A 69,445-nucleotide genomic window follows, 5' to 3' on the forward strand; every position below is an offset into this window, starting at 1 on the left:
TGCAGCAACCAATTGACATTCACATGCATGAAGGTAGTTGGCAGCTTTAAGTTGTGAAGAGGAAGTCTGCTTGATGCAATTTTCAGGTATAACTGCAAATGGATGAGCAACATGACTAATGGTCTTTTTCAGTGATAACAAACTGTGAAGCTGGATGAACACAGCAGCCAAGCAGCATCTCAGGAGCACAAAAGCTGACGTTTCGGGCCTAGACCCTTCATCAGAGAGGGGAATGGGGAGAGGGTTCTGAAATAAATAGGGAGAGAGGGGGAGGCAGACCGGAGATGGAGAGAAAAGAAGATAGGTGGAGAGGAGAGTATAGGTGGGGAGGTAGGGAGGGGATAGGTCAGTCCAGGGAGGACGGACAGGTCAAGGAGGTGAGATGAGGTTAGTAGGTAGGAAATGGAGGTGCGGCTTGAGGTGGGAGGAGGGGATAGGTGAGAGGAAGAACAGGTTAGGGAGGCGGGGACAAGCTGGGCTGGTTTTGGGATGCAGTGGGGGGAGGGGACGTTCAGTGGTCTTGGCATGTAGAAATTGAGGTTGTGTGTTAGTTGTACAAGGATCAGCAGTGAGAGAAGACAACTTCCAAACACCACTCCAAAAGCTCTGCCTTTCAAAACTCCAGTTGCATTAACATGATTATTCTCCCTGAGTTCTGCCCAAGATTAACACAAGTGAACTTATTTAACCCAACATTACTGTTACTGTATTGTTCTTAGAGTCATAGAGTCATAGGGATGTAGAGCACAGAAACAGACCCTTCACTCCAACTCATCCATGCTGACCAGATATCGTGGATAAATCTAGTCTCATTTGCCGACATTTGGCCCATATCTCTTTTAAACCCTTCCCTTTCATATACCCATCAGATGCCTTTTAAGTATTGTAATTGTGCCAGCCTCCACCACTTCCTCTTGCAGCTCATTCTACACATGCACCACCCACTGTGGGAAAAAGTTGCTTCTTAGGTCCCTTTTAAATTTTTCCCCTTACCTCTCACCTTAAACCTATGCCCTCTAGTTTCGGATTCCTGCACCCTGACGAAAAGATCTTATCTATTTACTCTATCCATGCCCCTCATGATTTTATAAACCTCGATAAGGCCACCTCTCAGCCTCTGACGTTCCAGGGAAAATAACCCCAGCCTATTCAGCCTCTCCCTATAGCTCAAATTCTCTAGCCCTAGCAATATCCTCATAAACCTTTTCTGAACTCTTTCAAGTTTTGAATGCATTTTGGCTTATTAATGATTAACGTTATCAACAAATTAAAGGTAACACTTGAGTAAATATACAAAAAGTTATGTTTATGCAAAAAGTTATATCTATACAATGTAAATGATACAAACTATCTGGTAAATCAGTAATGTCAGAATTTACATAAGTGTCACAATTTAGGTTTTTTTTTTCACCATTTGCAGTCAATAATTTTTGAGTGCGAGCAGCAGCGGAGGTAAGACGGACCCGGAAGACTGCAGCTAAGGTAAAGCAGTTTATTTTTAAAATTACTTACCGGTAGCGGGCAGCGGTGTTTTTCTCTTTCACAGAAGGTGCGGGAGCAGCGGAGGAAGTGACGAGGACCAGAGGGGCAGCCGGGAAGGAAAGCAGTGACCGTATACATCAGCATGTTATTAATTTGTTATTATTACTTGAAGTAAGCTTTCTACTTTAGTATTGAGTGGGTGTTCAGATAAGTGGGGTATGGATGCTAGGGCAGTTGCTTGCTCCTCCTGCAGAATGTGGTAGGTGGGAGACATGGCACACGTCTCCGCTGGCTACATCAGCGGGAAGTGCACCCAACTCCAGCTCCTTGAAAACCGTGTGAGGGAAATGGAGCTGGAGCTGGATGAACTACGGATCATTCGGGAGGCAGAGGGGGTAATTGAGAGGAGTTACCGGGAGTTGGTCACTCCTAAGGCTCAGGACAAGGATAGATGGGTTACAGTTGGGGGGAGGAAAGGGGACAGACAGACAGTGCAGAGATCCCCTGTGGACATGCCCCTCAGCAATAAGTATACCGTTTTGGATACTGCTGGGTGGGGGGGGGATGACCTACCAGAGGAAAGCCATAGTAGTCAGTTCTCTGGCACTGAGCCTGACACTGTGGCAAAGGGGGGAAGTGGGCAGAATAGAAAAGTACTCGTGGTAGGGGACTCGATAGTTAGGGGAATCGACAGGAGATTTTGTGGTCAGGATCGGGATTCCCGGTAGGTATGTTGCCTCCCTGGTACCAGGGTCCGGGACGTCTCCGATCGGGTGTATAAGGTTCTAAAAGGGGAGGGCGAACAGCCAGAAATCGTGTTACATATTGGCACTAATGATATAGCCAGAAATAGGATTGAGGATATAAAAAGTGATTTCAGGGATTTAGGATGGAAGCTGCAAAGCAGGACGAACAGAGTAGTGTGCTCTAGCTTACTACCGGTGCCACGAGATAGTGAGGCGAGGAACAGGGAGCGGGCGCAGCTTAACACGTGGCTACGCAGCTGGTGTAGGAGGGAGGGCTTCAGATACGTAGATAATTGGGATGCCTTCTGGGGAAGGTGGGACCTGTACAAGAAGGACGGGTTGCATCTGAACTGGAAGGGGACCAATGTCCTGGGTGGAAGGTTTGCTGGAGTAGTTCGAGAGGATTTAAACTAGTATGGCAGGGGAGTGGGAACCTGAGCTGTATGCCGGAGGTGAGAGTTGATGCAGGTGAGGCAGTAGCAAGAGGTAGACCAGCTAGTGGGAAAGATTTTCCTGGGAAGGAACCAAGGGATCAGTGAAAGTGTGTTTGCTTTAACGCAAGGAGTATCAGGAATAAAAGTGATGAACTTCGAGCATGGATCAGTACCTGGTGCTATGATGTTGTGGCCATAACAGAGACATGAGTTTCTCATGGTCAGGAATGGTTGCTGGATGTTCCAGGGTTTAGAGTATTTAAAAAGAATAGGGAGGGGGGAAGAAGAGGAGGGGGTGTAGCACTACTAATCAGAGAGGGTATCACAGCTACAGAAGCTTCCATTGTCGAGGAAGATCTGCCTACCGAGTCAGTATGGGTGGAAATTAGGAACAGCAAGGGAGTAGTCACCTCGTTAGGGGTTTACTACAGGCCCCCCAATAGCAGCAGGGAGATTGAAGAAAGCATAGGTCGACAGATTTTGGAAAAGTGTGGACGTAGTAGGGTTGTTGTAATGGGTGACTTTAACTTTCCCAGGAACCTCCTTCGAGCAGAAGATTTGAATGGAGCTGTTTTTATAAGGTGTGTTCAGGAGGGTTTCCTAACGCAGTACGTTGACAGGCCGATGAGGGGAGAGGCCATTCTAGACTTGGTGCTCGGAAACGAGCCGGGGCAGCTATCAGATCTTGTGGTGGGAGAGCATTTTGGTGATAGTGACCATAACTGCCTCACATTCTACGTAGCTATGGAGAAGGAGAGGATTAGGCAAAATGGGAGGATATTTAATTGGGGAAGAGGAAACTATGACGCGATTAGACATGAGTTAGGAAGCATGGACTGGGAGCAATTGTTCCATGGTAAAGGTGCTATAGACATGTGGAGACTGTTTAAGGAACAGTTGCGAGTGATGAGTAAATATGTCCCTCTGAGACAGGCAAGAAGGGGTAAGATAAAGGAACCTTGGATGACGAGAGCGGTGGGATAGCATAGGGAACTTGTGTGTGAAGTCTGAGGAGGTAGGGGAAGCCCTAAATGAGTTTTTAGCTTCTGTCTTTACGAAAGAAACAAACTTTGTAGTGAATGAAACCTTTGAAGAGCACGTGTGCATGCTGGAATGGATAGAGATAGAGGAAGCTGATGTGCTGAAAGTTTTGTAAACATTAAGATTGACAAGTCGCCAGGCCTGGACCAGATTTGTCCTCGGCTGCTTTGGGAAGCGAGAAATACAATTGCTTCGCCACTTGCGAGGATCTTTGCATCCTCACTCTCCACTGGAGTCGTACCTGAGGACTGGAGAGAGGCAAATGTAATTCCTCTCTTCAAGAAAGGAAATAGGGAAATCCCCGGCAATTACAGACCAGTAAGTCTCACGTCTGTCGTCTGCAAGGTGTTAGAAAGGATTCTGAGGGATAAGATTTATGACCATCTGGAAGAGCATGGCCTGATCAAATGTAGTCAACACAGCTTTGTGAGGGGCAGGTCATGCCTCACAAACCTTGTCGAGTTCTTTGAGGATGTGACTAGAAAATTTGATGAGGGTCGAGCTGTGGATGTGTTGTATATGGGCTTCAGTAAGGCATTTGATAAGGTTCCCCATGGTAGGCTCATTCAGAAGGTCAGGAGGAATGGGATACAGGGGAACTTAGCTGTCTGGATACAGAACTGGCTGGCCAACAGAAGGCAGCGAGTGGTAGTAGAAGGAAAATATTCTGCCTGGAAGTCAGTGGTGAGTGGTGTTCCACAGGGCTCTGTCCTTGGGCCTCTACTGTTTGTAATTTTTATTAATGACTTGGATGAGGGGATTGAAGGATGGGTCAGCAAGTTTGCAGACGTCAGAAAGGTTGGAGGTGTCGTTGACAGTATAGAGGGCTGTTGTAGGCTGCAGCGGGACATTGACAGGATGCAGAGATGGGCTGAGAGGTGGCAGATGGAGTTCAACCTGGATAAATGCGAGGTGATGCATTTTGGAAGGTTGAATTTGAAAGCTGAGTACAGGATTAAGGATAGAATTCTTGGCAGTGTGGAGGAACAGAGGGATCTTGGTGTGCAGATACATAGATCCCTTAAAATGACCACCCAAATGGACAGGGTTGTTAAGAAAGCATATGGTGTTTTGGCTTTCATTAACAGGGGGATTGAGTTTAAGAGTCGTGAGATCTTGTTGCAGCTCTATAAAACTTTGGTTAGACTGCACTTAGAATACTGCGTCCAGTTCTGGTCGCCCTATTATAGGAAAGATGTGAATGCTTTGGAGAGGGTTCAGAGGAGGTTTACCAGGATGCTGCCAGGACTGGAGGGCTTATCTTATGAAGTGAGGTTGACTGAGCTTGGACTTTTTTCATTGGAGAAAAGGAGGAGGAGAGGGGACCTAATTGAGGTATACAAGATAATGAGAGGCATAGATAGAGTTGATAGCCAGAGACTATTTCCCAGGGCAGAAATGGCTAACACGAGGGGTCATAGTTTTAAGCTGGTTGGAGGAAAGTATAGAGGGGATGTCAGAGGCGGGTTCTTTACCCAGAGAGTTGTGAGAGCATGGAATGCGTTGCCAGCAGCAGTTGTGGAAGCATTGGGGACATTTAAGAGACTGCTGGACATGCATATGGTCACAGAAGTTTGAGGGTGCATACATGAGGATCAATGGTCGGCACAACATTGTGGGCTGAAGGGCCTGTTCTGTGCTATACTGTTCTATGTTCTATGTTCTAATTCAACATGTTGGTCAAAAACATAGGGTTCTTCTACAGAATGAGTTTGATTCACCATTTTGGAATTCTTCTAACCAAGTAGCCAAGTTTAACCAAAAGTTTTCCCCACTATCTTTTGTATCTAGATGCAAATGCGGGGAAAATATATTAATCACAAATTTACTCCCCACAATAAAGTTAGGTTTCTCATATCAAGCTGACCAGGCTTGTAACAGTGTTTGTTTTAGGATAACTAGCTATCCTGAAGTCTAACTGTGGCAAAGAAATAAAATTTAAATGGTGATTCATACCATAATAATTTCTTCCTTTCTATTAATTCTTCTCGCAAGTTATGTCCAGTGACAAATATTTGTATAGATGATGCATCTTGTGATTGATGAAATTTACACAATCAGTGTTCCAGCAAAGTAACCTTTGATGGCTACCTAATAGGCTTTGTTGGGTGGTAGACTAACTTAATTGGCTGGACAGCTGACTTTCAATGTAGAATGAAGCCAATGGCGTAGGTTCAATTCCTAGACCAGCTGAGGTTATCGTGAAGGACTCTTGTTCTAAACCTCTCCCCTTGCCCGAGGTGTGATTGCCCTCAGGTTAAACTCACCACTAGCTGTCTGTCTCAAATGAGCAAACAAGACCATGTGGCTTTTCATTAAACATTTGTTATTTTCCAGAACTTAATAAGGATCAAAAACGAGATATTTAAGACATTTCATTTTTGAATTTTTGGTCAAGAACATAAATAATTTTGCTCTTTCAGGTTCCAAGCCTAAGTTTGTGTTACCCAGAAGCTCAAAAATCTTCTAAAAGGTCATCCAAACATTTATTAAATTTAATACAAAACCTACTAGTTCATGATTTTTGACCACCTAGCGGTTACTGTATTTTGAAAGTAATTATGTGAAAGACTTTGTAATGTTTTCAATATATTGTAAGGTGCTTTGAAAATTTTTAATTCCTTCCTCATTTTCCAACTATTAAGAGTTGTGGAGGTGCTATAACCAAAGCAATATAATGAATTCTCCCTACCTTGTTGAATTTTTCATATTACTAGAAACGTGCTTGAATGTGTTAACACCAAAATCCCAACAAGAAGGGGAGTTGCAAATACCCTCTTCTTAGAACTATATTACGTTTGTAAAACATCCAAGGCCTGGCCAATAACTCGTGCCATGCTTCTGTAAAAGGAGCCATTCTCCAATCCAACCAAACTGTTAAAAGTGGCAAGGCGACCTCCAACTGTAGCTTTTACACGTGCTTTAAATAGCCCTTTCTCGTTTTTAGAAGTCATGTCAACCAGAACCTAGACAAGAACATAAATACACCCAATAAAGTGCTATTGAGCTAAAAATACATTTATCAACTGCTTTCTAATTTAAATAAAATATACTGCAGAGAATCATAACTATTGTTTACTAGAATCAATGCCAGAACAGGATTATAGAAACAACAGACAAAGCTGTTACTATAAAAGGGAAACAATAACACAACAAATACATACATGCATTTTCCTCTCAGTAAAAAAGCTACAATTGCATGGAAAGGTGCCAGACGATAAGCAAGAAGAAATCATGATGTTAGAAGAATAAGTGAGGGCATCTGGGAGGGAGGTAAGCCTGTGTTAAGGAACAGGTGGAAGAGAACATGTCTTTGATTGTTTGAGCTTGTTATAAGTGATGAAAATAATCAAAGATGAAGTGGTGAATACAGAAATTAACAGAATGTTAATGAGGTTAGTCATAATTCACTCACGGTGCCATGATACAATGCCACACCATGTGTCAGCATTTAAATATATGTTTTGCATGCATTAGACAGCACTCTAAAATAGAAGGGGAGATGTTCATTATGTTTTGCTTTGAATTTATTTATAAGACATGAGTGTAGCTAGGAGGGCTAATACTTATTGCCCATCCTTGATAGTCCTGAACAAGATGATGATGAGTTGCCTTCGTTAACTGCTGTAGTCTACGAGGTATTGATATACAGACAAAACTGTAAGGAAGGGTTCCAGGATTGCGAACCAGTAATAGTTGAGGGGAGGTGATGTAATTTCTAGTGAGGAAGGGCTGAGATTTGGAGAGAGAATTGTAAGCTATGGTTTTCTGACCACAATGTTCTAGGTGGTAAAAGTCGTAGATTTGGGAGGTGCTATCAAAGATAGCCAGGTGAATTGCTACAGTGCACCTTATGGATGGAACACATGGCTGCCTTTGTGCATCACAGTGGAGTAGGTGAGTGCTCAAAATGCAGAATGAGTGCAAATCAAGCAGGATGGTTTTCATAGATGGTGTCAACCTTCTTGAGTGAGAGCTATAGTTTAATAATGTGGCCAATTTTTGGGAGGAGGTTCACATGCAGTGACATCCCAGGTTGTCTATATATGCTCCTCTTGGCCCTGTAAATGTAAGTGAAAACGGCCCCTGGATTCCTCTTCAACTGGACTACCAGCTGCTACTGGATTGAATGTGTAAGGCACATTAGACACAACAAATGAGAAAACAATTATTTTTATGTAGAAAAATCACAAAATATCCAAATATACTTTCCATTTAAATGTTTTTCAATTGGATTTACTGTTGTAATTTAAAATCATAGCTGCTAACCTAAATACAGGATGATGCCAGATCAACAATGTGAAGATGACAATAATATTTGGTAAACCAATGTTAGTTTCTCAGGAGATTAGAAGTAACACCTTCTCTGTTTTTTTTAATAATATCACAGAATCTATTACATTTGCTGGAGGGGACTTTATTTTTACATCCCTTGTGGAAGATGCTACCTTCAGCAATGCAGCAGTCCCTCAGTACTGCAATCCTGTCCTTGTCTCTGGTGTTGGAATCAAACCCATAACATCTGGCTCTGTGGAGAAAGTGGTCAACATCTAACTAACAGTACCATGTTAGAATGCTAATCAAGGCCTCATATATGTCACAGGGAACGAACTTATCACTTGATTTAGATGGGTGCTCAGATCAGAAGGCCTGGGAAGACATGGAGAACTGCACATTTGGCAGAAATTGAGCAGTAATTTATATCCCTCCATTTTCAGGGAGTTCTTTCCCATCTCCCATGACATGAAAAACTCACATGGGCCTATTTAAAGTTTGAATTATACATATAAATCTTGTCAGCGAAGACTTCTATGTATTCAAATAAGGCATTGATACATACCTCTTGAAATCTCATTGACAACTTCTCTACTGGTATAGATAGGATCCATTTATATTCACCCATCAATAAACTGACATTGAGTAGTGATTCATTGATGCTCTGACAACCTAAACAGTGAGAAGACTAACATCAATATTCTTTTTGTTACAGAGTCAAATGGGAGTGATACAATAAAACTATCAGTAGTGAAAAAGTGTTAAGGAAACCAGTGGAGCTAAAGAACAATAAGTCCCTTGGACTTGACTGAATGCATCCTAGTATAAAATAATCTTTAGAAATCCTGACATTCTGGAAAAGACCCAGTGAATTGGCAACCTGCTAATGTAACATCTTTATTTGGAAAGGGAAGGGAACAAAAAAAATGGTAACTGTAGGCCAGTTATCTTAACGTTTGTTGGGAAAATGTTAAGAGTATTATAAAAGATGTAATAGCTGGGCATTTAAAAATGCATAATATAATCCAACAGAATCAGTGTGGTTTCATGAGAAAGGTTATATGCTTAACAAATTTACTGGAATTCTTTGAGGAGGTAACAAGGAAATGGAATAAGGGGGAAACAATGCACATAATACCCTTAGATTTTCATGCATTTCATAAGACATCACACATTTGGCGACAAAATAAGAGATTGTGGTGATGGAGGTGTTATATTGGCATGCATAGAGGATTGCTAACTAATAGAAGACAGAGACTTGGGATGAGAGGAGTATTTTCAGGTTATCAGCCTGTAACTAGTGGTGTGCCGCAGGGATCAGTGTTGAAGTTACAATTATTGGCAAAAAAACGTAGGAAAATGAAAGTACCATAGCCAAGTTTGCAAATGATAAAACTACATGAGAAGGCCAGTGATGATGATGACATGAAGAGTCTGCGAAGAATTATGGATAGGTTAAGTGAGTGAGCAGAAACTTGCCAGATGGAATATAATGTGGGAAAATGCCAGGTTATGCTCAGTAGCAGGAAGAATAAGTAGAGAAGCAGAATATTATTTACATGGAGAAAGAAGGCAGAAAGCAACAGAACAGACTGATTTGAGGTTCCTTGTCCATGAATCACAACCAGCTTGCATCCAAATTCAGCAGATAGCAGGGAAGACAAATGGAATGTTGGCATTTATTGAATATGGAATGGAATTTAAGTAGGGAGGTTTTTCTAAAACTATGTAGGTAAAGGTAAAGTCACCAAAGTTCCAGACAGCCATCAGGCACACCACTAGTTACAGGCTGCCATCCTGAAAATACCCCTCTCATCCCAAGTCTAACTGCGTCTTCTATTAGTTAGCCAATCCTCTATCCATGCTAATATACCATCTCCAACACCGTGAGCTCTTATTGAGTAGCTTACTGTGTACTATCTTAAGAGAAAGATATCTACTGGTAAGTTTAACCTGAGGGTCACCCCACCTCAGGCAAGGGATGAGGTTAAGTAGGTAGCACTGTCATAGTGAACTCAGTCATTATGGGAACTGATCCCGTGCTGTTGGTGTCATTCTGCATCACAAACCAGCCTTTATACAGGGCACTGGTTGGAGCATAGCAGTAAAACTGTGAACAGTTTAGGGACCCTTATCTAAGGAAAGATATACCGGCATTGGAGGCAGTCCAGAGAAAGCTCACTATACTAATATGACGTTTGGAGGGACTGTCTTATGAGGACAGGTTGAGTAGATCAGGCCAGGCTTGTTGGAATGTAAAAGAATGAGAAGACCTTATTGAAACACCTTAGATTCTTAGGGGACCAGACAGGATAAATGTGGAAAGTTTGTTTTCCCTTGTGGGACAGTCTAGCATCAGAGGGTATAATCTCAGAATAAAGTGTTGGACATTTAACGCAGAGATGATGGGGAGTTTCTTCTCTCACAAGTTTGTGAAATCTGTGGAATTCTTTACCGCAGAGGGCTGTTAAGGCTAGGTCATCAAGTATATTCAAGGCTGAGATAGTCAGACGTTTAATCAGTAAAGGAACCGGGAGTCATGAGGAAAAGGCAGGAGAGTGGATTTGAGGATTATCAGAGCAACTATGATCTCATTGAATGATGGAGTAGACCCAGCAGGCTGAATGGTCCACTCGTGCTCATATATTTTCTGATCTTATAGTCATACCTGTTCTTGCACGAATGGTACATTTGCCTGCTTTGTCAACTAACCCCTGTTACTAATCACAAAAATTAATAATAACTATCAATAGTTTTTGATGGTTACCAAACTGCACAGAATGTTCAAAACTGGATCAATTATTTGTTTCAATTGGTATGTGTGGTGTTTGTGCTTCACACAAGCCTCTGCCCAACCTTTTCCATCTAAACTTAGCAGTTAAACCTACTTTTCTTTTACATCTCATTTGTTTACCTACTTTCTCCTTAAATGTAAATAACCTATTCATCTTAGCTAATGCCTAGGTATGGAAAGAAATATTTTGTTTGAGCTGGTTCATTTTTCACTACTAAAATGACTGAATGTCTTAGATATTCTAATGGGCAGATAACTGCTGGAGCAGCTTGGATGGAGTTGCATGTTGGGACCAAGCAGAATTTCCTTTGCAGCTTACTCTAAAAGAAATTGAATTTTCAATGATTAATTCCCCTACACCTGGAATCTTCTGAAATAGGTTGTTAATGTTGAAGATTTCAAAAGGTCCTGACTCAATTAAGCTTAACAATTACCCAGGAAAAAGTAGAGGATTAAAAATTTGCTCTAACTTCTGGGTAATAGCTCAAGAGATACCTGATACTCCATTAATACCCCCCATCTATTAAATTTCTCTATGCCCATCCACGACTGTGCCTGACTCGATCCTTTTGGAGTCAACCTTTCCCCAACCTGACCCTGGGGTGGGCCCAACCACCACATCACCACACAGCCACCACACCCCCACCTCCATCACAACCCCACCCCTGCCCGATCCATTTCTGCTGATCCAACCTCACTGAACCTAATTCCTGCCAACCCTTCCAATCTGACAATGCTTAATCGAATCCCTAATACATTCATCCAACCCGACCCAATCTAGCTCCACCCCTCAACATCTTCAATCCCAACTTGACCCACCAGCCCACTGATTCAATTCCTGGGCCTGATACACACCACCCTGAACCTGACCTGACACCAACCCCCAACTATCACCGGCCCACTGATCAATCCTATGGCACCTACTGTCATTGACTCTCAACTAACTCATCCAGTTCAGCCATCTGGTCTTGCCACTTACTTCCAATGTATATCCTTTTATTCACAGCATTGGCTTTGCTTATGTGCTGAGCTACGTATTTAGCATGAACCATGGTTAGAGGTGTTAAATGGAAAATAACTTTAATTTTAAGAATTCTGAGGATGTAAACATCACTGGCAAGGCAGTGTGGCTTGTGTTGGTAACAGCATAATACTTTTTAGTAAAAATTTTCAGGATTTGAATTCAGAAGTAATAAAAGGAGGTGAAGTCCCAGTGGTGTGTGACTTGAAGTAAACATGGAGGTGATGACATTTCCATTTACGTTCCAATGAATGCCATGGAATATGAAGGGAAAATTGATAGGCTGTTTGTAATAGTCATTGCCTGACACCTGTGTGGCATAATGTTCTCTGGGTGTAATTTATTGGATTAGAAAGCATTTTGAAGCACAAATAAATTCAAAAATATTCCTGCATTTTAGGGGCTAATTAGTCATACTTTTCTCTCAGTTAAATAGAAAAGCCACATGCAGGTTCACATTTAACATTATCCTTCAATTAACTTCTAACATGGTTGCCAATCTCAGAACTCAGATCCAAACAAAGACTACGTTCAGATTTGAGTTTCATTGAAAGTACCTTTTCCTCTTAGTGATGTTCCCTTTCAAAATTTGCTGACAGTTTTGACGGTATACAAATTGACAACTCACCATTGGTTTTCAAAAACATCCCAGAGTCTTGTACAACACTTAAATCACCTTGTTTCTTCACTCTTAAGTTATTTTTAGATGAATTTAGCCCTATTAAAAATAATTGATTTCAGTTACATTTCTTTTACAAACATTTCCAAAGTGTTTTAGGAAAAAATGAAACCATTGCTTTTGTTTCAAGACAGCAAATGAATTGAATTTAACTTTATTAAACTTACTATTCCCTTTGGTTTCATATCATTTCACTTCTCCAGTATAAACAACAGCGAGGTGACAATGGCCTTTCGTTTGTTGGAAAGACAAGTGGATGGAGACCACTGGCTGGGAGAGGAGGCCAAACGACCCATACTGTCCTCCAACTGGAGGAGAGGGACAGCTGACTTCAGCAAGTCTGAGCAACAGGTGAGACAATGACAGTCTCTTCATTATTCTGGTTAAAATTTCTCACTCTTTTCAACTTAATAACAGGTTGGAATGCTGTGTAGACTAAAGGGTTACTTATACCTTTGCCTTAAGGATAACCACTGAGTATATGCGAAAAGGACTATGTCATAGTAATGCCAAATCACTTAAGTCTTTAGGGCTTCATAAGTGTATCACCTGTTACCATACTTTGTAAATAACTTTGTTAAATAAAGTCTTTTGAAGTTCATTACTATGAGTGCAAACCTGATGCATGCTATATTAAAACAAATTATCAAATCTAAGTGGATAGTTCTGATACCTCACTCTGAAGAAGAGTTACATTTGACCTCTTTTTATTCATTCATGGGATTTGGGTGTTGCTGGCTAGGACAGCACTTTTTTGCCTACCCTACTTGCTCTGGAGAAAGTGGAGGTCAGCAGTCTTGTTGAGCTGCTATTTCCACAGTTCTTGTTAAGAAGGGATTTTAGCACACTAATAATGAAGGACCAATGATAAAGCTCCAAGTCAGGATGCTGTACAGTTTGGTGGGAAACTTGTAGGTGGTGGCAATCCCACTATGGTGATGACTCAAAATGTGAACTGTTTCTCTGTCTCTCCAGATGCTATCAGACCTACTAATTATTTCCAGTATGTTCGGTTTTAATTTCTGATTTCTCATTTGCCATACTTCTACTGTGATTTCTTCTATCTAACAAGTAAGACAACTGATAAATTCACAAAACTGCCTTATCTTTCTGTAGATGAGACAATGTTGCAACAGGGAAAGAATGTAAATGTAAAAATAAAAATTAACTTCTTTAAAAAGCACGATTGAAAGTTTCTAAAATATACCATTCTCCTTCAAAGATGTTGGAGACAATCTCTCTGCTTCATGTGTAATTTTCTGCATGGCAGATCGTAGCTCAGCTATCTCAGGCTGGGAGCTCAAACTCCTCAACAGACTTTGAATGTCTTCTTTCAGAGATTCCATCTGTATTGTGGAATTCTAAAATAAAATATTGGCAAACATCCCTCATATAGAGTTTGTGATGAATAACAACTACATTTACCAATTTAAAGGGATAACAAAGAATACAACATGATACAGGGAAAAGGAAATGGGATGAGAAAACCTAATACTGGAAGTGCCATGGCAGACATATTGGTTTTGTATGCTATAAACTATTAGTATCTGTACAAATTTACCATGTTTCCAGATACTGGCTGTACTCAACACTTGCAGAATTATTCACGTGTTTAATACTACTGGAGCATTGGAACTGTGAAATTCCTGGCTACTATACCTGAAAAAAGAGTTGCCCTTCTTTTACGCCTGTATTATTCTGTTCTTTGTCCACGTCAAGGAAATCTGCGTTCTTAGTAAAATAATTCATCCAATTGTACAAATCAGGTCCAATACCTTTAAACAAGTTTTGAACTTCTTTTGTTCCCATTTCTACAGTTCTTGAAAAGAGAGGGATTCAGGTAAATAAAGTATATGTGTTTTTGTTTGTCAATAGTTACCAACTAAAAACAGTGAACTATCTTCTACTTTATGCCACTAGGCAATCTAAGGAAATGACTTACTTATAACTTAAGTAAAACTTACACATATTATAGTGTATAGAGCATTTTCTGCACAGGAAAATAACATTCAATGTAAATGAATTGCGTGCAGGCAGCTATATATTGGGAGAACAATCTTTGACAATTCATATTGTTCTACATTTAAATTAAAACTTTTTATAGAAGGTTATGACTCACCAGATTGCAAAGAAACGCCACCTCACAGTGCTACATCATTGCCAAGTGATGGGCACAGCTGCCTTCCAACTGAAAGGGTAATATATTGAGCCAGTTCTTGTATGGTCAGAGAAGTGAACCTTCAGTGCTCACTCCATGTCCAAATTCGCCCTGAAGCTGCTCTCTCTCACTCACACACACACACACACACACACACACACACACACACACACACACACACACACACACACACACACACACACACACCCAACACAGGCAGCCTTTGTCCTTTCTATGGACCTCTGCCATTATTCTGGAGACTTTGGCCTCAGTATGACTATTTGCATAACTGTTGTGACATCATTACATATGGAACAGAGAGACGTAGCCCTGAATATTCACCTCTATTCTAGCTTTGAGACATTTGTTGCCAGTAATTGATGCCACCGTTTGTACGTTCACTGGCAGTCAGGTCAATGACCATTTGTGCATCTGTGCTGTTCACTCCATTAAAAAATTAGAAACCTGTGGTTTATTAGAAATACCAGACCACAAAAGATCTATAAAATCATGTCTTAAGGTATTGTCCCAATAAATGGTTTTCAGAGATACAATTTAGCATAGTTGATGGACAATGGTACTATCAACACTGTCCACGTAAATCACCAAAAGAAGCGTCTACTGTTTCTCCCCCTTACAGAAAATTGCTCCACAAGGCTGGAAAAATTCAGCTCAAAGGGAATGGAACAAATGTTTAAAGCATCAACAGTTTTTCTCTCCACACATGTTGCCAGTCCTGTTGAATATTTTAACATTTTCCACTCTTATTTCAGGTTTCCAGCAGGCACAGACTCAGGTTGACTGCACAGAGATGGAATCAATCCTGGCTCCATGAGCCTGACCTTTAAGAACGGCTGCCTGGACTTTGGATTTTTGGTGGGGGTGCTGGGAGGGGCAGGCTGGAATCGAAGTTGGGGAGAAAGACCCAGAGGTTTGGAGGCTGGCCACATGCCAGACCTACCTTGGGAATCTTGCCCTGTGTCCTGAGTTTTGAAATAAAAAATAAAACAAGAAACATGCCTCCAACCTTCTCCTTTAAACTCTAAACACTCTTCAAACCCTACCCATGTCAACACATATCACTTTATGCACCCATTCACTCCCAAGTATGGTGTCAGCAATTCATAAAATCCAACAAAATCAGGCTTTGTTGTGAAGACACACATCATTAAATAACTTAACTGAATACACCGTCTCAATTCACGCAAGAAGATATCCCCTTGGGCCATTTGAGGTGGTTGGGGAAGAAAAATAAATTTGAAAAGCTGAAAAATGTGCTCACCTGTTGCTAATATTCTGCTGAATATTTAACTCTAAATTAGTTTCCAGCGACAGTCCATTTCTTTCTTCTAACAGATCTTTTCTTTGTGTCCATTCTTCTAATCATTTAAAATGCACATAACTAATTAATAAATCAAACTTGAAGCACAATTTCACCTAATAAACTTTATAATCCAGTAACTGCAATTTGAGAATACATTGAATCTCTTATCGTGGCCTACAAACAATGACATACTACAAATAAGAACCTAATTCTTCTGTTCACCAGAAGTGCGAATAGAATGCCTACGGAGTCTAATTTTAACAGTACAGGATGTTTTGGACTAATTTATTTGTTAACCATCCAACTCTGGGCAGCTGAGGGACAAAATCAATTTTCAAATTGTTCCAAATGATGGGATAGGGAAGATAAAATGATCGGCCAATGACGGATTCAACTTATTTTGGAATTTTTAACATTTTAACATTACTACCCAATACTGGCTCCCACAAAGCCTTTGAATCTAGCATTATGAAATGGGAAATACATCTTGTGACATATTCCCATCATTTCTACTGATTAAAATGGCCTTCATGTGCCTGCCGCCTGTGTTATGTTAAAGTTTTGGATATTGGTGTATCTGAATCTCCTGCTGTGGAAAGGAAGAATGCTTTATTAACATGTTTAAATCAGATTCTCACAATGCATTTGGGAGTGCAGTTTTAATCTTATCATTACTGCACATTGTGTCTAGCAAAACCCAACAAAAAAGGGAGTTGGGAACAGCCAGTTCCACCAAGTAATGTGCATCTTTCAGCAGATACAATGGGAACTGCAGATGCTGGAGAATCCAAGATAATAAAGTGTGAAGCTGGATGAACACAGCAGGCCAAGCAGCTTTTGTGCTCCTGAGGTGCTGCTTGGCCTGCTGTGTTCATCCAGCTTCACACTTTATCATCTTGCATCTTTCAGCACTCCCTTTTGTAATCCAGGGGAGCAGTGTTTCTTGCCATAGGCCCAACATAGTATTTCTGGCCTACCTCACTCCTGTTCGCCAATAAAATCATAAGAAATTGGAGCAGAAATAGGCCATTCAGCCTATATCATTCAATAAGATTCCAGCTGATCTGACTGTGGCTTTAACTCCACTTCCCTGCTTGTGTTCATTGAACTGCTGATCAAACATCTGTTCATTTCAGCCTCAAATATGTTCATTGATTCAGTATCCACTATTCTCTGGGAAAGAGAATTCTAAAGATTAACTACTCTTTTAGAAAAAGAACTCCTCATCTCACTCCTAAATGGGAAACCCTTGTTTTTAAACAGTGGCCCTAGTTCTAGATTCCCGAGGAGGGGATAATTCCTCTTGGAATCTACCACATCAAGCCGTCTTAGAAACTTATATTTTCCATTAAGATCATTTATCAGTTTCCCGAACTCCAGTGATTATAAACCCAACGTGCTCAACCTTTCCTCATAAGAAAGCTTCTTTATTCCGGGAATTATCCTTCTCTAAACTGCTTCTATTACAAGTACATCCCTCCTTGGGTAAAGACACCAAAACTGTACACAACATTCTAGGTCTGTCTCAAATGCTATGCACAGTCATAAGTTGACTTTCCTATTTTTATGCTCCATCTTTATAAGAAAGACCAACTTTCCATTTACCTTCCTACTTACTTACTGAACCAGCATGCTAACTTCTTGCAGCCTATATGCAAGGTCATATCATACCATCAGCTCCCATTGACACTTTCAGACCCACTAACCATGAGAGGGAACTTCCCTCCAGCTGTCACCATAGTCTGGCACCCTCCCTCTTGAGCTGTCAATGCAGTTTTTGCCCGTACAAGCTCACTATTTGCCATGCTATGCAATACCGTTAATGAAAGACAGACTTGCATTTTATTGAGTATTTTGTAAACCGTAACATCCCAAAGTTCTTCACAGCCAATTAATTACTTATGAAGTATATTCTCTGTTACAACACAAGAAATATGTCAGCAAATTAATTCTTCATTGCTAGGGAATATTCCTGGTATACCCTCCCTAATAACAGTATCTATTACCTTCGCCACGTTCACTGCACTAGTTCAAAACATTGGCCTACCACCACATTCTCGAGGGTAAAAAGGAGCAGGTAATAAATGCTGGCCTAGTGAGCATACCCACATCAAGTGAATGTATAATAAAAATATCAGAATAGCATTTTTGTTTGTGTAATTAATGTGAAAAATCTGAATTAAAACTAAGATTAACTTAGATAGCTCACACAATCCCATCACATTATTGTGTACCTTTCCCGTGCTTTGCTAAGCGCTGCCCTTGGGATGGAAAAATGTTTGTGTAAATGTTCTCCATGAATTTCGGGATTGTCTCTGTAAAGAAGGAGAAACTGTCTCGAATGCGGAAAAATTCTTCCACTGGGTGAAGCAGGTCCAGCAATTTCTGCAAAAATGTCCCGAGTTCTGTAATAAATAATGATGTTGAATGAATAGAATATTACAAGACTAAAGTTACTAATGATTTAAAATAGCCAACTAGATCTTTTCAGGAATTTTTTTTTCCAAAAATATACCTTATCCACAAAATTTGTGAAATTACGTTATAAGACATTTTAAATGGAAATTTACAGAAAGTGCAACTGATGAAAAGGTATTGTCACCATTATTGCCAGAAGCCAACATCATTATCAGTAATATGCAGAGAAGGTTATTCAAATTCTAGTGTTACAATGTCTGTATGTTACAATGTACCAGTTATGCTTACTGCCATTAAAGTCAATTCAATGAAAGCCTTCGCATGATTTAAATTCTTAGTGTTAAAAATACAATGAAATGTAGTTTTGACGTACATAAAGGATTGCACCCCTTGGTAAATTGTGCCAACGATAAATGACATGACCATGGGCCAGAACTCCAAATTACTGTGGACATTCTTAATTCTTAATTCCAAAATATAAGTGGATTTGGCAATTAAGTGGCTGTCTGGAGATAGATACACAGATAATCAGAACTATAGATGTGAAGCTCCACTACAATGGCCACTAAGTTAAACCACCTGATTTCACAAGCACTACAAAGATTGATCCATACATCTGCTTTTTAGATCTTTCTTTTTGCACTCACGTCCTATTTCTGATCTGTCTGTATGCATTACTAATCGTTCTGTGTTTAGTAATTATTGAACTCACTCTTTGTTAACTCAAGAAAGATTGGTTAAATTGGCAGCTTTAAAACATAAAATCATTTAGGTTTTGGGAAAAGTTATCCACATAGGAAGGGATACTTTTTAACTTAAACCTGTTGCAATTAACCGAGGGGCAGGTGCATAAACAAGGGGAATCAGTTCACCTGGGAGCTTAAACATTTGGGGTATCCTGTCTGGAACCGTAACAGGTTGGTCTAGGCCCGAAACGTCAGCTTTTGCGCTCCTGACATGCTGCTGGGCTGCTGTGTTCATCCAGCTCCACACTTTGTTATCACAGATTGGGGAACATTGCCCCATTCGACGAGCAACACCCACCATAATATTCGAATTCAGTGGGATGTTACCCTATTTCATAAGGTCAGCAAGCACATGTTGAATTAAGTGGCTGTGAGGCTTGGGACTGTTCAGAAGTGCCAACTTACTTTCCCAATGACCATCAAATCGAAGAGACATGACATAATGTTCAGGTCTGTTTGTGAGAACCGTGATCCGGTTCAGTTCCATCAGAGGTCTGAATGTTCAACTACAAATCACACAAGTACATAAAATCCAGGCAAGTAACAATTAAACTGCACTTGTGATCTGAACTGGCTTCTACATCCTTTGCATGTTACCTTATATGTATACTCAATTCTTTTTAGAAATGGGCTGAAATACATGATGAGATAAGGTTGGTCATAAAACACTGAGTTAATTTATTTTGCATTCTCTGTCACTTTCAAGACATTACTTTCTCTTATTTGAAATCTGACTTCCTGTGGTACACTTAGTAATTTTTATTGTATATTCAATTGTCAGTTTGAATGTCACATGGTAGTATAGCATTGTATATTGTGGGCAAGAGAGATATGTTGCTAAAGCTTATGATCATGTGCTCAGCAGGACATACAAAAGAATGTCAAATTTCAAACAACCACAGTACATTATATAACAAGAGCTCGAGTACAGCCTGCCCTCTGCCTTTTGTGAACAGTTGAATGAACATGCTTTGCACTGTTACTATGCAGTGGCAAAATGTACAGTGGCTGCAAACATCAGTCCAAAAGATATTATGCCTACCACAAAACTGAGCAAAGTCGAGCATAGATTTCAGTGTCAGTGCAATACTAAATACATTGACTCTAAATCCCAATGATTGGTGATCAAATACAGTAAGCAATCAATTTGTACTTGCAAAACCCTAAGCAAAATGTCAACTGCTGGAGGTGGTTCCCCAGTCCGACAGTGCTTGCTTCCTCCATGATAACATTTTGGTAATCTGTGTCACCTTGCCAAACAGTCAGCACCCTTGTTCTCTTGTATAAATTGCAGTAATTGTTTGAAGTTTGGCATTCTTGAGTTTAACCTGACGAGAGCTAAATCAAAAGCCTGAGCAAAATGTCTCTCTTTTCAGCCAGAGTTAAACTAGCAAATCAGTTTTCAGTCTGAGGCTACCAGGGTCATTAAAGTATTTAATTAACCAACCTGTGAGCAAGGTTGGCTGTCTGGCACTTGACCAAGCTCTGATAAACCCAGAAGTGGGTAAGTTAAATTGGTACTTGTGGTTACTCATTCAAGATCATGGGCATCACTGGCTGGGCCAGCATCTATGGCACCCCTAATAGCCCTCAGGAAAGTGGTGGTGAAACACGCCCTTGAACCATTGTAGTTCATTTGATGATGGGACCACCCATATGCTATTGGGAAAGAGAATTCCAGGATTTTAAAGAATGGTGATATACTTCCAAGTCTCAAGTAGAGTGGCTGGGAGGGTTACTTGCAGGTGATGGTGTTACCATATACCCCTTGTCCTTGTCTTTCTAGATGGTAACAGTCATAGATTTGGATGCTGCTGCCCAAGTAGCTTTGCTAAACTTCTGCAGAGCATTTTGTAGATAGTATGTACTGCTGCTACTGTGTGAAGCTGCTGAAGAGTGTGGATGTTTGTGGATATGGTGCCAATTAAGTGGGCTGCTTTGTCCTGGATGATGTCAAGCTTCTTCACTGTTGGTGAAATTGTCTTCATCCAGGCCAGTGGGAAGTATTCCATGATATGCCTAAATTGTGGTTTGTAGATGGTTGACAGGCTTTTGGAAGTCAAGAGGTGAGGTGCTTGCTGCAGGATTCCTAGCCTCTGATCTTCTATTGTAGCTACAGTATTTGGTGTTTGATTTGAAACTTTTAAAATGTTAACATTGATCTTCATAAGACCATAAGACATAGGAGCAGAAATTAGGCCATTAAGGCTGCTCCACCATTCAATTTTGGTTGATAGGTTTCTCAACCCTGTTCTCTCACTTTCTCCACTTTCTCCACGTATCCCGCGATTCCCTTAACAATCAAGAACCTATCTATCTCTGTCTTAAATATACTCAATGACCTGGTTTCCATAGTCTTCTGACGCAGTGAGTCTATAGATTCACCACTCTCTGGCTGAAGAAGTTTCTCCTTATCTCCCTTTACTCCAAGGCTGTGCCCTCGGGTTCTAGTCTCTACTACCAATTGAAACATTTTCTCAACGTCCATTCTGTTCAGGCCATTCAGTATTCTGTAAGTTTCAATTAGATGCCCCCACATTCTTCTAAACTCCATCGAGTATAGACCCAGAGTCCTCAAATGTTCCTCATATGTTAAGCTTTTCATTCCTGGGACCATTCTCATGAACCTCCTCTGAACCCGCTCCGGGGCCAGTACATCCTTCCTGAGAAATGGGGCCCAAAACTGTGCACAATACTTAAATGTGGCCTGACCAGAGCCTTATAGAGCCTCAGAAGTACATCCCTGCTTTTATGTTCAAGTCCTCTCAAAATAAAGGCCAACATTGTATTTGTCTTCCTAACTACTGACTCAACCTGCAAGTTTACCTTGAAAAACTCCTGGACTAGAACTCCCAAGTCTCTTCGCACTTCAGATTTCTGAATTTCCTCTCCATTTAGAAAAGAATCTATATCTCTATTCTTCATACCAAAGTGCATGACCTCACACTTTCCTATGTTTTACTCCATCTGCCACTCTCCTAACCTGTCCAAATGATTTGGCAGCTTCCCTACCTCCTCAATACTACTTATCCCTCTACCCATCTTTGTATCTTTGGCTAACTTAGCCAGAATGCCCTCAGTTCCTTCATCTAGATCATTAATGTATAAAGTGAAAAGTTGTGGTCCCAACACTGGCTCTTTCGGGACACCACTTGTCACCAGCTGCCATGCTGAAAAAGACCCTTTTATCTCCACACTTTGCCGTCTGCCAGAGAGCCAATCTTCTATCCATGCTAATGCCTTACTTCTAACACCATGGGCTCTTATCTTACTCAAATCTTATCCCATCCCAACACACATATTTATGCGATTACAATTTTCTCCCTAGTGACAGCCAGGTTGTAGAACGAGATTATTGCATATAAATCCGGGTGGCTGACTCCTCAATATAAATGGGGCAGAGTTCAAGCTGAATATGCCATACATGTATTGGGTTAAAAAAAGACTTGCATGAAGGAGTAAACTTGATTAACTACATACACTTTTTGTATACGGTGGTTTTTTACCCTCATAATAAAACTTGCAAAGTTGTCCAGGACGGTTTGACTTTCATATTGAGAGTAGATTATCAATAGCAGACATATAAAGGAGTTTCATTCTAACTACCTGGGGAGCAATCTAGTGGAACATATTCATCAATTGCAAAGGTAAGGTTCCCATATTCTTACTAGGCTATAGGGCTTCTCTCTGATTAGAGAGAGGTGACTGGTAATGGTTTAACCCGAGGGTCACCTTGCTTCAGGCAAGGTTGAGATACAGAGTCTTTTGTGTTAACTTCAGCTGGTGCAGAATCTATTGGTTTCAATGGAATAATTAAATTTGATGGGATGAAAATCAGGCAGACTCTATTCTGGGCGTTTGCTCCATTTCAGCAGCTCATGGCCCAAATTATGAAGATGAAACTTGACAGTGAATAGATCACAGAATCACAAGGTGAGAAGGCACAGCAGGGGGACGTTTGGCTCATCACTCTTGTACCAGCTGTTTGACATAACTATCTAATTATTCCCTTACCATTATTCCTTCTTGATAGCTGAAAAAAAGTGTCTTTTCCTTCAAGTATTCATTCAATTTACTTTTGAATGCTTATGTTATGATATCATTGCCCTTTCAGGCAATCCATTTCAGATCAAAGAAAGTCGCTATGTTAAAAAATAAATCCTTACATCCCCTTTTGTTCTTAGCCAATCACCTTCAATTACTCTCCACTGGGTAACACAACAGTACTATCAAGCAGCACCTACTCAGCAACAACCTGCTCAGTGATGCCCAGTGATAATGGGAACTGCAGATGCTGGAGAATCCAAGATAACAAAGTGTGAGGCTGGATGAACACAGCAGGCCAAACAGCATCTCAGGAGCACAAAAGCTGTCGTTTCGGGCCTAGACCCTTCATCTCTCTGATAAGCTTACCACATTTTTTCATTTTCCCTCTGCATCTTTCCTCAATGCATCGACTGCAAGCTGTTGTTCCCAATAAAGGTGGGCAGAATCTATGATAGAATGCACAGAGTCGGGTAACTTCAGATTTTTGCTGTGCATCCTGCATCTCTGAGAGTTTATGAAAGTCAAAGCAGGTTGGCTCTCGACTTCCAGGAGATTCTGGAAGGACACCAGACAAGACATTCATTTAAAATAAGGACAGAAATACATTACACTAATATCATAAGCAAAATCTTCTACAACCTTGCAATATGAACATTTAGTTCCTCACAATTATTTATTTGCTGTTAGAATTTGATCTTGATTCAGAACAGAAATCATTTTTATTTACAATTGCTTCTTTGTAAAATTGCAATACTCAGTTGGAATAGAGTAACAACTTGATGAAATTAATTCCTGAGTTTTGCAGTTTTCATATATCTTAAAACTATACATAAATCAAAATTCATCTAATAGTATTATCAGTTTTATTTTTAGAAATATGTGTCATAAAACATAGGCATTATAAGTTGCTGTCAAATAAGCCTTCACAGTTTTGAGAGCTATAGAGATTGATTTCTGGTGGTCATCGTAATGTGTTCTGGTTATTCTGTCTGATCGGCCTACATTAAGTCAAAGTTATTGATTGTACTATCTCATTTATTTTCCAGAGGCAAGACAAGAATATAAGAGGGCAGTTCAGTTAGCTCTCAGTATGATATTGAATTCATACTTTAATGTTATACAGGCAAAAGCACATACCCTTTGGAGAGTACAGAATAGTTCAATTCAGCTGAGAGCAGAAACTCAAGCATTGCCTAATTCATCACTAGGTGGCTATACAGACTAAATACATAACAAAGTGGAAATGTCATATAGAATTAAGAAGAAGAACAGAATTCTCCTGCCCACAGTTGTGATTCGGAAAGTTGTCAGGACAACCAATAAATTGTAAACAGAACAATGCTGCATCAGCTCCTGAAGTTCTTGGCTGGGATTTCTAACTGTATTCTCTTTCAGATGTGTCGTATGCACATATTAAAATGCAATTATTACAACATACAATAGTTCTCTGATTGCAGAGCTTGGCTTTGTACATTTATAGACTTTAATCTTTGGGATTTCCTCCTGTTGATCAATGTTCAGGTTCCTAGTAAGTACATCAATGATTTTTTGACAATAGTCCCTAGAGACCAGTCCACTGTCTCATCAGTGCAATCTCTCAGCCAATCTGGACAATTTCTTTTTACAATCCCATTGCACTTCTAGCCCCAAAAGACTAGATTTTTTTTCTCAACGGTATTAATAGAAAGAATTCTAGGCCGCGCACAGCATGGTGTGAATTCTTCTGAGAAAAGGAGTTTGATTTGCAATACATGATGTTGGAATCATTGTTATTGGCAGCCGAAGCAACATTGGCCAATTCAATCAAGTAGCAGCCAGATTCAACTAAAATGGGAGAAGGGGGGAGTGGATAAAGAAGAAGACAGTAAGTAGCAATGAAGAAATTGGAGTAGAAATAATTTAGATAGATAGAAAGAAGAAGATTCTGGATAACAATTGTCTGGGACAATGGGTGTCAATCAAAGTGAATGTTTGGAAATGAAGGGGAAATTTGAGTGGGGCAATTTGCAAATGGGAGGGGAGAGAAGAGATGGTACAAATGAAGAGAAAAAATAGATATTAATGAAGGAGAATAGATGGCAATGAAGGAGTGAGGAGAAGGTAAAAAGAAATAGAAACAATGTTAGAGAAAAAATGATGGCTGGAAATAGAAGAAAGAAAAAAGTTTCTCATAAAAAATGAAAAGGAAGTAAAAGCAAAGGGGAAGAATGCAGATTGAAGTTTGAAGTTTGGGAAGGAATAATAATGTTAACATTACTAGGATAGGGGAGAAATGCCAGCATGAACTGAGGAGACAGAGTAGCATCTTCAACAGAGTATAAGGAAGATGAGGGCAAGGTGAAACAGGGTGTAGAGAAAGTTACAGTTTTGAATGGAGGATGTGGAAGAAGTGTTGAGAAGGATTTGTAAGGACACAACGAACTTGAACAGTTTATGGGAAAGAAGATTACATCTTGCATGGAAGAATAGAAGATGAAAACCAATTTAAATCAGGTTGGAGGAAACAAAGTATGAAGTTGAGTTGAAGGATGGTGTAGAGAAAATCGACAGTGTGAATTAGAATATTTGAAGAGGAGTGAAATACAAGTGGGTTGGTTGCAATGTTCCTATAGGCTGTGCAGATACTGATTGCAGCATTGACTTCCAGTTCTGGAGGTCATTATCACACACAGGTCAAAGGTTCACTCAGAAAATTACATGGAATGGTGACTAGTTGGGTACAGAGCAGTGAAGCAGTAAAGGAATGGTGGGGGAGCTTGGATGTGGGAGACTATCCCTTATAGTAAATTAGAGGAAATAATAATTTTCTTGCTTAGTTGAAATTCCAAATGCCATTAAATTGAGCATGAAATCTAACAATACCTAAAATGACCCAAAATGAATCAAATTAATGTCAACATAGGAGGGAACACAGTCAGATTCTCCTAGAAATACATTTCTTGTCAACATAGGAGGGAACACAGTCAGATTCTCCTAGAAATACATTTCTTGTTTGTATTTTAACGTTTAGTTTTCTCATTTCAGGTTTTCATTTCTCACTGTCTTTTTGCTTTATTAAGGAATATTGGGTATAACTATGTGTAAGTTACTTCACCCTTACCAGCTTGTGATCAGGCTGTTCTTGTCAGTTTTCTGAGAGATGCTGTCAACATTTTAAGCTGTTGGCTACCTTTAGATGTTTCTCTAGGCTGGCATTGAATCATCAACTTTTACATCATGGAAGGAGGCCACATGGCCCAGTCTGTTTGTACTGACTGTTTGAAAAAACTATCCAATAAGCTCTACTCCCAGACTTTCCCAAAGGCCTGCACCATTTCTCCTTTTATAGCATATAGGCTCCTTATATAAGTCATTGAAACAATATATTCATCAGAAACAACTTCTTCCACAGCTTATAACACAATTTAGAACAATTGTAAAAGGAAGTTTGTGATATAACATAAAGATATTTACTTTTTATTTCATTGTTAATCCAGTTTATAAAACTGGGTACCCTGGAATAAACCCCTGGTTTTCCTGGCTGTCCACAGCCATCACCCCAAGATGTAATCCCATACAAGTAATATTGCTTAGATACAGGATCCATGCAGGTCAATGGTCCTCCAGAGTCTCCCTTTAAAAAGGAAAAGACAAGGGGATGTATTATTCAAGCACCATTAATATCTTTAAGATGTAAAAAGTTGTTTAAATCAATTTTGCCATTTTTTCCATTTCCCAAACCTACAATTACCTTCCAATCCCATGGCTAGCTCACATTATTTGCATAGAAGGCCAGACAGTGACTGTAAGGAAGCTATCCAACTTGTAGGTTCAGATGGAACTTGCCTAAGATTATCTTTGCACACATGCACGCCTCCAGAAACAGATGCAGTCGAGTAACCAGGACCTCTGTTTGCTGTCCATATGAGAGCTGCTGACGTCAGATTTGGTGGTGATTTTGCCAATTCATTGTGAACAGTTAACTCACTAAGAAACAGAAATCCACCCTGACCATTTATGGTCCATGACTCAACTGGTCACCAAACCCCAAAAAACTTCAAAAATTCTTAATCTTCTCATTTTTTCACAACAATAATGTTTTTAACAGTGAATTCATGCTGAGTAAATCTGATTTAGCAACATCATTTACATCATCATCCTGGTCTCAGAGTTAATATGACTCGATGTTGAATAGTGCGTTCAATTTAATTTGTCTTTCAGTAGGAAATGTGACTCTACTCTTGACCAATTTTTCACTTAATGCTTGCAATATAAAGTTTTATCGAACGGGAATCCAGCGGAAAGTTTTGAATGTGAAGGCTGCTGATTCCCTGTTGTTTCAGAGACAGTAGGAACTGTCCAGACCCAAAACGTCGGCTTTCCTGCTCTTCTGATGCTACTTGGCTTGCTGTGTTCATCCAGCTCTACACCTTGTTATCTCTAATTCCCTGATAATGGGAACTGCAGATGCTGGAGAATTCCAAGATAATAAAATGTGAGGCTGGATGAACACAGCAGGCCAAGCAGCATCTCAGGAGCACAAAAGCTGACGTTTCGGGCCTAGGCCCTTCATCAGAGAGGGGGATGGGGAGAGGGAACTGGAATAAATAGGGAGAGAGGGGGAGGCGGACCGAAGATGGAGAGTAAAGAAGATAGGTGGGGAGGCAGGGAGGGGATAGGTCAGTCCAGGGAAGATGGACAGGTCAAGGAGGTGGGATGAGGTTAGTAGGTAGATGGGGGTGCGGCTTGGGGTGGGAGGAAGGGATGGGTGAGAGGAAGAACCGGTTAGGGAGGCAGAGACAGGTTGGACTGGTTTTGGGATGCAGTGGGTGGGGGGGAAGAGCTGGGCTGGTTGTGTGGTGCAGTGGGGGGAGGGGACGAACTGGGTTGGTTTAGGGATGCAGTTGGGGAAGGGGAGATTTTGAAACTGGTGAAGTCCACATTGATACCATTAGGCTGCAGGGTTCCCAGGTGGAATATGAGTTGCTGTTCCTGCAACCTTCGGGTGGCATCATTGTGGCACTGCAGGAGGCCCATGATGGACATGTCATCTAAAGAATGGGAGGGGGAGTGGAAATGGTTTGCGACTGGGAGGTGCAGTTGTTTGTTGCAAACTGAGCGGAGGTGTTCTGCAAAGCGGTCTCCAAGCCTCCGCTTGGTTTCCCCAATGTAGAGGAAGCCACACCGGGTACAGTGGATGCAGTATACCACATTGGTAGATGTGCAGGTGAACCTCTGCTTAATGTGGAATGTCATCTTGGGGCCTGGGATAGGGGTGAGGGAGGAGGTGTGGGGGCAAGTGTAGCATTTCCTGCGGTTGCAGGGGAAGGTGCCGGGTGTGGTGGGGTTGGAGGGCAGTGTGGAGCGAACAAGGGAGTCACGGAGAGAGTGGTCTCTCTGGAAAGCAGACAGGGGTGGGGATGGAAAAATGTCTTGAGTGGTGGGGTCAGATTGTAAATGGCGGAAGTGTCGGAGGATGATGCGTTGTATCCGGAGGTTCCCACTTCCTACAGACTAAGGGGGTGGCCATGGGCACCCGCATGGGCCCCAGCTATGCCTGCCTCTTTGTAGGTTACGTGGAACAGTCCCTCTTCCGCACCTACACAGGCCCCAAACACCACCTCATCCTCCGGTACATTGATGACTGTATCGGCGCCGCCTCTTGCTCCCCAGAGGAGCTCGAACAGTTCATCCACTTCACCAACACCTTCCATCCCAACCTTCAGTTCACCTGGGCCATCTCCAGCACATCCCTCACCTTCCTGGACCTCTCAGTCTCCATCTCAGGCAACCAGCTTGTAACTGATGTCCATTTCAAGCCCACCGACTCCCACAGCTACCTAGAACACACCTCCTCCCACCCACCCTCCTGCAAAAATTCCATCCCCTATTCCCAATTCCTCCGCCTCCGCCGCATCTGCTCCCATGATAAGACATTCCACTCCCGCACATCCCAGATGTCCAAGTTCTTCAAGGACCGCAACTTTCCCCCCACAGCGATCGAGAACGCCCTTGACCGCGTCTCCCGTATTTCCCGCAACACATGCCGCACACCCCGCCCCCGCCACAACCGCCCAAAGAGGATCCCCCTCGTTCTCACACACCACCCTACCAACCTCCGGATACAACGCATCATCCTCCGACACTTCCGCCATTTACAATCCGACCCCACCACCCAAGACATTTTTCCATCCCCACCCCTGTCTGCTTTCCGGAGAGACCACTCTCTCCGTGACTCCCTTGTTCGCTCCACACTGCCCTCCAACCCCACCACACCCGGCACCTTTCCCTGCAACCGCAGGAAATGCTACACTTTTCCCCACACCTCCTCCCTCACCCCTATCCCAGGCCCCAAGATGACATTCCACATTAAGCAGAGGTTCACCTGCACATCTGCCAATGTGGTATACTGCATCCACTGTACCCGGTGTGGCTTCCTCTACATTGGGGAAACCAAGCGGAGGCTTGGAGACCGCTTTGCAGAACACCTTCGCTCAGTTCGCAACAAACAACTGCACTGTCCAGTCGCAAACCATTTCCACTCCACCTCCCATTCTTTAGATGACATGTCCATCATGGGCCTCCTGCACTGCCACAATGATGCTACCCGAAGGTTGCAGGAACAGCGACTCATATTCTGCCTGGGAACCCTGCAGCCTAATGGTATCAATGTGGACTTCACCAGTTTCAAAATCTCCCCTTCCCCTACTGCATCCCTAAACCAGCCCAGTTCGTCTCCTCCCCCCACTGCACCACACAACCAGCCCAGCTCTTCCCCCCCACCCACTGCATCCCAAAACCAGTCCAACATGTCTCTGCCTCGCTAACCGGTTCTTCCTCTCACCCATCCCTTCCTCCCACCCCAAGCCGCACCCCCATCTACCTACTAACCTCATCCCACCTCCTTGACCTGTCCGTCTTCCCTGGACTGACCTATCCCCTCCCTACCTCCCCACCTACACTCTCTCCACCTATCTTCTTTACTCTCCATCTTCGGTCCGCCTCCCCCTCTCTCCCTATTTATTCCAGTTCCCTCTCCCCATCCCCCTCTCTGATGAAGGGTCTAGGCCCAAAACGTTAGCTTTTGTGCTCCTGAGATGCTGCTTGGCCTGCTGTGTTCATTCAGCCTCACATTTTATTATCTCTAATTCCCTATTGTGTTTCCCCATGACATTAAACAAAATTTGTGACTTCTACCACCAAGAAAGGCAACAACAGCAAGCCCATGGAACACCAGCACTTCTATGTCACCATCCCAACTTCCCACTCTCTTGACTTGGATATACATTACTGTGTCTATCTCAAAGGTGGGTCGAAATTACAGACCAACCCTCCTCTCCCCAGCACAATCTTGGGAGAACCGATACAAAAGGACTGCCGTAGTTCCAGGAGAAGGCCCACAACTACTTTTCTATAGTGACTGGCAATGGGCAATAAAAATACAAGGTTGCCAGCAACACCTGTATTCTGTCCACAAGTGTTTGAAAATGGAATGTTCTTGCCTCATAATCTGATTTTCTAATACCTGCTTTCACAGCATGCAACTGGAACACTAGGTTGTGAAACGTGGCCTCAAAGTGTTACGTTTTTGAGTTGGTTCCTGTAGAATATTTTCAGATTCCAGCATCTCAGCCCTTTCCCAAAAGTAAACCTTTGCCCATGATGTTTCCAAATTTGTCTTTACCTGTCCACTATGTACAGTTTTAAACTCAGTATAAACTAAAATTGAATATGAGGTTTGTTGAACATTGACTGTAATGTGGCAGTTTCACAGAATGAGGATATCGCTGGGTGGGCCAGCCCTTATTCCCCTTCCCTAATTTCCCACAGGGTAGTTGAGAGTCAACCAGTTTACTGCTGACTAGACAGGGAGCCTTTCTGGATCCTTAATCTCTCTCTGCAGTTTTTGGGAATTGCAACTCTGGGGAATTGCCCAACTCATAAAATTAAAATCAAATTTGACCAGGACAAAGAAGATTGAATACATTCCTTCATTAATAAAAAAAAATTATCGAACAAACAGGCAAGAAACAAAACTCATAAAAAATTGAGTTAAATGAAATTGCCCCATCCTTAAATGTATTCCATGGTTGAATACATAAAGCATTAAAGCATACTAGAGCATTATTTGTGAAAGAAAGCTATGGCTTATTGAATGAATTCATACTCCAAATCTGAACCCTCATTCACTGGGAGACTTTGGGAAATGATGGGTACAATTTTCCCCTCCACAGGTTGAGAATAATGCGACTGTGATGATTTATTTAGGTGAGAATCCAAAAGTCAGATTTTTGCTTTTGAGATAAACTTACACAATTAAGTCCTCCTTCATCAAATGAAGAGGTCAATTTCTTGCCGTTAGGTTGCCAGAAGACTGTTTACACTCACTTAAATCACATGAAATAACACTTCTCGCCAAAATTGGCTTTTGCTTCCCAAGTTAACTTCCCAATCGAGATTCTTATGCTTCAGAAACCCGCCTGCAAAATCAAGCATGTACTTGATGCCTTCTACTCACTGCCTCCTGGATGTTGCTGCAAAACTAGTTCTTGTGTCAAAGATATATGAGTTGTATTGAGGAGTCCATTTCCTGGTGGAGACTACAGAGTTGTTCCAAATCCTGAAATTGTTCCTGACGCACCTTACATGCTTGATTGCCCTGCAGTGCTGCAGATTGAAACAAGGCCTGAGCAACCCTCACTGAAAACTTTTCCAACCCTATGAGCTGCAAAATGTGGACCTGTTTCCTCCGTTCAGCTCCGCGATAATGGTAAATTCATGTGAGATTACCATTGCCAACCTCACTCACTAACATGTTCTGCCATGCCTCTGAGAACCCCAGGTGCAAGACAGACTTTGTCTCCCTTGAGCCAGTAAGTACACAACAGATTCCAATGTTGTGTCATAGGTTGTGTGCGCGGCAATCAGCGATTGGGCATCCTAGAGTCTGGTTCCTCTGCAGGACTGTATTGTTACCCTCCGTGTCCCTAAGATTCATCCGCAGTGCCTTGACTGCAATCCCCATCAAATAGGTGTGTGGTTCCCTGATGGATGAGTCGATTTCTCGTCACCCACTTTGCTGTTTAGGACAAAGGTTCCAAGATGTAGCAATTATAATACGATGTCTCCTTTTTCTGGTTGAAGTTGTTCCATATTTTAACATTTGGAGAACCTAACGTGTCCAGTTGGAACAATAAGCCCACAGTAGATGTTAGAATACTGCAAATGAATATATATTCCACAAATTTGTTTACTCTGTGCAAAGATTGAACACCTATACCACGGATGTAACCTCGGAAGTTTTTTGTCTCTTATTCTCACTGTATCTGGATACAGGCCCAGCTTCTGGAACTAGGGTGGAGACATCCTGCTGACTAGCATATTCTGGTAACTTTTGTGGACAAATTACGTCTAACTTGACAGCATGAGTCTCGAAGACTGCTTTCTGCAACAACTGATAAAATACTGTGTGTTCAAATGATAAGCAACTTGGGTGATAAGATACATCCTCCAGCTTTGATGAAGCAGGAGGCCAGCTTCGATTTCTTAGGAGGCACCTCTGGGGTTCAGAGGGGACCACCACAGAATGGAGGGGAAGTTCCTGGTTTGCAGCATCTGAAGTAGTGTCCAGTTGGCACCTGAACCTTTGACCCTGGATGGTCACACCAGATGCTAGATTTTTCACCTTGCTCAACATGTGATTTGGCGAGTAATTCACGCAGCATCTCACTTGCCATGTGCGTTCCCAACATTTTCTATCCACTTATTGATCCTGGGGAGTTCACCCTTGATTCTGAAATGTGCTCCCAGTAGCCAAAATTCTTAGCCTGGACAGTGTTTCATCCAATTCACTTTATTGAACCTTCTTAAATTTTGACAGAAACCTGGATTTGCATGTTTACATTAATCCTTGTTACTGAGCAAAGAATCTTTAATGCTAAACAAGGCCACTTAGCCAATTTTTTCTGTGTTACCACTAATTTCACATTAGACCTATCCATTTTAATCCCATTTAAATCTCCTTAACAGTCAGGTTTTATAAATATTAATGCAATGTAAAGTGTAGTTATATCTCTTTCACCTACCATTGTCACATATGAACCAATTTTGTAGCTATCCTGAGTAAAACTATCAGATGCTGGAACATTTCAACAGGTCAAGCAGCATCAATGGAAAAACAAAGTTTATATTTCTGACTGATGAACTATTGTGTGAATTCTCCCTCCACAGTTGCTGCGTGTCCTGCTGAGTACTTCCAGCATTTTTGCTTTTATTTCAGATTTCCAGCATCCTGTGTTTTGATGGTGGATATCTTACCTGGCAGGAATCCACATTGCCGGATAGATACCCAGCGCAAAACATTTGACTGGTGACCAACTCCTTTCCTAGTGCAGATCTACATGTACTCTGACCCAGCAAAGGCACTTTTGCTTCTATTAGCACATCTGCATATGGTCCATCTGTTTATGTGAAGAAAAGAGAACAACAATTCAACAAACATGTTTACTGTTTCATTAATGGAGTGTTGCCAATCCAGATGCACAATTTTCCTGCAGTTACTTGTAAATACAGAACTTGAGTACTGTTGAACATAGAGATATGTTGCTGAACATTTTGTTTGCACTCATGAAGACAAATACAAGAATGTTAAATTTCAAATGATCAGAACAACTCATGCAGCAGGAGAAAACAGTGTTGATTAGAGGAGGCATTACTTGGAGAAAGAAATAGAAAACTGTAAGTTCTCCAAATGTCCTGGTAATTCAAAAAAGGCACAAGGGTTAAATATTCTTCTTTAATTTGCAGAGAACAGGTCCCAAAGCATTAAACAAAAACTGCCCAAATACAGATGTACATCTAACAGGAGAACTTTTGCTATGGGTTTTATGAGATGCTCTGGTAGAGTATTGTACATATTCTGCTAATTAAAAGCCACTGAAGAAACATTTCATTTGGTTTGTTGGAAAGTTTTCAGTTTGTTTGTTTTTCCAAGGAAAATTGAGATGACCAGACACACGTGAAAAGAAGCAACTCTTTGCCCATTTGCAAATTTGTGCGGTTGAAAGCAAACAACAATGTGCTCAGGATAGTCATTCATCTGCAGGCCAGCTTTGATGTGTCCGAATTCTGCATCAGGCCTAAAAGGTGAGCAAATGGCATTTTTTAAACAAGATAGTTGATAAGGCCAGTCTTATAGCACATAGAGTTAGCATTTAAGATAATCCATTGAGTTTATAACATGACTCATTTACACTTTCTGAAAACATCATGTGCAAGGAACCATTTAAGAAACAAAGAGAATATGCTCAAGCTTTGTGCTTTTATTGAATTACACAAACTTGGCAAACCTTTGGTTCCTTATTGCTTTTGCCATGGCAACATCTCAGTCAATTAGATTCAATTTGACAACCAATCGGTGCCAGTTTCTCCTTCAACATAAATTGTGGTCTTTTGAAATTTGGCACTCTTGTGTTCATCCTGAGGAGTTTGAGACAAAAAGCTATGGTGATTATTTTTTCAGCAATTTTCCTTCAATTCATGGCTTTTAATATATGACTAACCTGAATGATGTCAAGGATTGACACATTTTTTGTAATCACGACTTGCATGAAACCAAACAGATATTTCCAAAGAGTATGCCAGTTGGGAAGGGGAGGAAGGCAGATGTTTGAAAGTTACTCTAGAACTGACATATAGGAAAACAGTAAATGAAGAAGAGGGTAGAAAGCAGATCAACAGTCTTTATTTGAATACCACACTCTCAAAATTATGTTATAATGTACAAATCCTTATAGCACTGTATAAACAGACAAACATGTGAAACAGGAGCGGGCATAGGCCAGTCGGCTTCTTGAGCCTGCTCCACTATTCAATACGATCATGACTGATCTCATGACTCCACATTCCTGTCTAACCTGCTATTCTGTGCTTAATAAAAATCTATCTACTTCAGCCTAAAAAATATTTGTGGACTCTGCTCCAAAGATTGACTTAGGTCATACTGTGATAAAATTACCTTATATCTGTCTTAAATGTGTGACTCTCTATGTTCTAACAATAACCTCTATTTCTAGATTCTCCTACAAGAGGAGACATCCTTTTCATTAGCACCTGTCAAGCTCCTTGGGATCTTATGTTTCAATCAAGTCACTCCCAGTCTTCTACACTCCAGTGGATACAAACCCAGCGTCTCTCCAATCTTTCCTAATAAGACAAGTTGCCTTTCCAGTTATTAATTTGGTAAATCTTCTCTCAACTGTTTTCAATACACTTACATCCTTTCTCAAATAAGGTGATAATATTTTATACACTGCTCATGGTCTGGTCTTAACAAAGCACTGTACAACTAAAGCATGATTTCCCTTATTTTGTATTAGGTCTCACAATAAATAATAACATCCTTTTTGATTTCCGAATTACTTGACGTATCTGCATGCTACCCCTTTGTAATCCAACAACAGTACATTTCAGAGCTATGCAATCTTTCACGATTTTGATAACACACTTCTTTTTTATTCTTCCTGCCAAAATGGATAATTTCAGATTTTATCACTTTATATTTCATTTGCCACATCTTTACCTACTCACATGACCAATCTATAACTGTTGTAGCCCCTTCTATTCTCTGAACAGCTTATTTTTCTATTTATTTTTAGATACTTAGAGAATTTAGCAACCCTGGCTTCAGTATCTTCATCCAAATCATTAACATAAATTTTAAAGAGTGGATGCTACAGCACAGATCCCAGCACACCCGCTTGTTATGTCTTGCTAACTAGGAAATGATCCATTTACATCTACTGTGTGTTTCCTGCTAGCCAGCCTCCTTTTCATGCCGCACCTTTTCCCCCCACGGTGATCGAGAACGCCCTTGACCGCGTCTCCCGCATTTCCCGCGACACATCCCTCACACCCCGCCCCCGCCACAACCGCCCCAAGAGGATCCCCCTCGTTCTCACACACCACCCTACCAACCTCCGGATACAACGCATTATCCTCCGACACTTCCGCCATTTACAATCCGACCCCACCACCCAAGACATTTTTCCATCCCCTCCCCTGTCTGCTTTCCGGAGAGACCACTCTCTCCGTGACTCCCTTGTTCGCTCCACACTGCCCTCCAACCCCACCACACCCGGCACCTTCCCCTGCAACCGCAGGAAATGCTACACTTGCCCCCACACCTCCTCCCTCACCCCCATCCCAGGCCCCAAGATGACATTCCACATCAAGCAGAGGTTCACCTGCACATCTGCCAATGTGGTATACTGCATCCACTGTACCCGGTGCGGCTTCCTCTACATTGGGGAAACCAAGCGGAGGCTTGGGGACCGCTTTGCAGAACACCTCCGCTCAGTTCGCAACAAACAACTGCACCTCCCAGTCGCAAACCATTTCCACTCCCCCTCCCATTCTCTTGATGACATGTCCATCATGGGCCTCCTGCACTGCCACAATGATGCCACCCGAAGGTTGCAGGAACAGCAACTCATATTCCGCCTGGGAACCCTGCAGCCATATGGTATCAATGTGGACTTCACCAGTTTCAAAATCTCCCCTTCCCCAACTGCATCCCTAAACCAGCCCAGTTCATCCCCTCCCCCCACTGCACCACACAACCAGCCCAGCTCTTCCCCCCCACCCACTGCATCCCAAAACCAGTCCAACCTGTCTCTGCCTCCCTAACCGGTTCTTCCTCTCACCCATCCCTTCCTCCCACCCCAAGCCGCACCCCCAGCTACCTACTAACCTCATCCCACCTCCTTGACCTGTCCATCTTCCCTGGACTGACCTATCCCCTCCCTACCTCCCCACCTACACTCTCTCCACCTATCTTCTTTACTCTCCATCTTCGGTCCGCCTCCCCCTCTCTCCCTATATATTCCAGTTCCCTCCCCCCATCCCCCTCTCTGATGAAGGGTCTAGGCCCGAAACATCAGCTTTTGTGCTCCTGAGATGCTGCTTGGCCTGCTGTGTTCATCCAGCCTCACATTTTATTATCTCCTTTTCATGCTAATTTGTTACCTTCAGCACTATGGGATTCTCTTTTCCACAATAATCTTTGATATGACACCTCAAATGTATGATTTGTAAGTGGGTGCAGCTATTGTGGGTAAAAGCTAATATGAAAAATGTCCTTTCACAAAGGAAGAGAAATGGCTAATGTAGGCACTACATTGAAAGATATTGTGATAACCATGAATAAAAGTTTGAAGAGATCCAGTGGTATTAGTAATTTCAGTGCTTAACATAATGACTTTGAAATAACGATGAACACAGCAAGTATATTGTTAAATCAGTAGAGCACAAGTAGAATGAACTCATAGGTTCTCAGATGTTAACAGGACAGAAGGAAGCCATTTGGCCCATCGTGTCTGCACTTGGTCAACAAAGATCAGACTACACTCATCTAATTTTCCAACATTGAATATTATGAGAATTAAACCAAAAACAGTGGTCAGTAATTTGATCTTGCTTCTCCAGTTTACCTTCATAGAGTGATCCCCAGCCTGCAATGTAACACATTGTCCCAGGAGGAAGCTCTCCAATGCTTTCTGGCAAACACACAAAGTTCACATGTTCTGATATGGCTATAGGTACAGTCAATTCCAGGAGGGCAATGTCATTGTTGAACGTCCTTTGGTTAAACTAGAATAAATAAACATATAGCCTATTAGATATCTCGAAAATTTGTGGTGAATCTCAATCTGAAGTCAACATTTTCCATGAACATGAATTGTTTCATCATATTCTGAATTAGCTTTACTGTTATTAACTTTAATCCAGACAGAGTGAAAGGAATTTCAATTGCCCAACACGTGAAAATACAGGAGCAGGGTGTACTTTAAAAATTACCCACCTTGATAGCATGTGTACGCCCTTTCATCTCTAGAATGCACTAAAATTTTTAAAGCAAGGACAGCTGTGGAAGTTAGGAATCTACTCAACTTCAGTTAACATTCCATATAAGCTCAGAGATAATGGGAACTGCAGATGCTGGAGATTCCAAGATAATAAAATGTGAGGCTGGATGAACACAGCAGGCCAAGCAGCATCTCAGGAGCACAAAAGCTGACGTTTCGGGCCTAGACCCTTCATCAGAGAGGGGGATGGGGGGAGGGAACTGGAATAAATAGGGAGAGAGGGGGAGGCGGACCGAAGATGGAGAGTAAAGAAGATAGGTGGAGAGAGTGTAGGTGGGGAGGTAGGGAGGGGATAGGTCAGTCCAGGGAAGACGGACAGGTCAAGGAGGTGGGATGAGGTTAGTAGGTAGCGGGGGGTGCGGCTTGGGGTGGGAGGAAGGGATGGGTGAGAGGAAGAACCGGTTAGGGAGGCAGAGACAGGTTGGACTGGTTTTGGGATGCAGTGGGTGGGGGGGAAGAGCTGGGCTGGTTGTGTGGTGCAGTGGGGGGAGGGGATGAACTGGGCTGGTTTAGGGATGCAGTCGGGGAAGGGGAGATTTTGAAACTGGTGAAGTCCACATTGATACCTTATGGCTGCAGGGTTCCCAGGCGGAATATGAGTTGCTGTTCCTGCAACCTTCGGGTGGCATCATTGTGGCAGTGCAGGAGGCCCATGATGGACATGTCATCAAGAGAATGGGAGGGGGAGTGGAAATGGTTTGCGACTGGGAGGTGCAGTTGTTTATTGCGAACTGAGTGGAGGTGTTCTGCAAAGCGGTCCCCAAGCCTCCGCTTGGTTTCCCCAATGTAGAGGAAGCCGCACCGGGTACAGTGGATGCAGTATACCACATTGGCAGATGTGCAGGTGAACCTCTGCTTGATGTGGAATGTCATCTTGGGGCCTGGGATGGGGGTGAGGGAGGAGGTGTGGGGACAAGTGTAGCATTTCCTGCGGTTGCAGGGGAAGGTGCCGGGTGTGGTGGGGTTGGAGGGCAGTGTGGAGCGAACAAGGGAGTCACGGAGAGAGTGGTCTCTCCGGAAAGCAGACAGGGGAGGGGATGGAAAAATGTCTTGGGTGGTGGGGTCGGATTGTAAATGGCGGAAGTGTCGGAGGATAATGCGTTGTATCCGGAGGTTGGTAGGGTGGTGTGTGAGAACGAGGAGGATCCTCTTGGGGCGGTTGTGGCGGGGGCGGGGTGTGAGGGATGTGTCGCGGGAAATGCGGGAGACGCGGTCAAGGGCGTTCTCGATCACCGTGGGGGGAAAGTTGCGGTCCTTAAAGAACTTGGACATCTGGGATGTGCGGGAGTGGAATGTCTTATCGTGGGAGCAGATGCGGCGGAGGCGGAGGAATTGGGAATAGGGGATGGAATTTTTGCAGGAGGGTGGGTGGGAGGAGGTGTATTCTAGGTAGCTGTGGGAGTCGGTGGGCTTGAAATGGACATCAGTTACAAGCTGATTGCCTGAGATGGAGACTGAGAGGTCCAGGAAGGTGAGGGATGTGCTGGAGATGGCCCAGGTGAACTGAAGGTTGGGGTGGAAGGTGTTGGTGAAGTGGATGAACTGTTCGAGCTCCTCTGGGGAGCAAGAGGCGGCGCCGATACAGTCATCAATGTACCGGAGGAAGAGGTGGGGTTTGGGGCCTGTGTAGGTCCACCACCCCCAGGCCTCCTACCCTCCCTCGACCTCTTCATCTCCAACTGCCGTTGAGACACCACCCCCAGGCCTCCTACCCTCCCTCGACCTCTTCATCTCCAACTGCCGTCGAGACACCACCCCCAGGCCTCCTACCCTCCCTCGACCTCTTCATCTCCAACTGCCGTCGAGACATCAACCGCCTCAACCTCTCCACCCCTCTCACCCACTCCAGCCTCTCCCCCGCAGAACGGGCAGCCCTCCGCTCCCTCCGCTCCAACCCCAACCTCACCATCAAACCCGCAGACAAGGGTGGCGCAGTGGTAGTGTGGCGCACTGACCTCTACATCGCCGAGGCCAGACGCCAACTCTCCGACACCACCTCCTACCGCCTCCTCGATCATGACCCCACACCCGAGCACCAAACCAACATCTCCAACACCATTCACGACCTCATCACCTCAGGGGACCTCCCACCCACAGCCTCCAACCTCATTGTTCCCCAACCCCGCACGGCCCGTTTCTATCTCCTTCCCAAAATCCACAAACCTGCCTGCCCTGGTCGACCCATCGTCTCAGCCTGCTCCTGCCCCACCGAACTCATCTCCACCTATCTGGACTCCATTTTCTCCCCTTTGGTCCAGGAACTCCCCACCTACGTCCGTGACACCACCCACGCCCTCCACCTCCTCCAGGACTTCCAATTCCCTGGCCCCCAACACCTCATATTCACCATGGACGTCCAGTCTCTGTACACCTGCATTCCGCATGGAGATGGCCTCAAGGCTCTCCGCTTCTTCCTGTCCCGCAGGCCCGACCAGTCCCCCTCCACCGACACTCTCATCCGCCTAGCTGAACTCGTCCTCACACTCAACAACTTCTCTTTTGACTCCTCCCACTTCCTACAGACTAAGGGGGTGGCCATGGGCACCCGCATGGGCCCCAGCTATGCCTGCCTCTTTGTAGGTTACGTGGAACAGTCCCTCTTCCGCACCTACACAGGCCCCAAACCCCACCTCTTCCTCCGGTACATTGATGACTGTATCGGCGCCGCCTCTTGCTCCCCAGAGGAGCTCGAACAGTTCATCCACTTCACCAACACCTTCCACCCCAACCTTCAGTTCACCTGGGCCATCTCCAGCACATCCCTCACCTTCCTGGACCTCTCAGTCTCCATCTCAGGCAATCAGCTTGTAACTGATGTCCATTTCAAGCCCACCGACTCCCACAGCTACCTAGAATACACCTCCTCCCACCCACCCTCCTGCAAAAATTCCATCCCCTATTCCCAATTCCTCCGCCTCCGCCGCATCTGCTCCCACGATAAGACATCCCACTCCCGCACATCCCAGATGTCCAAGTTCTTTAAGGACCGCAACTTTCCCCCCACGGTGATCGAGAACGCCCTTGACCGCGTCTCCCGCATTTCCCGCGACACATCCCTCACACCCCGCCCCCGCCACAACCGCCCCAAGAGGATCCCCCTCGTTCTCACACACCACCCTACCAACCTCCGGATACAACGCATTATCCTCCGACACTTCCGCCATTTACAATCCGACCCCACCACCCAAGACATTTTTCCATCCCCTCCCCTGTCTGCTTTCCGGAGAGACCACTCTCTCCGTGACTCCCTTGTTCGCTCCACACTGCCCTCCAACCCCACCACACCCGGCACCTTCCCCTGCAACCGCAGGAAATGCTACACTTGCCCCCACACCTCCTCCCTCACCCCCATCCCAGGCCCCAAGATGACATTCCACATCAAGCAGAGGTTCACCTGCACATCTGCCAATGTGGTATACTGCATCCACTGTACCCGGTGCGGCTTCCTCTACATTGGGGAAACCAAGCGGAGGCTTGGGGACCGCTTTGCAGAACACCTCCGCTCAGTTCGCAACAAACAACTGCACCTCCCAGTCGCAAACCATTTCCACTCCCCCTCCCATTCTCTTGATGACATGTCCATCATGGGCCTCCTGCACTGCCACAATGATGCCACCCGAAGGTTGCAGGAACAGCAACTCATATTCCGCCTGGGAACCCTGCAGCCATATGGTATCAATGTGGACTTCACCAGTTTCAAAATCTCCCCTTCCCCAACTGCATCCCTAAACCAGCCCAGTTCATCCCCTCCCCCCACTGCACCACACAACCAGCCCAGCTCTTCCCCCCCACCCACTGCATCCCAAAACCAGTCCAACCTGTCTCTGCCTCCCTAACCGGTTCTTCCTCTCACCCATCCTTTCCTCCCACCCCAAGCCGCACCCCCCACTACCTACTAACCTCATCCCACCTCCTTGACCTGTCCGTCTTCCCTGGACTGACCTATCCCCTCCCTACCTCCCCACCTACACTCTCTCCACCTATCTTCTTTACTCTCCATCTTCGGTCCGCCTCCCCCTCTCTCCCTATTTATTCCAGTTCCCTCCCCCCATCCCCCTCTCTGATGAAGGGTCTAGGCCCGAAACGTCAGCTTTTGTGCTCCTGAGATGCTGCTTGGCCTGCTGTGTTCATCCAGCCTCACATTTTATTATTCCGTATAAGCTATTTGTTTATGGATAGTGAAAATTTGAAGACCTATTTTTCAATATGTTAAACACCAACTTGAACTGAATGGTGCACATCAATACTCAATTATTGTGTTCAAAGAATTTGATGTGAAAGATTATTGTATTTAATGTCCCATGCTTTTCTTTTTCGTGTTTTCTTTTAGCTTCTTAGCACCAGTTGAAATACTGCATTTGGTGCATTTTATTTCCAGGAATTCCTTTTAGCTTAATTAGCAGCTTAAATTTTCCATTAAGTTGGTCACATTGGCCACCATGGTAAAACTTGGGGCTGCTGAAGAGGCCGGAATTGCAGAGTCTACTTACATAAATCTGTGTCTTCTGATTACCAGAGTACAAAATATCCAGCAGAAACTCTGCCCATTAACTCCTCTGCATGAAATTTCACCTTAATAGCCTCCTATTGGCCACTTTATAAAATACTTCTTGGAAATAAAGACAGATGTAGGGCCACTTGTCATCTGGCAACTTTGTTCAATTTTCAAAATATTCAATCAAGTTAGTGACATAGAATTTCCATTTCGCAAAGCAATCCTGCAATTCCCAAGTACATATAACTTTTCCTGCATCTGACCAGGAGCTTTCCTAATGTATACTGAATTAACGTACATGTCAATAAAATTCAGGAGCAAATTTTGAATAAACCACTTTACCTTGGGGTGTGTGATGATCCGGTTGATTTGCAAAATTCTTTCTTCAGTATCTTGCTTTTTCAAGTCATATTCACCAACAACTACTTGCCAGTAATTCTCATTTCTGTTCCTGAATGTAAAAGCAAAGACTTTCATTTTTGTCATATCTTTCACAACACTGGGATATCCCAAACTACTTGATAGAAAATGGAGAACTTTTTGGGTTTGGTGATATCACAGGACAATTGAATATACTTGTTATTGAATAGAATGGGGCTTTATTTGCTGTAGTCTAAGAGAGAGATACCTTTATGGAAATATGTGAATTACCTAGAGGGGTTGGCAGTATAGATACTAAGACATTTTACCCTGCTGGAGAGTCTAGAACTAAGGGCATAGTCACAGATTAAGGAGACAGTCTTTTAGAACTGAGATGAGGATATATCGGTGGGTTATTAACCTTAGGAATTCTCTGTCCCAGTGAGATATGGGTGCTCAGATTAAATATTAAATATTCTTTAAATCCCAGGACTCATTTAAATACCACATGTAAGATCAGCAAGATGGGCTCTAGAAGCTGTCCTCTAAGATTGATCCGTCATGACAAAGCTGTTGATGATTAGAGAGACATGGAGACATTGTACCTTGGAAGCCCCAGTATTACTTATGTGTCCACAGCAGGATAGTTTAAAAAATGTGTAAACTTGTCCTTTTGATCGCCAATCCACTTCTTTACTGGGTTAGCCTGGTAAGAAATTCACTGTTCCTTCTCGTTCATGGTTCTGGGTGAAATAGCAGTAGGGCCACAAATCTGTAACTTGCATATGTTAAAAATGATCCCTGTTGGCCTTGTGCAGGTTGTTACTACTTGTTGAACACATCAGTTCAAACTAGAACCAGATCACCTCCTGGGGACTCCAGGATGGGTAGGTAACCTGGGAAATTTCTTTTGGGTGTGTGTCTGTGCCAGCCAGATCCTCTCCCCATGTAAACTTGCGCACATCAGTACACTGGTAAATGATATTATTCAACCTACAAAAAGTTACAAGGGCATCCATAAATAATAGTTCTTTACTGGCGTTTGATCCATATTAAGTTTATTTCTGGTCATTCTCCATAGCATCAGTAACAATCTCACCCTGTGAAGCAATGTGCTGCTGTCATAATCCATGAATGTTGCACCAACACGCCTCCACACATCACATTTCCATTCAGTTTTAACAATACCAGCCATGGCCAGCTCCCAGGAGCTGCTCTGTTCCCACCAACAATCCTCCCCATGGCAACAGTGTAATTGGTTGTCGCTGCTTTTTGACCACAAGTGACTGAAAGGAAAAGAACATTTACATAATCAAATCAACATGCTGCATTCTACAACAAAAATTACCCACTCACATCCCCCACCAAAAAAAACCCAACAGTGTAATGGAATTGTAGCTTACATCCTGCTATAGATTATGGAAGCTCAGTTTTACATGTTGGTTTCATGTTGTAAATGGTTTTGTTATCTTTACTCCACAGTAAGGCAAACATACTCAGTTGAACCTATTGTCACCTTAAAACGTCAACAAAGAGACGCTTCAGATCATTGAAGAAACTAAGCGAGTGTTATTAGATACAGACAGGATCCTGCAACAGCCCTTCCACCCTGAAGAGTTTTCAGATGAGCAATATTATCTTAGGATTGAATATTATAGCTGAAATAATCTGTTCAATCTAAAGGATATCATCATACAGAATCCTAACTTAAGAATTCTAGAGATAGTAGGAATGGCAGATGCTGGAGAATCTAAGATAACAAGGTGTAAAGCTGGATGAACACAGCAGGCCAAGCAGCATCAGAGGAGCAGGAAAGTTGACGTTGCGGGTCTGGACCCTTCTTCAGACCCTTTTTCTGAAGAAGGGTCTAGACCCGAAACATCAGCTTTCCTGTTGTGTTCATCCAGCTCTACACCTTGTCATTTAAAAATTCTAGGATATCGTTATCTGTTTGTGGGTTCTTGAGGATGTAGGTATGAGATTACAAAGTTTTAATGGTTGCTTATGAATATTTGTTATAAGAATCAAATTCTAGATTATATTATACTCATGATTAAATGGAAATTGAGGACAGTCATAACGTAACAATTCTATTGTACATGTACACACAATCTTCCAACTCATTCAAGAAAAAACAGAATATTCCAACAAATATGTCAAGAAGGTTATAGTCATAGTTTAGTATAATTTCTTGGTAGGATGATTCAACAGTGAAATGAGATTCTCATAATGAGCAATGAGAGGCCTATTTGCATGTATTAGCATGTATGAAATTCCTTTTTTTTCCTGTATTCATTCACAAGATGAGGGCATTATTGGCTAGGCAGCATTTAGTACCCATCCCTAATTGCCCAGAGGGCAGTTAAGAGTCAACCACATTGCTGTTTGTCTGGAGTCACGTGAAGGCCAGGCCAGATAAGGATGACAGTTTCTCTCCCTAAAGGACATTAGTGAACCAGATGGGTTTTTCCAACAATTGGGGATGGATTCACAGTCTTCATTAGACTCTAAATTCCAAATTTTTATTGAATTGAAATTTCACCATCTGCCATGGCAGGATTCAATCCTGGGTCCCAGGAACGTTACCTGGGTCTCTGGATTAACAGTCCAGCCATAATACTACAAGGCCATCGCCTCCCCTCATTATTCTCATTCCTACTTAGTTTCACCTCATTAATATGCAGCTTTTCATTCTCCCAACCACTGAATAGAAACTAGATGGTGACAATTCCCAACATGTAAGTCAGAGCAGTTACTGGATGAATCCAGCTCACCACTTGCTTCTCCAACATCCATCTTAGGCAGCAGACATCAACATTTCAAAGCATGGTCCATGGGCAATGATGGATATGTCAGACCTTACCATTCGACATGCTCAGCCTCACTGCATCATTAAGTCACAGCTCCAACTCACATACAATACATTCTGCACCTCAATGCTGCAATGCTGCACTGTGGAACGCCCCAGCATTGTTCATTGCAATGCTGCTGGCAGGGCATCTTGCACACAGGGACAGGTATCTATTTCATGGATTTGACCAGGGTGCATCTCAGAGCTGCTTGTCTATTGTCTTAGTGTTCACTCCCTTTGTGCCTATGTTGATGTTCACAACATTCCTACCTTGCCTTGTCTTGTCTTTTTGCACTTTGCCCTCTCAGCCAGAAATTAGATGCCCACAATTGTTCTGACTGGCCTTGCATTTTACAGCAGGCACACAGCAGGTAGCTTTAACGGACAAGTACATCAGTCATGCACTCGCACAGAACAAGGTGAATGCAAACAGTGTCCCTATAGGTAGTAAATGCTGCTCACAAGCTATCATGATCATTTCATTGGTCATTGCATGTAGTCATCTCTGTGAAGCAGAAATAATCACAGATGTTTGTAGACCATAAAGTACTAAGATAGTGAAAATATCTCATAGGCTGCACAGGGGCACAGAACTGATTTCCTCTCAACTTGAACTGTAGGTATTTGCCAACAAACCCTGATGTGCACTGATGCCTTTCTTGAGTGATATGAGGCTGGGAGGAGAATGTGTCATTACTCACACAATGCTTCCAGCTGTCTCTTTGTGACACAAATAGTGTTGCATTCAGCAGAGTAAGGTCCTATGTCAAAGTTCCATGGAAAGTTCCATTGTCTTCCATGTCAGAGTGCTCCAGATCCCACTGTCGATGGAGCATGTTAACCTGTCACTTCTGCGTGATGTGAACTCTGACGGTACAGCCCGGGCAGAGAGTGTAGCATAATCCTAGCACGCCAGTGTACAACTGGAGCATGTGGAGACATAATGGTGGTGGCTGAGCTGATAGAGTGATAGCAGTCTTCCATGGAGGAAGAAAAGAACACTGTGCAGTAGGGACATCACCTTCTTCCTGAATAAAAGTGAATGTTTTGAACATTTTCAGTATGTGATGGTCCCACATTCAGAAATGAGAAGGTGTTGGACTGCACTGGACATCGGAGAAAAGGTAGCAATAACTTAGTCATACATAGTGTAGCACACTTCTGGAGCAGTTGGGACTTGAACCAGGGTCTTCTAGCCCAAAAGGAGGGATACTACTAGTATACCACAAGACCACTTTAGACACATGACCATAAAATGGCATAACGCTAGGCACACATAAGCTGTGCCACTTTGTCCTTAAATAACAATATAGCATGAATGTTCAACAAAGAGTCAATTGTGCTACCTCTATGCCCTGAGGAACATTGGTTTGTAGTTGCTCTCCCACTGTGCACACAATGAATGGAACCTCTGGACTATCAACGTTTGACCAGGTAACAGCTGAAGTTTAGAGATGATATTAATGTCAGAAATCTTGGAATATCCTGGCAGTGGTGAAAACACTCGGCTACAGAAAGTAGGAGATTACAAATGGAGCAACAATAGAGGAAATGAGTTTAGGAATATAGTGAGAGAACTTGCTGGGCCTTGTGAGCAGAAGCCCTTCATGAAACCCACCAAAATTGGCAGTCTGGTAATAGCGCGCGCGTGTGTGTGTGCGTGTTCTATCTTTAAGAAATTTGATCTAGTCTCTGTATTATGAAGAAATAGGCTGTAACTGTTTATTGTAAGATCATATGAAAGATAGTTTTTCTTTGGTGGATCTCAGTAATCCCATTTTCAATAAATCCATTTGTAGTAAATGCCCCAACATCTGCAAGGTCATTTGCGATTATACCTTCCTAACTGCCTTCTTTGCTGTCTGACAGCTTGTTCCTGGCAATATTTCAAATTCTCAAACAGCTTAGATTCAGTTTTAAATTGAACATGTTAATTGCTGGATTAATTTGGTGATCTTCTTTACAATGCAACATCAGTAACCAATCTAATCATTATCTTAGATGGCTGGCTGTGAAGTCATCAGTGGAGAGAGTCAGTGAACAATTGAAATGACTAATGTCAATGACTTATGTTAATGAGGTGGATATAATGTTAATTACACAAAGCTCCAGTTGGACCCTATCTACAGTGCTGACCTCAATTCTGGAAAACATACCTCGGCTTTTGAACGATAGCAGCACAGATTCACCAGTACTTTACAGGGCCTATAAGAATAAAATTATGGGACCAGTTTTCATGGACAATATTCATATTGCCTTGAATATAAAAGAATAAGAGGTGATTAAATTAAAGTGATTAAGATGAGCAAAGGATATAAGGGGGTAATTAGGGAGTAAATACTTTCTCTGGTGGCAGAGCCCAGATCACAGCTTAACACTAAAACCGGAGCTAGGCTGTTTAATGTGACAACAGGAAACATTTCTGTCCAAAAAATGTTCTGAGATCCTGAAATTCTCTCCCCCAGAGATGGTAGGTAATTTGAAATTTTGAAACTGAATTTAATTTTTCATGGGCAAAAGAACAGTGGGGAACGAGGGTGTGTGAGTAAAGGTACTGATCAGCTATCATCTAAATGAGTGGCAGAACAGGTTTAAGGAAAGAAATGGCCTTACTTTGCACTTAGTAGCAAGGACCCATTCTCTCCCTTTCACACCATGCATTACACCCTTTTTAACTGAACATAGAACAACACAGCGCAGAACAGGCCCTTCGGCCTCCATGTTTTTATATCTTTTATTCTTTCCCCAGTCTGAAATGAGCCTCTACATTGTTTGCTCTCTTGCTCCTCCTCTGTCCTTGTCAAAAGTACTTGAAAAAAACTATTTTCCAACACCTTTCAGTTTTTAAGAAGCCAGACCAGACACGACGCAAACATTTTCTCTCTCCACAGTTGCTGCTAGACCTTGCTGAGTTTCTCCAACATTCTCTGTATTTATTTCAGATTTCCAGCATCTATAGTATTTTGCCTTTATTTAAGTGGAATGGTCTACTACAGTTGCTATGTTCCATAAGGCATTATAACTCAAATCACTTTGAGAATAATTGTGAATGGACATCACTCACACCTAATTGTTCTGAGACTTTGACTGTATAATATTTCCTATATGTCAACGAGGAGTATTTATTTGCTTTTTATGACTTAAAACCCTGTTTTTTGTGATGCTGTTTCTTTCTCTATTTGTTATAATTATATTAGTACCTTCATTTACATGCTAAGCAATTTTTAATAGATTGTTTTTCAGATCAATAACATACTAAAGAAATGGGCAAAGATCTAAGATATATCAGGTAAACAGAGTTCCATTTTACCAGGATTTCCATTGCAATGTAATGATGATTCCATAGGCTAGATCATAAGTTGCCACCATTTTCCTGCAATGTTTTTCCAAATACTCAAAATTTAATTCTTACCTTTCCTTTCTGAGTTTAACATGGAATTCAAGCTCTTCATGTTGTCTGTCTGACCTGTAAAAGACATAGTCTCACTATCACAATTATTATAATAAGTGAATGCTAGTAGTTCTTACTGACCATTACGTATTTTTTATTTAAACTAGTTTCTTATCATCTCATCTTTTTAGAAGTGGTCACAAAATGCAACATAGAGTTTATTCAATTGAACAAATATTTATTTATATTGTGAGCACAAGGAGATTCAGTATAAATGGGACACATGTCTTCGATATAAGCAAGTCTGAACCAGCCCTCCAAGTGCCTGGTAAACTGATACTTGGTGCAAACCGCATTTTTAGGTTCATACATACTGCACTGAAATATCCGGGCGTGACAGCGTTCTTCCATCTGTTTCAGACAGCTCAGCTTACGATGCCCTCCTTTTGGGCAGTACGTCTGATAATACCAACAGGCCTTACTCAGCTCCCATTGGCGCTCAGACTCAGATTCCAGCAAGTTTGCTCTTAAAATAGTGTCACAGTTTGGCTCAGAGGTAGGCATGACTCCTGAAACAAAAAATAAACAAAAACCAAGAAGTAATGGTAGTAGAAGATGACACTGATGTTAATGATATTGGGCAAACAGCTTTTATTTGATCGTGAACCTGATCTGCCCCACTATATGATGAAAATCTTCCCTTTCTCCTGAGGCAAATTAAAATTGGTATTATCCAAGAATGCTGTCAAAGCTGTTCTTCAGTCTATTATGTAGAAGATACAATGCAAAGTTTTACATTTTTATTGAGAAATTTTTCATAATTATCTAAATTTTAACATGGTATTAATTCACTTCTAAATGTTGTACAGAAACTGGCTGCTCAGAAGGTTGTCTTTACTGCAGAAAATTTTGGTTAAGAGTTGGGAAGCTAAAACAGCTTTTGAAGAAAAAGAAGTATCAACTTAAATATTGATTCCATGTTCAACACTCCTGTCCACAATGTCATGCTATTTCATTCATATTAATGGCGTGGATGGTGCAGGACCTTTTAAAAACCACTTGTGCACAGGTTACATGAAGATAGAGCCACGTCTCAAGCCCTACTGTGTAAGACAATATCTGTTTCCAGGGCATGGAAATTAGGAGTCAACCAAACTGCTATAGGACAGAGGGGCACATGTCAATGTTGTGGTAATGTCACCAGACCATTAACACAGAAACCTGGGCCAATGTTCTGGGGATCTGCGTTTGAACCCCATTGTGGCTGGTGGTGAAATTTTAAAAATCTGGATTTTTTAAATAACTAACCAAATTGTAAATGCGCTTGATTGTTATAATGACACATTCAGTTCACTCATGTCCTTTAGGGAAAGAAATAAGAGGTGCTGGAGATCTTAGAACGACCTTAAAAAGCAAAAGGGTAGAAATATCTCTGGGACATTATCACATGTATCCTAGAGCCTAAGGAAGATATTGTATCATCTATAGTATAGCTCTGGGTGAGGAACTGGAAGACTAGAGGGTGGCTAATGTTGTGCCTTTATTTCAGAAAGGCTACAAAGAGAAGCCTGGGAGCTATAGACCTGTGAATCTGACATCAGTGGTGGGTAACTTGTTGGAGATTCTGAGAGACAGGGTTTACATGCATTTGGAGAGCAAGGATTGGTTAGGAATAATCAGCATAGCTTTGTGCATGGGAAATCGTGTCTCACAAATTTGATTGAGTTTTTTGAGGACACAATCAAGAAAATAGGTGAGGGCAGAGCAATGGACTTTAGTGAGGTCTTTGACAAGATTTCACATGGTAGACTGGTTAGTAAAATTAGATCTCATAGGATTCAGGAAGATCTTGCCAATTGGATACAAAATTGGCTTGACAATAGGAGACAGAGAGTGGTGGTCGAAGGTTGTTTTTCCACCTGGAGGCCTGTGGCCAATGGCGATCCACAGAGATCAGTGCTGGGCTCACTAATGTTTATCATTTACATAAACAATTTGGATGAGAATAAAGGAAGAAAAACAGAAGTTGGTGGAAAAGTTCAGCTCAGCTCTGGCAGCATCTGTGAAGAAGAAAATCAGAGTTAATGTCCAGAGGTAACAGAATATAGGATGCATGATTAGTAAGTTTGCTGATGACACCAAAATTGGCTTGACCAATTGCATCAATAGGCCGAGAATTTGCCAAATGGAGTTTAGTTTAAATAAATATGAGGTTGTTGCATTTTAGTAAGACAAACAAGGGCATGACCTACACAGTAAGTGGCAGATCACTGCAGAACTTTGTTGAATAGAGAGACCTAGGGATTCAGGTATGTAGTTCTTTGAAGTTTGTGTCACATGAAGACAGGGTGGTTAAGAAGGCGTTTAGCACACTTACCTTCATTGCTCAGATCATTGAGTTCACGAGTTAAGGTTGTACAGGACGTTGGCGGGGCCATTTTTGAAGTATTGTGTGCAGTTCAGGTCACCCTGTTACAGGGAGGATATTATTAAATTGGAGAGGGTACAGAAAAGATTTATCAGGATGTTACTTGGATTGGAGGGTTTGAGATATTAGGAGAGGCTGGAGAAGCTAGGACTTCTTCCACAAGAGTGTTGGAAGTTGAGGGGTGACTCTATAGAGTTTTATAAAATAATGAGAGGCGTAGATGAGATGAAGAGCAAAGTCTTCTCCCTTGGTTTGGGAATTTCAAAACTAGAGTGTAATATTAATGTGAAAGGGAAAAGATCTAAAAGCGATCTTAGGAGCAACTTTTACACACAGAGGGTGGTTCATATGTGGAATGAAATGCCAAAGAAAGTGGTAGCTGCAGGTATAGTTACAACATGTAAAATATATTTGGATAGATACATGGATAAGATAGGTTTAGAAGGATATGGGGCAGGTGCAAGCAAATGGGACTAATTTAGTTTGGGAAACTTTGTCGGCACGGACGAGTTAGGCCGAAGGATCAGTTTCCGTGCTGTATAGCTCTATGACTCATTCCCAGCCTCCAAGAAAAGAAGGATTCTTTATTTGGACATTTTGCTTCATAAGGCACAAACACTGAGCTTCTTCCTGGAATACTGTGACAAATCCAGGGCACTCCTTATTTAAAAACAAGACTTCACCAAAAATGTATCAGTGATATGCTGCTTGGCCTGCTGTGTTCATCCAGCTTCACACTTTGTTAACTTCACCAAAAATGTTGAGATTTGAAGTCAAGATTTGATCGGATTGAATAATCTCATGTTAACGGTCCTGAACTAACAAGTCTATGTCCTGAAGATATAAATCATTACATTGATAACTGCCACACAGAAACCGAAATGGTGTACAATAGTAACTTGTAAATAGAAATTCATCTTCAATGCCAGGGTTGAAAATTATTGGGTGCTGACGCCTATTCAGAATCCATGATGTTAATGGAGAAAACTGTGGGCTATTCACAGTGTTACACGAGGAGCCAGAGCAGCAGGAAAGTGAGATACAACTGAATATTAAATGTGGAAAACAGCAAGTCTGTGATCATCCCTGGGCAGAAGCTGGACAATGTATGACAAACTCCTCTTTGTCATGGATAATGCTAAGGATGAAGAAGCTGTCGCCAGTTCCTTCATCCTTAACTCATATCCATTAATTTCATTCTGTTCTCTTATGTACTATTCATCTCAACAACATTCTCACTGCAGTCACAGTCAATCTCCCAATCACCATCTTGTCCTCCTCAACCTGCTTATCATTCTGAACTGCATTGTCTTTCCAGAGACAGGTTCTTAACTTGATACCTTACAGAAGATTGAGTTGGAAGCCTCACTACTTTCAGGTCTGCTTACAAAACTGGAAATTAGAGATAATGGGAACTGCAGATGCTGGAGAATTCCAAGATAATAACACTTGCCCCCACACCTCCTCCCTCACCCCTATCCCAGGCCCCAAGATGACATTCCACATTAAGCAGAGGTTCACCTGCACATCTGCCAATGTGGTATACTGCATCCACTGTACCCGGTGTGGCTTCCTCTACATTAGGGAAACCAAGCGGAGGCTTGGAGACCGCTTTGCAGAACACCTCCGCTCAGTTCGCAACAAACAACTGCGTCTCCCAGTCGCAAACCACTTCCACTCCCCCTCCCATTCTCTAGATGACATGTCCATCATGGGCCTCCTGCACTGCCACAATGATGCCACCCGAAGGTTGCAGGAACAGCAACTCATATTCCGCCTGGGAACCCTGCAGCCTAATGGTATCAATGTGGACTTCACCAGTCTCTTCACCAATCTCCCCTTCCCCTACTGCATCCCTAAACCAGCCCAGTTCGTCCCCTCCCCCCACTGCACCACGCAACCAGCCCAGCTCTTCCCCCCCACCCACTGCATCCCAAAACCAGTCCAACCTGTCTCTGCCTCCCTAACCGGTTCTTCCTCTCACCCATCCCTTCCTCCCACCCCAAACCGCACCCCCATCTACCTACTAACCTCATCCCACCTCCTTGACCTGTCCGTCTTCCCTGGACTGACCTATCCCCTCCCTACCTCCCCACCTATACTCTCTCCACCTATCTTCTTTACTCTCCATCTTCGGTCCGCCTCCCCCTCTCTCCCTATTTATTCCAGTTCCCTCTCCCCATCCCCCCCTCTGCTGAGGGGTCTAGGCCCGAAACGTCAGCTTTTGTGCTCCTGAGATGCTGCTTGGCCTGCTGTGTTCATCCAGCCTCACATTTTATTAAAACTGGAAATTAAGCTGCTTTTCCTTTATAAAATTAAGGTTGAAAATTCAGACCGTATTTCATATTTGAACGAGGCTTACTTCTCACACTGTCAATGAGATACCTGCATGAGCAGGGTGATTGAGAAATAGTTTTCCTGGTGGCTATGACCTTCTTCAGCTCTCAGCAAGGCAACCAGCAGCTTGCTATTTGAGCTCAAGAGGGCGATGTTGCTCTGACACTGTGCCCCTGATCAGTCTGTTTCATGCGCATGATGCTGAAAATCCAGCTCACATCTGAACAGGGGCATGCCACACCCAATGCGTCATTCACTGTGGCACTTGGTAGGGTGTTTTATCTGTGGGAGCATCTTCACATTCTAATCATGTCCTTAGCCAGTATCTATGTTGATATGCTTTCAGCATGTTTCAATTGTAAAAGATTTCTGGCCCATTCCTCTTGTCATAAACTGGGTGTTGATGGAAATCAAAGTTCCTCCTGCAGTCACGGCCAACATTACCTCAGTTCATAGCATAGCACTCACTTAGTTTAAAAGCATAAATACTTCAGGCCTTCAGTTTATTTTGTTTTTGTTGTTGTTATTAATTTTGTTTTCCTTTCAGATTCAGGAGCCTCCTCAGACTGTTTCATACTTTGATTGGAAATGAAAAGTCTCACCTACCACACTGGGTAGCTCTATTTCCACAGTTGTTGAACAGACATGCTGGGCAGTAATTGCATTCTTCCAAGTGGTGAACTCTGTTCCTGGTCACTTCATCTAACTTTAATAAAACATTCTTCAGCACTGCTTCCAAAATTGTTGTGCCTTTGTTGGATAACTCTACAAAAAAATAGAAAACATTTGTTTTAACCTAAAATAATCTGCTTTGTTTCAGTGTTTTAAAAAACCTATGGCATGTTATGTGAAATACTCGCCTTCTCCACTGTTATACCTACCTTGCAACACTTAAAGAAGGCTTCATTAACTATAAAATGTTTGGAACATCTGAGGACATGGAAGGCACTGCAAATCCAATCTTTTCTTTTCTTTTATTCTGATGTTTTTTGATAATATTTGTGCTTTAAAACTGAAAGCCAAATATTTTTCAGTATGTAACAAGACCTCAAAATGTTGTGGACGCTCTGTAATTGAGTATGTTCAAGAAAGAATTAATAGGTTTTTAGATACTAATGATATCAAGGCACGTAGTGATAGCTCAGGATAATGTCATTGATTTAGACGATCAGCGTGATATAGAATGATGGAGCAGGTGCAAGGCGATGAAATGCCTACTCCCACTCCTATGTTCAAAATGCTCAAAAACTAGTGTCATTTGGGGCATCATTAACTCATAAAAATGGTCTTCTGCTGCACTAAAGCTTACTTCAAACAGCTTCAAGGTTAAACTGGCATTTCACTCCACATGGCTCTAAACCATTGTCATAAATAGCTTTGAACATTGAACTATTAAAAAAATGGAGATGTGTGCAGAGTGGGAGGTGGGGGGGGGAATGGTGCGGTGCGAGATTGATTCACACCAGGATCATGGAATGGGATTGTAGCAAATTGCCAGTTGATATTTCACATCAACTAGTCATTCTGCTGAGGTTCACAGAACTACAGTTCAAACATGTTTCATTGTCTCGCTATCACTATTACTACTTTGAAAGTAAAAGCCTGTTTGAAATTACAAGCCTGTTTCTCACTTCTTGCATAAGTCAGTTTCACCTCCGAGGTATTTTCAGATGAAAAATGTCTACTATTCCATAACTGGCAAGGTTAACATTTCACTGAGCTTAACTGACCTTGGACAACATGCAATCTGTCTGTTACACAACACACAGCCAAATCAGAATCACTCCTTATAATGAGGTATTTCTAACTCAGGGACTGAACATGTGAATCGTGGCATAGTGATATTTTAGTAAAAGGTTGGCAATTCCTTCTTTGTATTAAACTCAAAAACTGCAAATATCAAGTATGGTCCCGAGTCTTATTGTCAGTGGGAAGTTTTGACAACTTTGCACTGCATAAGAATAGAGCAGCCCCTTCCTGTATTCACAAATGCCTCAGATATTTCAGGGCTCAAATGTTGTTGCTTCTTTTTGTATTTTAAATAATAATCATTTGACATTGATTCCAAGAAAATAATGACTCAAGACATCAATAACTTCATTTTGCCCCATACCTCCTCTAGCAATTTATCTCTAAATATCTGACTGAAATGTGAATCCTTGATGTATAAAAATGCATGTAAGTGTTTTGCAATGTTGGCTGGTTTCCACATTTACAGTACTAATTTGTAATTACTAAATTGCTTGTATTTTCATAACAAGAGCACTGGCAGCAATATTATGCACGCTCACATATATCTCTTGTACTGTATGCTGATATCTTTGTACTCACTCCTAAATGAATATGTACACGTGTACTTGTACAAATAGTCCTCAAGAATTCTTGTACATAACAGTTATAAATAAAGCTTCTTTCATAAATGCATAGAATAATCTACATGCCAGTGTGCCTGTGCAGTGTCACCGAGTGAAGGATAGCCTCACCTTCCAAGGCGCTGAGTGGCAGTTTATATACATCTCTGTTCAATGGAGCAGCCAAGCTAAGATCCACAGCCAGGAAAAAATACAGCAACATCCTTCTCATAAACTGTCGTGAGCAATTTGATTCCTTCAAATTGATTTTTAAAAACTTTTGAGATTCTAATCCCTTTCTACTGGGAAATAATTCTTATTATTTGTGGCTGAAGTTTGCTTTGCACTGGTTTAGATGATAGTAGGGACTGCCCAGTTTTATATATACATATATAGGCTGTGGGGGAGCAGGAGTTTCCCATGAATTACAGACAAACAGTTGAATTCATTACTGCAGAGAGTGGAGTTGGTCGAGCTGGCTGATTGTGGGGTGTCTGTCCTCCTTTGAATAGCTGCATTGTGCTCAGAACACAACCCAAACGGCAGCATCAAAGCTAAACTAATGATCAAGAGGCTGGGCGCTCGTATTGATCATTTTCATGCTTTTGTCTTTGAGAATAAAATATTGTCAGTTTGGATCACTTTTGTCCAAGGGAATATTCTGCTAGAAAAATAAAGGCGAACAAATCATTAAGCATGCTAGCCTGATCTGAGACACACATATATAATTAATTACTAGGGGTCAACTGTTTGAAAGACGCACTTCAAATGAACACTAGAAACGTTTCTTACTCCAAACTTTATGTAATCGCCAAAGCATAATAGAAGAACCAACTGGTCATTGCAATGTTTTTTCTGGTAATCATTGAAGGCTTTGAAGAAGAAATTGTGCCAGTAAATTACACTGCTTAAACTTTATAGCATTAAGATTCCACCAAATCATTGAACAAAAAAGATGTTAATCTTATACACGTTACAGATGTTAAGCAATGCTTAATATTATACAGAATACCGACCAAAACAGATTTTGCAGCTCAGGAACACATTGGCTTTAATTGCGATTTTCATGTACAAAAGTTACTTCAATAGTTTTGTAGTGTTGCTCATAATGACTTTCTGTTTCCAACTCACTATGTTCTTTATTAAAACAAAGCTGTTAAATGAATACTTTGCATCTGTCTTTATCAAAGTGGGAGATGTGACCCAGGTCATTGTGGCTGAAAAGAAAACTCACTAGGAAGTATCAAAATTTATGAGGATGAAATATGGCAAAGACTATTGGTACTTAGAGTTGACAAGGCACCAGATTTGATGAGATACATGAAGGATTTTGAAAGAAGTGAGACTTACAGGGCACTGGGCATAATCTTTCAGCTTTCACTAGACTCAGGGAGGTTCCAGAGACTGTGAAATTGCAAAACATTATGACCTTCTTCAAAAAAGATTTCTCAGGATAAGCCAAGCAATTGCAGATCAGTAAGTTTAACTTTGGCTGTGGGGAAGCTTTTATTTAGAACCAATTATTCTGGATAGAATTGGTAATCACACGGAAATAGGTGGATTGATCAGGAAAAGGCTGTATGGATTTCTAAAGAGGAAAGATTGATTAACTTGGAGTGGTTTGAAAAGCAACATAAAGACTTGATGAAGGTAACGCTGTTGATGTGGTGTGTAAAGAATTCTAGGGGTGTTTGGTATAGTGACTCGTTGCAACAAGTAAGGCAAGAAATAGGTGATGGAATAAAATAGATAGCTGCAATAAAAAAAATTGCCTGAGGGATGAGAAACAGAAAGTAATGATCAACAGATATTTTTTCAGACTAGAGAAAGGTTTGTGGTAGAGTTCCCCAGTGGAGAGTTTTGGGATCCTATCTTTTCCAGAGATATTAATGATCTAGATCCACATACGCAGGGGTCAATATCAAAGTTTGCAGATGACACAAAACTTGGATGAATTGTAAACTTGAGATAATGGGAACTGCAGATGTTGGAGAATCCAAGATAACAAAGTGTGGAGCTGGATGAACACAGCAGGCCAAGCAGCATCTTAGGAGCACAAAAGCTGACGTTTCGGGCCTAGACCATTCATCAGAAAAAGGGGATGGGGAGATGATTCTGAAATAAATAGTGAGAGAGGGGGAGGCGGACTGAGGATGGATCCAGGGGTAGATAGGTGGAGAGGAGAGTATGGGTGGGGAGGTAGGGAGGGGATGGGTCAGTCTGAGGAGGACGGACAGGTCAAGGGGGCGGGATGAGGTTAGTAGGTAGGAAATGGAGGTGCGGCTTGAGATGGGAGGAGGGGATAGGTGAGAGGAAGAACAGGTTCGGGAAGCGGGGACGAGCTGGGCTGGTTTTGGGATGCAGTGGGGGGAGGGGAGATTTTGAAATTGGTGAAGTCCACATTGATACCATTAGGCTGCAGGGTTCCCAAACGGAATATGAGTTGCTGTTCCTGCAACCTTCAGGTGGCATCATTATGGCACTGCAGGAGGCCCAGGTTGGACATGTCGTCTAAGGAGTGGGAGGGGGAGTTGAAATGGTTCGCGACTGGGAGGTGCAGTTGTTTACTGTGAACCGAGCGTAGGTGTTCTGCAAAGCGGTCCCCAAGCCTCCTCTTGGTTTCCCCAATGTAGAGGAAGTCACACCATGTACAGCGGATGCAGTATACCACATTGGCGGATGTGCAGGTGAACATCTGCTTGATGTGGAAAGTCACCTTGGGGTCTGGGATAGGGGTGAGGGGGGAGGTGTGGGGGCAGGTGTAGCACTTCCTGCGGATGCAGGGAAAAGTGCTGGGTGTGGTGGGGTTGGAGGGGAGTGTGGAGCGGTCAAGGGAGTCACGGAGAGAGTGGTCTCTCCGGAACGCAGACAAGGGTGGGGTGGGAAAAATGTCTTGGGTGGTGGGGTCGGATTGTAAATGGCGGAAGTGTCGGAGGATGGTGTGTTGTATCCGGAGGTTGGTGAGGTGGTATGTGAGGACGAGGGGGATTTCCTTGATCTGTCTGTCCTCCCTGGACTGACTTATCCCCTCCCTACCTCCCCACCCATACTCTCCTCTCCACCTATCTTCTCCTTGATCCACCTTCAGTCTGCCTCCCCCTCTCTCCCTATTTATTCCAGTTCCCTCCCCCCATCCCCCTCTCTGACAAAGGGTCTAGGCCCGAAACGTCAGCTTTTGTGCTCCTGAGATGCTGCTTGGCCTGCTGTGTTCATCCAGCCTCACATTTTATTATCTTGGATTCTCCAGCATCTGCAGTTCCCATTATCTCTGATACTATTTATCTCCAGTGGTGAGCTTATATTCTGGCGACCCCAAAGTATCTAACCCAGCCAGCAGAGAGGGAATGGTGGGTCATGGTTGTGCAGGGAACCCCAAGGTTACGAAGACTACTTAAAGTGTCTGTGTTCAAAACTACTGTTTAGCTTCTGACAGTATTTAACCAGTAATAGCGATAACAAAGTGTGGAGCTGGATGAACACAGCAGGCCAAGCAGCATCTCAGGAGCACAAAAGCTGACGTTTCGGGCCTAGACCCTTCATCAGACAGGGTTCTCTGATGAAGGGTCTAGGCCCGAAAAGTCAGCTTTTGTGCTCCTGAGATGCTGCTTGACCTGCTGTGTTCATCCAGCTCCACATTTTGTTATCTTGGACTCTCCAGCATCTGCAGTTCCCATTATCTCTGAGGCCCAGCAGCATCTTAGGAGCACAAAAGCTAATGTTTCAGACCTAGACCCTTCATCAGAAAAACAAGTATTTAACCAGTGTTTTATTTAATGCTGTTTTTAAATACTGACCTCTGTATAATTGATAGCGTCAATTTCACTGTTTTGTATTTGCCTTTTGTTTCTTGTAATATATTCACCTTTTGTATTTAATAAATGTGGAGATTCTTTTGCCCTTGAAACAATTGTCTACTGCCTTCTTCATCCCACATTCCTAATTAAGCTTGGGGTCAGAACCAGGGATCTGGTGGTGATTTGAACCACCTAAAAATCAGCAGATTGCTGTTCACAGACCAGAGCCCCTTCAGCATTTTAAAATGTGCTCCACTGTGAAAATTTGTCTCAGGCAAGGGTTTCTTAATATTTAGGATTTTCTTTGTTAGATACCATTCTGGAATTTATATTGTTGCTGAGCAATGCTGGGTTACATGATTAAAACCCCACTGGCTTCTTTGCAATGTTAGTCCAAAAATGTTTACCAGTATTTAACAATTCATATCAATGCCAGACACAGTCAGTAATCTTTCTTTTTATCATATGATCAACGTGTGTCTGCGAAATTTTCTGTTCAGTTATATGTTTACAGTATGTTACCAGGAAATAGTCCACAGCTGAAGCTATTCTTCATTCAATGAAAGTGCAGAATTTTCTTTAAAGTAAACATTTTTATCTCTGTTTACTTTACATTTAACAGAGTTTTTTTTCAGTTATTAAGAATAAGGAGTTGCAGTTTACACATCTCGACACTTAGTGTGCAGTCCCAATGCACATGTGAATGTCAAGCCTTGGCAACATATTCATAATTCTCTTCTGTACTGTCTTTAAAGCAAGTATGTTCCTTCTGTAATGTGGTGACCAGAACTGTACACAAAACTCTAGTTATGATCTAACCAGTGCCTTGTACAGTTCCAGCATTATTTCCCTGCTTTTGTTTCAATGACTCACCGTCTAATCTACCTGTCCCACAGGAATGTGTGGAAATGCATATGAAGGTCTTGCACTTCATCTAGCTCATCCCAATATCCTTTTGCTTATTGTCTCTTGATTTGTTCATCCACCCAAAATGCATAAACTCATAATTTATCGAATTGAATTCCATTTTCTACTTTGCTGCCCACTCAACCAAATCATTGACTTGATCCTGTGCACAAAGAGTTCTGTGATGCATGGGTAATCTGCACCTCTATCTAGGCGTGAAAACAAAAATCTAAATCTTTATCACAGTTCTACAAAGAAAGCTAATTTTTTGTTTCATAGCTATCATGGCCCACAGAAGGAATCCAACATGAAGTTAGGATTCTTCAAAAGTATTTAGATATCCAGAGTCATATATTTTGAGATTTTGAGATAATAAAATGTGAGGCTGGATGAACACTGTAGGCCAAGCAGCATCTCAGGAGCACAAAAGCTGACGTTTCGGGCCTAGACCCTTCATCAGAGAGGGGGATGGGGGGAGGGAACTGGAATAAATAGGGAGTGAGGGGGAGGGGGACCAAAGATGGGGAGTAAAGAAGATAGGTGGAGAGAGTGTAGGTGGGGAGGTAGGGAGGGGATAGGTCAGTCCAGGGAAGACGGACAGGTCAAGGAGGTGGGATGAGGTTAGTAGGTAGATGGGGGTGCGGCTTGGGGTGGGAGGAAGGGATGGGTGAGAGGAAGAACTGGTTAGGGAGGCAGAGACAGGTTGGACTGGTTTAGGGATGCAGTGGGTGGGGGGGAAGAGCTGGGCTGGTTGTGTGGTGCAGTGGGGGGAGGGGACGAACTGGGCTGGTTTAGGGATGCAGTTGGGGAAGGGGAGATTTTGAAACTGGTGAAGTCCACATTGATACCATTAGGCTGCAGGGTTCCCAGGTGGAATATGAGTTGCAGTTCCTGCAACCTTCGGGTCTCATCATTGTGGCAGTGCAGGAGGCCCATGATGGACATGTCATCTAAAGAATGGGAGGGGGAGTGGAAATGGTTTGCGACTGGGAGGTGCAGTTGTTTGTTGCAAACTGAGCGGAGGTGTTCTGCAAAGCGGTCTCCAAGCCTCCGCTTGGTTTCCCCAATGTAGAGGAAGCCACACCGGGTACAGTGGATGCAGTATACCACATTGGCAGATGTGCAGGTGAACCTCTGCTTAAGATGGAGTGTCATCTTGGGGCCTGGGATAGAGGTGAGGGAGGAGGTGTGGGGACAAGTGTAGCATTTCCTGCAGTTGCAGGGGAAGGTGCCGGGTGTGGTGGGGTTGGAGGGCAGTGTGGAGCGAACAAGGGAGTCACGGAGAAAGTGGTCTCTCCGGAAAGCAGACAGGGGTGGGGATTGAAAAATGTCTTGGTTGGTGGGGTCGGATTGTAAATGGCGGAAGTGTCGGAGGATGATGCGTTGTATCCGGAGTTAACCATTTCCACTCCCCCTCCCATTCTTTAGATGACATGTCCATCATGGGCCTCCTGCACTGCCACAATGATGCCACCCGAAGGTTGCAGGAACAGCAACTCATATTCCGCCTGGGAACCCTGCAGCCTAATGGTATCAATGTGGACTTCACCAGTTTCAAAATCTCCCCTTCCCCAACTGCATCCCTAAACCAGCCCAGTTCGTCCCCTCCCCCCACTGCACCACACAACCAGCCCAGCTCTTCCCCCCACCCACTGCATCCCAAAACCAATCCAACCTGTCTCTGCCTCCCTAACCGGTTCTTCCTCTCACCCATCCCTTCCTCCCACCCCAAGCCGCACCCCCATCTACCTACTAACCTCATCCCACCTCCTTGACCTGTCCATCTTCCCTGGACTGACCTATCCCCTCCCTACCTCCCCACCTATATTCTCTCCACCTGTCTTCTTTACTCCCCATCTTCGGTCTGCCTCCCCCTCTCTCCCTATATTTTCCAGTTCCCTCTCCCCATCCCCCTCTCTGCTGAGGGGTCTAGGCCCGAAACGTCAGCTTTTGTGCTCCTGAGATGCTGCTTGGCCTGCTGTGTTCATCCAGCCTCACATTTTATTATCTTGGAATTCTCCAGCATCTGCAGCTCCCATTATCTCTTATCCTTGAGATTTTGAGATACAGTTTAGCACATGTAAAAGATTATGATACATTTAAAAGACTGTTCCTATGTTCCCACAGAGGAATTATCTTGTGTTTCTCATATGTCAATAAAGTATTGTGTCAATCGTGTAGCTACTAATGTGCCACGTTGTGCTACAGCCAATGTAAATTACATTGAGGTACACCCAGAAATGTAGCAGACTTGATTGAGCCCTGGGCCAGTCATGAACCTTTAACCAGACCTGTCCAGGCTATGGTGTGTATTTTTCCATCACACAGGAACCAGAACATGGTAATAAAGAACATGCAGGTGGGTAGGGGGATAAGGGAGAATAAAGGAACAGGAATGAAGAAAGTGGCCTGGCTGAATAACTAGGGGAAGCTGATTTTGATATAAATGGTCAGGTTCTGACCCTGTGTAGCTAATTTCCTTCTAGGCAGGCTAGGGCACTAAGGGGTGAAAATAAATAGATCTCAGCAATGGTTGAAGCAATTCACCAAACCTACCAACTGCAGACAACGATTTATATTTGGAATACTGCAGATCCAGAAGTATGGATCAAACTCTCAGTCAGATTTTAATCACTGACTGGTCACCATAAGTCAAGGAACATCCATATTTTCATTAACTATGACCCATAACCTTTCTTGCAGATTGTCCAATATACCAAGCATTTGTTTTGTTAAACCCACCAGCCTTATTTTGAATCTTAGTTTTACAAGATGCTCATCTGACTCCTCTACAGCAGAGCTCAATTGCAGCCTTGTCTCTTGTATAATGCCTGTAGTGTTCCTTATATCCAATCTATCTATTGTCCACTTATGCCCAATGGTAGAGATTAATGTAGAGCAAGAATTCTAAGCTTCTGTAATTTTGGTCTGTAAGCTGCTGCCTGCCACAATGGTAATGAGTTCTTCTTCACTCTCTTCTGCCTCTTCCTCTGAGACCAAGGTGGCTCTACTTCCTTTTCCAATCTCTCTCAGGGGAATGGAAGTGGATCTTGCTCTGGGAACCTGCAGCAAAAAAAATGTAGAAAAGTTAGGGGGCATCATGTGTGATCATCGTGGATGGATCTATGCAACAAAACCACTTGGAGCTTGTGAAGATAGGTTTGGGGAACAATGAACAAGAATTGTTGAGTATATGTAAGGAAGTTGGAGTAGTCACAGCCCCACTATTCTATCTCTGACCACACCTTCTCTCCATGCCATCTCCAACACAGCCAGCACTACAAAGGGAGTGATGTCATGCAATTATATCTCCCCTCTCCTGGTCAGATTCTATAGCCAGCCGTTCCACATTGTTTTGCTCTGAATTGGAAAGATGGTGGTTATAATGAAGATAATAGCAGGTGTGTTTGATCTCTCACATAGTTCGAGAGCTTTGTGAAGTGTATAATGTAAGCTTCAGAAGGATGAATTGATGTGAGGTATGTTAATTTGTATGCAGAATTAGGAGTTGAAAGAAGTGTGTTGGAGTGGTGATACTGGTGGTGGTACATTGAAGTATATTTGTAGGATGGGATCTTATCTTGCCTATGGAGTGAATTTGTTACATTTTTGGCTGCACAGGCAGCATGTCTTTGGACAGGGCTTCTTGACCGTAATCTCCCTAGTGATTTCTTCCTACGTCCACTACATGAGTTGCCTCTGTTCCTCTGTGCCTCCTCTATCAGGACCTACAGTGTCACATCTAAGAACCTTTGAGCCTTGTCCCTAATCCTGAGCCATCCTCATATGTGTCACTCTCTGTTAGCCAGATCAGTCCAAACCGCTGATGGCAGGGTTTGCAGGAAGGTTACATATACTGGAAATAAGGTGCAGAACTGCAGCGAAGAAGATGGAGAAGAGGGTTAGTGCAATAACATAGCCTCATTTGGCCCAATATTCCCTGAGACAGAGTCAGTAGTTGTTCCACAGGGGAGGGTCCTAGTTTTCATTCCATTGTAAGTGGAGGAGGGCAGTGACAGATACCTGAGGGCACGGTGGCTCAGTGGTTAGCACTGCAGCCTCACAGCACCAGGGATGCGGGTTTGATTCCAGCCTCGGGCAACTGTCTGTGCAGAGTTTGTACGTTCTCCCCATGTCTGTGTGGGTTTCCTCAGGGTGATCTGGTTTCCTCCCACAGTCCAAAGATGTGCAGGTTAGCTGGATTGCTCATAGTGTTCAGGGAGGCGTAGGTTAGGTGGGTTATAGGGGATTGGCCTTGAGTGGGATGCTGTGAGGTTTGGTGTGGACTTATTTTGAGCCAAAGGGCCTGTTTCCACACTGTAGGGATTCTATGATTCACTGAAATTTGAGAAGGATACTGTGATGAAAGGTTTATATATCTTAACATCATTTTCTTTCAGAGTTTAGATTTTAAACTAGTGGCATAAGGGTGTTGTTCTATTTTTGTGAAGGCCTTAGTAATTAGTTAAGTCAATCTTTCTGGATTTTAAACCAGGATATGCCTTCTGGTGTGTTAATACAAGTTGTTTTTATATATAGAATGTCTTCTGACACCAATGATCTGATTATAAATTCTGACTGCACATGACCACTTATGAGTTTTTTTTAAACACATTCACATAGCAAGTGTTAAGTCAAGCCAATTTTGAAATGTTATTTTAAAAATCTACATTGATTAACAGTTTTTTCCTCTTCACCTATCTTCTCATTCTTCATTTTTAAGAGTTTGTTAGTTTCTTTATTACAAATTATTTCAGAAATTTTGCTGCTATTATGCATGTGACTGGGTGTCAGCAAATACAGCCTTGTTGGTATTATGGGGTATGAAAACAGGAAAAAGGAAACATTGAAAGACATAAGCTTGCTTTTGGGTATGGAATAGTCAAGGATTCAGATGAGAGAAAACAAAGAGAAGAGAAAGATTTTGGGTAGCTCAAAGGAGACCTAACTAAGTTAGATGTGAGTACAGGCTGTCCAAGTAAAAGGACATTGCTCAGAACACTTCAGGAGATAAGTCACCTCATGAAAGAACGTAGTTTGCGGAAACTTCCAGACCATGAATGTTTGCTTAGAAATCTGTTCCAGTGACTCAAAGCTGAGAAAGTCTTAAATGTCAGTTGTTTGAGGGTTCAAAGAAAAGGCTTTGCATCTCACAAAATGGGAACTTGGAGGAAACAAATAGCTCAATTAAACTTATAGATTTGAAAGAGAAGAGAAATTTCTCTGTTTTTTGAATAACTGTAAAGTGATGGTGTTGCAGAGACTTTGTATTGTCATGTGTTTTAAAGTCTTTCAACCTGTATTACATTTAGATAGGCTTGTTTGTCTATTTTATTTTTAATTTTCTTCTGTAATTTAATTCTGTTTTATTGTTAAAACCGAATCTGAGCCTCATGCTTTTATGTTTCAGTGATAGACCACCAGTTCAAATTGATAAATTAAGAAAAATCAAAATATATCATGCCAGATCTCATTCTGGGACCTGACGTGACAAAACTCTCTATGTCTCCAAAGTCATGAAATTGAAAAAGGCCAAATCCAGCAGCTAGTGCAGTTCCTTTCATTTTTTTTGGATTTGTTGTGGTTTATAGGTCATTATTTTGGTGCCTCTCAAAGGCGGAAGACTATATTTCACCCCTGGAGGAGCTCTTCAGCACTGAGAAGGAGATGATGGAGGCAATTGTTGTAAAGATCTTGCCTGTGGCACACGGCCAGGATACTCCTATGTAGTTACTGCAATCAGATTATTTGCACAATGACAACATTCCTTCAGCAAATTACCCACAGGCCTTGAGGTATACTACAGAAAAGATGGGAATTGTTCAACCTACACCAGCTTCAATTCAAACCTAAGACCATTCCAACATCAGTCATGGTGCTTCACTGCAAATGATGCTCGGGCAATGCACACTCAGAAACTCAAGCTCCAGGTCATAGTCAACTACTTCTTTGAAGCATGTAAGAAAATAGGCCTTTCATTGAACACACACAAAATTAACATTCTCTTCTAAGCAACTTCCACAGCACAACAACTGTCCATTTAATAAGATCAGTGTTGGGATCCTGGAAAATATGGCCCACTTTAGGTATCTTGGAAATCTCTCCTTAATGAAGCCAAAGTTGTCCATGAATTTGTAATGAAAACAAAGTTGCTGGGAAATCCCAGCAATTCTAGCAGCATCTGTGAAAGAAAAAACAGAGTTAACGTTTTGGGTCCAGTGATCCTTCCTCAGAACAAAGGGTGGACTCAGACTTTGGCCAACTGAAGAGAAGTATCTGAGGAACAGGATTTCAATCAGAGATTAATGTCGTTGTTTATTAGGCAGCAGTAAATCCCATATTCCTATATGCTTCAGTGACTTGAACAACCTAAAGCAGACACCTCAAAGGACTCAAGAGAAACCTCCAGCCATGCCTTGGTAAGATCCTCCAAAATCTGATGACAAGAAATTCAATTCAAACTCATCGTCTCCTGAGATGACACGGCCAGCCTTATTGTGTTTATCGCTCAAAACCAGCTCTGTTGGACAGGACGTACTGTTTATAATGTAGTCAGGTGACCTATGACCTCCTAGATTGTTACAGAAAATGTCAATTTTCTTTTCATTCAAAGCTAAGTTTAAACCTAGTTGGACTCTGCAATTTGCAGTGATCATGTATCCTGGCCTTGGACAATCAAATACCTGACTAAACCAGACAGGCCTGGAACTGCCTGGCCAGGTGCACATTGTTTCAGAATGAACCATTGTTTATCCCTCCAGTGAACCTGCTTTGTTAGAAGAATGTTACATAGATTTGGCGGGACTCAGCTGAGCGGGAGGCCAGAGGTATAACATGACAAGGTCAGCACTTAACAGTTCAAGGCTCAAAATTATGTTCTGCAATCTCCAAAATAGCCACGTCATTGGATCTTCCTGCCTTTGTACCTTCTTCAATGCATCTCCAGAGAGCCCCTTTTACTGGGAGCAAGCTGCACAGCATCACCAGCTCCTTATGCATCGTGGCAAGCATCACCAGACTGACCACATCCAGAAAGACTACCTTGTTGAGATAACCCGAAGGCCAGAAACAACTCTAGACAAGAGGGGAAGGCTAACTCACTGACTGCAGATCCTGAAACATCACCCAACCTTCACAGTCTGAAGAACAGCCTGTCTCAGCTTTGATAAACAAGCATTACCAGCCTTTCAGGCAAACGTTCTCATAAAGCAGCAGGGATCTGAGCGTAGGGTGTCGTGAATTCTCAGAAATGTAAGTAGACAGCTAGTGTAGATTTGAGACTGTTTACTTAGAGGTTTAAGACATATTGCTGAAGTGTGCTGTGAATAAATTGATGCAATTTAATTAAAGTAAAATAGTAGAATCTGATAAATATTGCCTTTCCTTGATACAGTGTTCAGTAAAGTTGTGTTGGACCTTTCCCCGACACTTATCCCCTTTGTCTATCTCACCATGTTAGGTGCCCAAGTTAAAAATGGTTACTGTAAACTGGTCAAGGTTAGTCAGGGTACATTTACCCACCTGTCACTTTTGATGATCGGAAATTCATGGAGGACAGTGAGATACTTTCCAGATGTCCTCGGAGCAACCCTAAAGAAGTAAATCCTGACTGCTGACTCATGAGGCTTCCTGGCTTATGTCTGCCCGAAATGGAGAAGATTCATTTTTTGAAGGTACCAACACCAGTTTTTTTTTAATTCATTAAAGGAACGTTGGCCTCGCTGGTTGGTTCAAAATTTGTTGCCCATCCTTGTGGTCCTTCAGAAGGCGGTAATGAGCTGACTTCTTGAGCTGCTACAGTCCATGTGCTGCAGGCTGACCTACAATGCTTTTAGGAAGGGAATTCCAGGATTATGAGCCAGGAACGTGAATAAACAGCAATATATATTCCAAGACAGGTTGGTATATGGCTTGGAAGGGAAGTTGCAGGTGTTCCCACTTTCTACTGCTCTTGTCCTTCTAGATGGAAGTGGCCATGGGTTTGGAAGGTGCTATTTAAGGAGTCTTATTTTCCGCTGTGCTTCTGTAGATGGAACACACAACTGTTACTGAGTATTAGTGGTAGAGGGAGTGGTGCCAATCAAGCAGGCTGCTTTGTCCTGGATGGTGTCAAACTTCCCGGGCAATGTTGGAGCTTTACTCATTTGGGCAGATGGAGACTTCACTGGCAACATGCAGAGGCAAACCTCAAAGAATTCATCTGCCTGACCCTTTGAGCACTATGTGCCCAGAATGTGACAGAGTGCCAACATTGCACATTGGACTTATCAGCCATCTCAAACCACTGAACCAGAATGGAGACAGGTCACCTTTGCATCCAAGGGATCAAAAAGGAGAAGAAAAATTGCATCTAATCAGCACTTTACTACTGAGGTTTTGGGTGTCCAATTTACTAGTTTCAGGCACATGGCAATCATGGCAGCTGTCAATTTCGTTCAAGATCACAAGCTTTAAACCAGGGTGT

At 42.5% G+C, this 69,445-nt stretch overlaps 1 protein-coding gene across 1 annotated transcript; it reads right to left on the reverse strand.

Moving 5' to 3' along the window:
• Positions 1-6,495: 6,495 nt before the first annotated feature.
• On the reverse strand, positions 6,496-56,617 carry prss56 (serine protease 56). The gene is made up of 17 exons (XM_059650824.1): positions 56,414-56,617; positions 54,537-54,695; positions 49,540-49,734; positions 49,187-49,240; positions 44,023-44,209; positions 42,906-43,014; positions 37,634-37,793; positions 33,462-33,604; positions 26,619-26,778; positions 23,532-23,720; positions 18,189-18,359; positions 15,913-16,009; positions 14,132-14,291; positions 13,680-13,833; positions 12,422-12,511; positions 8,544-8,650; positions 6,496-6,669 (listed from the first exon to the last, which is right to left on the reverse strand). Exons 1-17 carry the CDS (start codon positions 56,511-56,513, stop codon positions 6,496-6,498), a joined length of 2,409 nt encoding a protein of 802 aa, XP_059506807.1. The 5' UTR covers positions 56,514-56,617.
• Positions 56,618-69,445: the final 12,828 nt, after the last annotated feature.

The sequence above is a fragment of the Stegostoma tigrinum genome, chromosome 14, assembly GCF_030684315.1.
Source record: "Stegostoma tigrinum isolate sSteTig4 chromosome 14, sSteTig4.hap1, whole genome shotgun sequence".
Classification (NCBI taxonomy): Eukaryota; Metazoa; Chordata; class Chondrichthyes; order Orectolobiformes; family Stegostomatidae; genus Stegostoma; species Stegostoma tigrinum.

Coding starts and splice junctions, on each gene's coding strand:
- prss56 (XM_059650824.1), bottom strand. CDS start 56,513: ATGAGAAGGATGTTGCTGTATTTTTTCCTGGCTGTGGATCTTAGCTTG. Junction 37,794..42,905: donor GGATCATCACACACCCCAAG/GTAAAGTGGTTT, acceptor TATTTATTCTAG/TTTAACCAAAGGACGTTCAA. Junction 14,292..15,912: donor CAGCAGAATATTAGCAACAG/GTGAGCACATTT, acceptor TCTCTTTTCAAG/AACTGTAGAAATGGGAACAA.